Source organism: Bubalus kerabau, chromosome 6, assembly GCF_029407905.1.
Source record: "Bubalus kerabau isolate K-KA32 ecotype Philippines breed swamp buffalo chromosome 6, PCC_UOA_SB_1v2, whole genome shotgun sequence".
In the NCBI taxonomy this organism is placed as follows: domain Eukaryota; kingdom Metazoa; phylum Chordata; class Mammalia; order Artiodactyla; family Bovidae; genus Bubalus; species Bubalus kerabau.
This window is the reverse complement of record NC_073629.1, coordinates 99,432,578-99,497,805: the sequence shown is the minus strand read 5'-3', so window position 1 is coordinate 99,497,805 and position 65,228 is coordinate 99,432,578. Positions and strand designations below refer to the sequence as shown.

General features: G+C 40.8%; 1 protein-coding gene and 1 long non-coding RNA gene across 2 annotated transcripts; both read left to right on the top strand.

Moving 5' to 3' along the window:
• Positions 1-4,907: 4,907 nt before the first annotated feature.
• Positions 4,908-41,292, top strand: CMPK1 (cytidine/uridine monophosphate kinase 1). The gene is made up of 6 exons (XM_055585966.1): positions 4,908-5,197; positions 32,620-32,766; positions 36,611-36,763; positions 38,049-38,125; positions 38,362-38,458; positions 40,202-41,292. Exons 1-6 carry the CDS (start codon positions 5,027-5,029, stop codon positions 40,241-40,243), a joined length of 687 nt encoding a protein of 228 aa, XP_055441941.1. The 5' UTR covers positions 4,908-5,026; the 3' UTR covers positions 40,244-41,292.
• LOC129655488 (uncharacterized) lies at positions 5,313-11,353 on the top strand. The gene is made up of 3 exons (XR_008716025.1): positions 5,313-5,677; positions 6,747-6,764; positions 10,505-11,353. It is a non-coding gene; the product is annotated as an uncharacterized LOC129655488 (long non-coding RNA).
• Positions 41,293-65,228: the final 23,936 nt, after the last annotated feature.

Sequence of the window (65,228 nt, the reverse complement as noted above, 5' to 3'; positions counted from 1 at the left end):
GGCACAGAAATCACAACAAATATTCTGATTGTATTAATTATTGAAAAGTTTGAATGTCATCCAAAAGCTAAGTAATAGAGTGAAATGCTTGGCACATAGGGGATATTCAATAGATATTAATCGAATGTATTTAATCTATGGATTCAATCTATGGATTTAGGTAGGGAAGAGCTTCTACTAGGTGATAGCCATTTATTCAATATATACTCATTGGCACATTCCTATTGGGGGTCTGATTGTGTGCATCGAGGGGGAACTCACTGAATCTCTGCCACTCCAAAGATTAAGAGCACTGATATAAGGCTAAAGCAAAATGAATTCTTTGGGGACAAATCCAGGACTAAGGAGCTAAGAATTAGACCTTTCACTGTGGACAAGCAGACAGGTTAAATGTTCGAGCATCAGAGTAGCAGTGTCTTTTATGAATGCTTGCCTCCTTGGCTTGGCTCCATGGGACCACCTGGTGTAATAAACAGGTGTTTCGGAAAACCTCTTCCATGTGTCTCCTCTCTACCCACAGCACTACTCACACTGAACACTCTGGTCACCAAAAGTGTGTGATACTTGGGCTGGGGGCAGGGTTCCCATACCAAACATTCCTTGTAATCCATTAAAGTTTGTTATATAGCAAAAGATAACCAGAGTAGGCCCAAAGAGACAACAAATAATACATTGTTTTCTGCTTAGCCCTGATCTTTCTGGAAAACGCTTGGTAGAGATGGGTATCTAGGTTTCACTTTTTTAATATCTTTCTTCTTTAGTTAATTTTCCTTAGTTGCCTAACATGGTTGGCAGGAGATGGGCACAGTGCAAGATTCTAAGTACTGAGCCCTTGTAGTCAAATTCTCCAGGGAGTCAAAGAAAAGTTACTACAAATTGCTATAAGTATACAATGAAGTTTTGCACCCAGACTCCTTCCTATGTGGAATCCTTAGTTCTGGTGGTCTCTATCAGGGGAGCTAGAAAGATTATCTTTTTGTCTCTTTCCTAATTTATGTAAAAAGGGCACAAGGCCTTCATCAAAAACCAAAGAATAGCCTCCTAGACCCTTTTCCACAGATCCCATCCCTGTAACATCTTTCAGCTCTGGCAATTATACCAGATGAGATAGAGAAAAGTCATGCCCAAAAGAAAAGAGGCACATTTGCTTCAATATGGCCTTTTTTTGTACTCCTACCACCTCATAATAATATGACCAGTCATTCTCATTTTCAGCTGACATATATCCTACGTCCTCCTCCCTGGCAGGTGGAAGATTGGGAGACTTCCTCTGAGCTTGAATTGGACTTTTACCACCAGGCATTCTGCCAGGCCAGAGGGTAGCAACTATAGCCTGTGGGCACCTGTTTTGGTATAGACTTAACACGCTAGCAGTGGTTTTTACATTTTTAAGTGGATTTAAAAAATGAGAGAATAACATTTTGAGACAGGTGCAAATTGTATGAAATTCAAATTTCAGTGTCCATAAAAAAAGTTTTTTGGAACATTATCACATTCATTTGTTTATGTATGATCTGAGGCTGCTCTTTACTATAATGGCAAAGTTGTGTAGCTGAATGGAGATGCTAAGCCACCCAAGACCTAAAATATTTATTGTCTGGCTTTTTACAGAAAAAGTTCGCAGATCCCTATGCTAAGTACCAGGACATACCTTCAAGAGGCACAGTAGCAGCAATTGGATAACTGTCCTTCTTCTCATCAAAAAACTAAACACAGTAGGATGGTGTGAGGTCATCTATACCAAGGCTTTCATTTCACCCTTCTCTCCATTTCCTAGTTGGAAGATGAAAAACTGAAGTTCCAAGATTAGCAGGAGTTTCCTAAGGTTACAGTGATTTATTGGTAGCATAGAGACTAAAACTTAGGTCTCCCTATTCTAAGTCAGATGCCCTTGCCTATTAATGCTCCTTGAGTCCTAATATTTACTGTACTAAGTGGGAAAAGATCTTGGACCAGGAATGTACTTTGTTACCTGTCACCATATGGTAACATGAAGACTTTGGACTTAAGAACTCTACCATTCCTTTCAGCCTTGATGTTCTCTGCTTTTAAAGGAGATAATGCTGACTCTATAGCAACAACAACGAAAACATCAAGCTGAATTCCAGCTCCTCCTGCTTACTGGCCAGCTGTCTTCAGACAACTTTTGGCTTTGGTTTCATTCGCAAAATGAGTATAATAGTAACATCTATGTCATTAAATCAATACGATAGTAACTATGATAGGGCTCAATAAACAAGGGAAAAACAAGGGACCGAAGGGAGAAGGGATTAGAGAGGCAAAGAAAGAGGGTGGAGAGAAGAAATGGAAAAGAGAAGTAGATGGGGAGAAGGAGGGGAAGTCAGAAATGGGAAAAGAAGGGGAGGAGGATTGGAAATAAGTAAAAAAAAAAAAGTGGATGAGATGGGGGAAAAGATGAAAAGAGGCCGAAAATAGTGTGGTGGTAGCCAGATAAGGCTGTGCCACCATCCTCTCCTCCTGTCTGTATCCCTTCCTGGCACTCTGCCCTCAAGAACTTAATTTCACTCTTGTAGTCTCTCTCTTCAAGCCAGTACTATCTCACTTAAACTTCTACCTGGATGATAAATTGAACACCCTGGCCTCTCAATTCTAATAACAGGGTGTGTATCTGCTTCAGTCTTCCACTCCCATGGGCTCATCCCAGATATCAGCAGCAGCAGAAACTCACAACCTCTGATACTTCAGTTCCAAACATCCCACTCAGATCACCAGCTCATGTGCTCAAGTACTCCACTGCCACCACTCTTTGACATCAGTACTTCTAATATCCTCCCTGGCTCCCGTCCACTTCTCCTCTGTTAGCCCTCACATGCCACCATTTGCTTTTCTGCCTGATTTTGATTCTGCGTGTGCTGTGCTGGCGCAGTCGCTCAGTTGTATCCAACTCTTTACGACCCCATGGACTGTAGCCTGCCAGGCTCCTGGGTCCATGGGGATTCTCCAGGTAAGAATTACTGGAGTGGGTAGCCTATCACTTCTCCAGGGGAACTTCGAGACCCAGGAATTGATCCGGGGTCTCCTGCATTGTAGGCGGATTCTTCACCATCTGAGCTACCAGGGAGGTCCTTGATTCTGCATAAACCATCATAAACATTCTCTTGCAAACATTCCCTTAGTCTTCTCTCTTTCTGTTTTACTTGCCTAGCAAAACCCCAATCCTGGATTAGCCCAACTGTTTGCCTGCCCTTCTCTCTGCCTGTGCCTGAATAGTCTAATGTCTTTAATGATTTTAAATCCATGATCTCAAAAACCAAATGAGCTTTTAATACTTCCCAGAAGTCCTATTGATTAGTTTTCTTTAGAAAAACACATTTTCTACTATCAAAGATGTCTATTTCATACCTTTTCTCTCCTCAGATATCCTAGTCCCTTCCCCTTCCCCTCAGGTAATATTGCCCTTTCATTACAAGAAAAAGAAAGCTATCAGACAGGAACCCTTCCTACCTTCAAAACTTCCAGAACTCTACTCTTCTTGTTATTCCTGTTACAAATGAACATCTTCCTATCTAGGACTTTTAAGTCATCTCAGGTCCTCCAGGTGTCTTAGATGTGTCCAAGTCCTTTGGACTTGCTCATCTGATTTTTCTCCTCAAGGGGTTACCTCTCTTTCTTTCTTTCAAATCATTCCTAACCCCTTAAGCATGAGCTTGAGTATAGCTTTGACCATCAGAACTTTTTGTGATGACAGGGTTGGTATGTATGCTGTTCAATACAATTTCCACTAAACAAACACATGTGATTACTGAGCTGTTAAAATGTTGTTATTACAACTGAAGAACTGAATTTTTAATTATTTTTAATGTAATTAATGTAAATACCCATATGTGGGTAAGGGCTACCATATTAGACAGCATGGCTCCTATCACCCATCCTAAATAAACTTTGTCTTGACCCTTATTTTCTCTATTATTTTCATTTACTCATCTCCTATCCACTCCATTTTCAATCAGGCTTCAAATTAGATATAATGTATGATTTGCTTTGGGCAGAACTCTTTGTAAGTCCCCCTGTTGCCAAATGCAGTTTTATCTGTACTCATTTGTGTTTAACACAGTGTTGACTACTATTCCACCACAATCCCACCCTGAACACTCTCTTTGCTGGAACAATGTATTCTGGTTTTCTTCTTACCTTTCTGGCTCTGCCTTCTTGGGTTCCCCCTCCACTCTCCAACATTTAAAGGTCTATTCACTAAGACTCATTCATTGAACTCTTTTTCTTCTCGAAAATTTTCCCTAATGCAAGGGGCAGGGAAATGGAGTTATAGTTAGAAGGACTTCCCACTGCAATTAGCATATAATTCAAACTCCTTTCCTTAACCAAAGGGCCTGACTGACCCGTCACCAGCCAAACTCTTCCACCTTTCATTCCCTCGCTCGTTTCACATAGCACTGATCTTATGGGCCTTTCAAGTGCTCTCACAGTTTAAAGTCTTAGGGGTTTTGCAAAAACTAGCCTTTTTTCTCTTTGTGGGACACTCTATCTCAGTGTTTGCCTAGCTTTGCTCTTTCCTATCCTTACATCTTGGCTTATATATCATCTCTTCAGAAGTCTGACTACCATAGCCAAATTACATTCATCTCTTGTTATTCCTCCGTTTGGTTCCTTCAAAGCCAATATTGCTATTTGCATTTATTTATTCGTGTTGATTTGTTCAGGTCGGCTGCCTACCCTCTGGAATTTAAACTTGCGAGCAGATATAACGGATCGTGCTCTCCCGTACGCCATGTGCCAGGAGCCAGCACAGGCCCTACACTAGCTGGCTCAACACCTGCGGATAGAACGAATGAATGAGCCCTCAGAGGGGCGGGGAGGACTCGGGCGCGGCCAACGAAAGAGCAGCGGAAGCCCCGCCCCTTCCGTCTGTAGCGCGGACGCCTCGGCAGCCACGGCGACCGGGCCGCGGCGGGCGCCGGCTCGGCCCGCCCCTTCTCCGCGCCCCGCCCCGCGCCAACGCCGGCCCGGCTGCTGTCAGCTCTCTCAGCGTCCAACCCAGCCGCGGTGCATGCTTAGCCGCTGCGGCCGCCGGTTGCTGCACGTCTTAGGCCTTAGCTTTCCGCTGCTGACCGGCCGGCCACTTTTCCTCTTCCCGCATCGCTTAATGAAGCCGCAGGTCGTGTTCGTTCTCGGCGGTCCCGGCGCCGGCAAGGGGACCCAGTGCGCCCGCATCGTTGAGGTGAGGCCCAGGCAGCCGGCAGGCTCCCTGGGCTTGACCGGACACCGGGCTGGCCCGTCCCGCCGCGCGTGGCTGTGCGCGCCACCCCCCACCCCACTCCCGAACCGCGGACTACGAGTCCCGGCGGCCGATGCACAGCGGACTTGGCGGTGGTCGAGGGTCCGCTGGCGCGCTGCATGTCGGGACTGGTAGTCCACGTCCGCCCGCCCCAGGGGCGCCCAGAAAGGAAGGGGATCGCTTGGGGTTGCTTTGTTCCTGCACCCCTCTTCCCTTACATTTTGGGGGCCAAGTCCGTCTCGAGAGTGGGCTGGGAGAGGGATCCCAGGAGGGTAGAAGGTCGGAGTACCACTGGTTGTGGGGCAGGTGGAGGCGGCAGCTGTGTCGATTTGGGTTAGAGGTCGGGGTGTGCCCACAGCTGCCTCAGGAGAGACCGGTTTTTTCAGCCCTCCCCTTCCCACAGGCCCTCTGAACTCTAAACAGGTAACTAAACTGGTCTTTACTCTAGAAAGGAGCCCCGGGTGACAGGGCTTTAGGTGTTCTGGGATCTGCTGATTGCTTTTTCTAAACCCGTCATGGTTAGTGCCCAGCCCGCTTTCGTGAGGTTGGAAAAGCGTGGAGTATGAGATGAAACTTCAACCTCTGGCCCAGCTGCCAACTCACGCCTAGTCTGTGGCCAGGTCACTTCCTCTCTCCGAGTCTCCGTTGTCCCCACTAGAATAGTAGAGGCTGTGCACGCAGATATAAACTCAATATGAAATGCCTCCCAACTCTAAAATGGTGTTATTCTCCCCCTCCCCCACAACGTGTGATAAGGTTACCGGTTCAATTCCGTTAACAATTTTCGAATAGATATGTGGTTAGCTGCAGTGTGGGTGAAAGACTTACTGGAGAATCCGGGGAATGTTTGGGAGAGGAGGAAGACAGGAGATATCTAGAAACAGAAGAGGGGACTAGTCGTGCTGTAAAACACCAGAGAATTCTTGTGAAACTCAGACCAAAAAGATTTTGACCCAGAACTTCTAAAATTATTCCCTCCTCTGTTCTAGGAAATGGCTTTTATTCAATTCGGTTCAGTTGCTCAGTCGTGTCCGTGGACTGCAGCACGCGGGGCTTCCCTATCCATCACCAACTGCCCGAGCTTGCTCAAACTCATGGCTTTTATTAGCTTTGGGATTTTAGTCCTCTCTCAGGTTCATACAACCCACTCCTGTACTATATTTTATTCTCTAAAGAGCATCCAGAAATAGTCGGATGGTAACATAAATATCTTCATTATGTGTTTTATAGCTGTATTGATAATTGTTGATCAGTTGTAGGAATATAAGTGGAACTAAATCAACCAAGAAATAGATAAAAAAATTTTTTCTCCTTATTTTTGTTGGTTCTTTTCACTTTTTAAAAGACATGACAATTTATTTCAAGTTTTTGTTGTATGTATGAAATAACTCACATGTAAATGGCATGATAGGGGAAGGAGAAAAGACTTTATTTTTGTTTGTTTTTGTTTTATTTTTTACTGGAGTATAGTTGATTTACAGTGTTGTGACAGTTTCAGGTGTAGAGCAAAGTGAGTCCGTTTTACATGAAGGACTGATCCTGAAGCTGAAACTCCAATATTTTGGCCACCTGATGTGAAGAACCGACTCACTGGAAAAGATCCTGATGCTGGGAAAGATAGAAGGCAGGAGAAGGGGACGACAGAGGATGAGATGGTTGGATGGCATCACCGACACAATGGTCATGAGTTTGAGGAGGCTCCGGGAGTTGGTGATGGACAGGGAGACCTGGCATGCTGCAGTCCATGGGGTCACAAAGAGTCAGACACGACTGAGCAACTGAACTGATACATATATCCACCTATTTAAAGATTCTTTTCCCATACAGATCATCACAGAGTATTGAGTAGAGTTTCCTATAGTATATAGTATGTCCCTTTTGGTTATCTGTTCTATATACGTTAGTATCTAGCTTAGTTGCTCAGTCCTGTCTGACTCTTTGGGACCCCATGGACCGTAGCCCACCAGGCTCCTCTGTCCATGGGGATTCTCCAGGCAAGAATACTGGAGTGGGTTGCCATGCCCTCCTCCAGGGGATCTTCCCAACCCAGGTCTCCCACATTGCAGGCTGATTCTTTACTGTCTGAGCCACCAGGGAAGCCCAAGAATACTGGAGTGGGTAGCCTATCCCTCCCTTCTCTAGGGAATCTTCCCGAACTAGGAATCGAACCAGGGTCTTCTGCATTGTAAGTGGATTCTTTACCAGCTGAGCTACCAGGGAAGCATTCTATACACAGTAGTGTGTGTGTGTCAATCCTAATATCTCAGTTTATCCCTCCCTCATTCCCTTCCCCATTGGTAAGTTTGTTTTCTGTATCTGTGACTCTCTGTTTTGTACCAAATTTTTTGGATTCCACATGTAAGTGATATCATATGATTCTTGTTTTTCTCTGACTTACTTCACTCAGTATGACAGTTTCTAGATCCATTCATGTTGTGGCAAATGACACTGTTTCCTTCTTTATTATGGTGGATTAATACTGCATTGTATGTATGTATCGCATCTTTTTCATCCATTCCTCTGTCTGTGAATGGTTAGGTTACTTCCATATCCTGGTGATTGTAAATAGTGCTGCAGTAAACGTTGAGGTGCAGGTGTTTCTGAATCATGGTTCTCTCCAGATATGCCCAGGAGTGGGATTGCTGGATCATATGGTAGCTTTATTTTTAGTTTTTTAAGGAGCTTCCATGCTGTTCTCCATAGTGGCTGTACCAGATTACATTTCACCAACAATGAAGGAGGATTCCCTTTTCTCCACACCATCTCCAGCATTTATTGTTTGTAGATTTATTGATGGCCATTCTGACTGGTGTGAGGTGACACCTCATTGTAGCTTTGATTTACGTTTCTCTAACAGTTGGTGATGATGTAGTGATGCCTTTTAGCCATCTGATGTTTTCTTTGGAGAAATGTCTGTTTAGATCTTCTACCCATTTTTTGATTGGAATTTTTGGGGTTTTTTTTTTTTTATATTGAGCTGCATGAGCTATTTGTATACTTAGGAGATTAATCCCTTGTTACTTTGTTTGCAAATATTTTCTTGAATTCTGATGAGCCATTTACTAGAATTAAAACAAATGTAGGTTCAGACCATAACCCTAACTATTCCATTTGCTATCACTTTAGTCCCAGAGAAATTGTTACTTTTAGCTTGGTTCCTCTGTAAAAAGGGAGAAATAATACCTATCTGGTATGGCATTTGTGAATATAAAATGAGATAAAATATCTGGTATAAGTAGATGCAAATAATTTTTTACTTCTATTTTAGAGTTCCTGTTCTTAATTTATGAGATTGGTTATTTTTACTTCAGAGTACACTGTAGTATTACTTTTAAAAATTGGTTTATGATTGATATATTTGAAAGCATTCAAGTATTTTGTTTCTGACTCATAATGTGACTTTTAAGTGTCCACACCCAAGCTAATGATACCCATATTACTCCACTGGATTAAACATTATCTCTACATTCTGTAACTAGTATTTATTCTTTACTCTGATAATGGCTGGCAAGATTTTAAACCTGTTAAGAATTAGAAGATTTCCGTGATGAAATATGTTCTATATTATCCTATTCTTTAAAATTTCAACAATTATATGAACTTAAACTCTTTTAAACTGTTACTTTTTATTCCAAATAGTTTCTAATTTAGTAATTGCTGTCTTCTAGCAGATTAAACAATGGAATGTCTATGGTCAGTCAAGTCAGAGGTTTTTTGTTTTTGATTTTTCTTTTATGAGTCTATTGCATTTTGACTCAATGCTTTATTATACAGGCAAATGTAAGCTGAATCCCAGACAATATAATTTTTGGAACTAATTATTTTTCTGTAGGGAAAAAGTTATATAATAAAGGTTGAAGTCCCCAACTATCATGCCATTGCTAATTCAGCTCACAGGGTACCTGAAATGTGGCTGAAATAGAATTATTCCTTTGGGAAAATTAAATTAATTTCCAACTCAGGCCACCAGAAGTACTTCTTTGGGCCCTGGCCACAGAACCTGAGACTGTCTGGCTCTCTAATGTCCTGGGACTTTGGGATTGTGGTTGTGTCACAGAGGGAAGCTGTTGCTTGTTGTTGTTTTGTTTTTCTGGCTGTGAATTCTAGCTCTGCTTCTTGCTCTCCCAGACCTTGAGGAAGAAAAGGCAAATCTGATACAGTATCTTCTGAAAGTGTTGTGAACTGGGAAGGAAAGATTGAAAGGAGGCTTTGAGGTTAAATTTTGCCCATTTATTTGAACTGATCTTTTTCAGTTTCCGGAGAAGGCAATGGCACCCCACTCCAGTACTCTTGCCTGGAAAATCAGTTTCATTTTATAACTAATTGTTTTAAGTCTGTTTTCTCATCCTCATTTTGTTTATGAAGATTAACCATTTCCTAAATCAGTGCAATCAAGACTCAAGTTCTCAGAGTGGAGTTATTATTATTGTGACTAAAGGGGACAAGAGAGGATGAGATACTTGGATAGCATCACCGACTCAATTGACATGAGTTTGAGCAAACTCTGGAAGATGGTGAAGCACAGGGAAGCCTGGTGTGTGGCAGTCCATGGGGTCACAAAGAGTGGGACATGACTTAAAGACTGAACAACAACAACAACAAAAATCTGATGTTAGGATACCATGTCAGTTTTTAATTTTTTTAATTAAGCTTTGTTTGTATTGTTTTGGCCCAAGAAAAATCATGATGCCATAACCTAAACTTGTCCAAAAACAATAACCACAATTTTGCATCTGTTATCTGAGATGTTTAAATCTACTGTCTTTTAAAGATGGTGAACATTTTGGTTAAATGAACAAATTATGCTAAAGCTTATATTCATGCCAAATTCCTTTTTGAAGCACCCCAACAGCATTTTTATCATCTTCTGTGTTATAATTTCCTCCAGGACCTCTATGAGTAGTTTATATTTTGTATTCTACATGCTGATCAGTTCAGTCACTCAGTCGTGTCTGACTCTTTGCAACCCCATGGACTGCAGCACGCCAGGCCTCCCTGTCCATCACCAACTCCCAGAGTTTACTCAAACTCATGTTCATCGAGTCGGCGATGCCATCCAACCATCTCATCCTCTGTCGTCCACTTCTCCTCCTGCCTTCAATCCTTCTCAGCATCAGGGTCTTTTCCAGTGAGTCAGTTCTTTACATCAGGTGGCCAAAGTATTGGAGCTTCAGCTTCAACATCAGTCCTACCAATGAACGTTCAAGGTTGATTTCCAGGATTGACTGGCTTAATCTCCTTGCTTTCCAGGGGACTCTCAAGAGTCGTTTTCCAAAACCACAGTTCAAAAGCATCAGTTCTTCGGCGCTCAGCTTTCCTTATGGTCCAACGTCTCACCTTTATATGTGACTACTGGAAAAACCATAGCTTTGACTATATGGACTTTTGTTGGGAAAGTAATGTGTCTGCTTTTTAATATGCTGTCTAGGTTTGTCATAGCTTTTCTTCCAGGGAGCAAGTGTCTTTTAATTTAATGGCTACAGTCACCATCTGCAGTGATTTTGGAGCCCAAGAAAATAAAGTCTGACACTGTTTGCATTGTTTCCTGCTGTACTTAGAAAGTTTTGGGTGATGCTGACTTTAAGTATGCATTATAGAAATCAGAAACTCTATTTTATTTATCTTTTTGTCTCTAGTGTTGACCATTGTGCCTGGTACATAATAGGTGCTTATTAAGTGTTCTTTGAATGAACAGTTATATAGCACACCAGTTTGTCTTGAGGATGTAAAAAAATTTAAAACTCAGTCCCCAGGGGGCGCCCAAGTAGCAGTGCTTCCAGTTTCAGGATCCTAAGTGTTTGTTGGAAACCTCTTTCTCTGATTTCTCATGTTAACACTTCAGTTTACTCTCAGTGAGTAAATGGTATAGTTGTAAAAATCTGATGAGCGTTCTAAAATTATCAAACTCCTGATTACAAATCCCCAAAGCAAACTATCACTCATTAAAGAAACTAGGAAGATCCACTGGACAACTAGATTTTAAGTTTGTTTATTTAAAGAAAAGTTTAAATCATCTCTAAAAAGAGAGTCCATAGAATCCTCAACTCTCCCAGATCACTGTCATCTCATTAAAGGTAACTGTATTGTGGAGTTTTTGTTGTCCTTAAGAATTTGGAGGAGGGAGAGTATATTCAGATTATTTACTGTTCTTACCTTTGAAAACTTTATTTTTTTTTCTTTCCACTTTAAGTTACAATTGTAATACATAGTTGTTACAATTGTAATACATAGTTGTTGGTGGCTCTAACCTGAAGTCACCAGTATTAACTGTCTGGCATTAACTCTTTCTCAGTACTTTTACAAATAAAAGTGCGTATGTTTACCTTTTTTTACCTCCAAGTGGGATTATTCTGTTTTTTATGGAATGTACCATGGCTCTCCTCTTAACTCATTTTTATCAGTAGCTACAGAACAGTCCATAATATGGATGTTACCGTAGCATAGTTGTACCATTCCCCCACTATTGCTAGACATTTAGCATACTTTTCAGGAATTATTTTGCTGTTGCAAACAGTGCTTCAGTAAACTTCCTTGTACATATAATATTGCATATGGATGCTTTTATTTTTGCAAGCAAGATTCCTAAAAATAGGATTGCTAAGTCAGAAGATAAATGCATTTTTAATTTTAATTGATAATAGTTTGATTACTTTTCAAAAACATTGTACTTAATTACATTTCTACAGCGGTGTATGATTTTTTTTTTTTACTAGCACTGGATAGTTATCAGTCATTTTAATTTTTGCACATTTGTTAATCTCCTCCTCAGAGTTTTCCTGAATAACTCTTTTTCCCCAAGAAGTCCATTAAGGTGAAAGGCATAATTAGACTTAAAAAAAATTTCCCTGTACTTGTCGTTTATTCAGAAAACAGTCTTTGAGAGCTGGGCACTATGATAGTTGCTAAGGTGAATAAGGCATGGACCCTGCTGTCAAAAGTTTACAATGAGCTGGGACATATGAAAGTTAAACAGTGACTACTACAGGAAAAGAGTGGTAAATCCTATGATGGAAAGAAACCAAATAGACCGTTTAGATAAGGGACATTTAAATTATAGTTCATTTGGTCAGGGAAAGCTTCCTGGCGGGCAGTGAATATGTATGAGCTGACTTTTGAAGGACAGTAGGAAAGAAGCAGCCAGGAGATGTGTTGTACTGGAGAACACTTAAAGCCGAGTTACCCTTGCACAGAGGAGTTGGAGCTTTCAATTCTGAGAAAAGCCTAAGGAGAGTAAACTGATGCAAGTGAGACTGACCCAGAAAACACTTCCTAAATGCAAACTATTTGCTCTGTGTTGGGAAATACTACCCTCTCAGTTCAGTTCAGTTCAGTTGCTCAGTCGTGTCCGACTCTTTGCAACCCCATGAATCGCAGCTCGCCAGGCCTCCGTGTCCATCAACTCCCGGAGTTCACTCAGACTCACGTCCATCGAGTCAGTGATGCCATCCAGCCATCTCATCCTCTGTGGTCCCCTTCTCCTCCTGCCCCCAATCCCTCCCAGCATCAGAGTCTTTTCCAGTGAGTCAACTCTTCGCATGAGGTGGCCAAAGTACTGGAGTTTCAGCTTTAGCATCAGTCCTTCCAAAGAAATCCCAGGGCTGATCTCCTTCAGAATGGACTGGTTGGATCTCCTTGCAGTCCAAGGGACTCTCAAGAGTCTTCTCCAACACCACAGTTCAAAAGCATCAATTCTTCGGCGCTCAGCCTTCTTCACAGTCCAACTCTCACATCCATACATGACCACAGGAAAAACCGTAGCCTTGACTAGACGGACCTTTGTTGGCAAAGTAATGTCTCTGCTTTTGAATATGCTATCTAGGTTGGTCATAACTTTCCTTCCAAGGAGTAAGGGGCTCTTAATTTACAGTGAAGATAGACACATACTTAATATAATTTCATGAGAAAGGATATGAAAGATTTTTGCAAATATTAAAGTTTAACAGATTGTTTTAAAATCGTTCATTGGGAGTTCCCTGGTGACCTAGGGGTTAGGATTCTGCACTTTTCACTGCTGTAGCCTGGGCTCAGTCTCTGGCCAGGGAACTGAGATCCCTCAAGCCATGCAGTGTGGCCAAAAACAAAACAAACGAAAAATTATTTATCTTTTAGTTATGCCTCCCAAACTAGATTGTAATGTCTTCAAGGATAGGGACCCTGTCTTTTGCTGTTGCTCATTCTACTGCATGGTGTTTGAAAAGCCTACTTATTCTTCAGTTCTTAGCATAATACGAAGATTCCCAAACATTCACAGTTCATAGTGTCCTTCGTGTCTCTGTACTTTTTTTTCACAAACAGCTTAGTTCAAAATAAATATATTTATTAAGTAATTATATTTATCTATTAATTAATTATATTTATCCAGTAATTAGATCCAAACAATGCTTAAGTATTTCCTAACAATCTAGTAGCTGTTTAAAGAAAAAGTACATATAAGCTAAAAGAAAAATAAAGCAGCTAAATAAATTTTAGCTAAATAAGCTAAAATAAAGCAGCTTTATTTCATTCTCGATCACTTACTAATATATGCCTGTTAGGCACTGTCCAATTTCTCATACCTTGGAATCAGATTGGCCACTTCCATCCTCATTTCCTTTTCCACTTTAATTTTCATGTGGTACTTAATTTTTATTACAGCAACTGCCCACCAAAAGGTCAGCATCACAAAGATGTGTCTTCAAAAAGAATGTGCATGATCTAAAGTTGAAATTGTGAGCTACCCTGAGCTAATAGTTCACATGATATCTAATAGATGTTCAGTATTGCTCTATTTCCCTTAAAAATGTAAATCCAGGGCACTCTTGTGAATTTGCTGCAGTGCTCCAGGGCACTGTGGCATACAGTTTGGGAACCATGAGCTAAAAATGACTTCCTCAATGAAAATAGCCCTCAATTTTTAGACTAGGTCAGATTTCTCAATTATGGGCTCTATCAGTTGTAATTTTTTTGTCCTTTATGATAGTTACCAGTTTTTAATTATGTTGTCCTTTATAACATATATCAGTTTGCAGGCCACCTTTAACTTTATGATTATTGGATTGTCTCCTCCATTAGACCATAAGCTCCATAAGGGTGAGAGCCTTAAGATTTCTAAATTTACTCTCACATCTTTAGTGTATAGTACAATGTCTGGCATAAGTTGATGCTCAATAAACATTTGTTAAGTAGATTTTGAAGCCAGTCATAAAAGATTTTTGCCATTTTGTGAGTTATTTAAATTTTTGGCTCTTTGGTTTTCTCCTCTGGACATTTGTGATACCAATCTACTCTATAGGGTGATTATGAGGATTAACCAAGAGAATCCACGTAGTAAAATGTCTGGCACAGTGCCTGCTCTGTATTAGTCACTTCTCATAACGTGGGCATCTCTCTCCTTTCCTATTCTGTGCTTGCCTATCCATAGTCAATGAAGGAAGTGTCTTGAGCAATGTAAGTAGCTACACTTTGGTTGGCATTCTTGTTGTTAGACTGAAGAAAAATGGATTTGAAAGGACATGAACAAATGTCAAACTGTCACACTAGTGTATTGTCTACTAGGCAGTATGTAGAGTTCAGACTCGAGAGTTAGACTGTCTAGTGTGTGAGATCTTAGCAAAGGTTTAGTTTCTGTGCCTCAATTTCCTCACTTGTAAAATGGGAATATTAATAATATATACTATCTACTTCAGAATGGTTTGTGAGGAGTATATGAGCTAATGTACATATAGTACTTAGAGCAGTGCCTGGTACATGGTAAGTCCTTTATAAATATGTTTATTATCATCATCATCATTTTACTTTTCCTGTGTTAGTTTTGCCTACTCTTCTGCCACCCCTACTTCCTCAACCTTCTTTTGAGTTGCTTAAGATTTTTTTCCCTCGTGATTTATTCCTTCCTACTTTGGAAGCTCTACAGTCTCTTTTTAGTGGTTACACTAGAAATTTTAAGCACACATATTATTTAACTTGAGTCTAATATTAATATTTTTACTTTTCTCTAAACAGTGTACCTTAGGACACTTGACTCTATTTTCTATCTTATTCTGTTTTCTCTTTTTTTTAGGATTTTGACTTTTTTTTTTTAATCCCTACAAATGACCTGTTAATGTTTTCTACAAATGTTTGTTTGGAATAATATGCATGCTGCTGCTGCTGCTGCTAAGTCACTTCAATCGTGTCTGATTCTGTGCAACCCCATAAACGGCAGCCCACCAGGCTCCCCCGTCCCTGGGATTCTCCAGGCAAGAACACTGGAGTGGGTTGCCATGTCCTTCTCCAATGCATGAAAGTGAAAAGTGAAAGTGAAGTCACTCAGTCATGTCCGACTCTTCGAGACCCCATGGACTGCAGCCTACCAGGCTCCTCCGTCCATGGGATTTTCCAGGCAAGAGTACTGGAGTGGGGTGCCATCGCCTTCTCCGGGAATAATATGCATAATTATAATAATAATAAATTGTTATAATAAAAATACATACCACTTTATTAACCATTTATTTTTGCACCTCAGACCTTCTCACTGAGATCATTTTCTTTCTTGAAGTATATCCTTTAGAAGTTTCTTTAATCAGTATAGGCTTGTAGTTAGGACATTTTGCTGTTTTCTCTGCTGGTAGGTTCTCTTTTCCTAGGTCAAGCACCAAGGGTATCATGGTTCAGAGGTCCTGACTTTATGTGGAACTCATTGATCCGAACTCCAGTCCTACTTAGGCCTCAGTCTTTGTCTCTTCTCCCTTCTTTGTGGCCTATTAAATCCTAGGCTCCAGCCACTTGTGATTTGGGGATGGGGACATCCCCAGGGCAGCCACAAATCCAGCACTCTCTCATTCGTCTGGACTTGTGCTTTCTTATTTATATGAAGTTGAATTAGTCTTTTTTGGCCAGCTCGGTCATGCTTTGAAAGGTAATAATAAATTATATGTTAATAACTACATGAGTGTGCTGTGCTCGGAGGGATTTTGAATGAATATTCTGGCCCCATCAAAATTAGACACCTCTACCTAAGTCTGCCCTAGCTCAGAACACCTCTTTAGTTCTGGTTCTTCCTCGTATCCTTACTCCCACTGAAATCTACTTCATTTACATCCTTCGAGTTAATGTTTTTAGTGACGGTAGTCAATTAAAACACCACATTCTAGTTAAGATGCTAATAGGAGAGAACTGCAATCTGAAAGCTCTCCGAAAGTCACAAAGGAGTACAGTATTTTTTTTTTTAGGATTATAGTATTTGTAACAGTGTCCTTCTGAATTGAAATTCAGAGCATTTCAGAGAAACCTCTCTTGTAGTGAGACTTTTAGACCAGATAAGGGAAAAAGGGTGGAAGCAGGAGTTATTGTCCAGTCTCTAGGTCATGTCCTACGCTTTGCAACCCCATGGACTGCAGCACCAGGCTTCCCTGTCCTTTGCTATCTCCCTGAGTTTGCTCAAACTCACGTCCATTGAGTCAGTGACGTCATCCAGCCATCTCATCCTCTGTCACCCCCTTCTCCTCTTGCCCTCAGTCTTTCCCAGCATCAGGGTCTTTGCCAGTGAGTTGGCCCTTCGCATCAGGTGGCCAAAGTATTAGAGCTTCAGCTTTGGCATCAGTCCCTCCAATGAAAATGCAGGGTCGATTTCCTTTATGATTTACTGATTTGATCTTCTTGCAGTCCAACAGACTCTCAAGAGTCTTCTCCAGCACCGCAGTTCAAAAGCATCATTTCTTCAGTGTTCAGCCTTCCTCATTTCTTCAGCGTTCAGCCTTCCTTATGGTCCAACTCCTACATCCTTACATGACTACTGGAAAAACCATAGCAGGGGGCAGGGGATAACTGTCTTATTCTTTATGTCATCACACTGACTCTTCTTAGCTTTAAAGCTAGTACTTTTAGCCCAGTTACCATATGAAAATGTATTGACTCTAACATTTCAGTGAAATTAAGAACATATTTACAGACTAAACATGCGATAAGAGCGTTTAGAATTTAATAGGGAACAGGTGTGACTGGACATACTGTTTGCTGACAGTTTGCTGCTGCTTGTTGAACTTTGGTAAAGGAAGAAGCCCCAGTTACTATGTTCCATTCTCAGAAACTTTGAGGGACTGGGTCCCCCCAAAATACAGGGTTCCATGCTTGGTTTCCATCAGCCATCTCCAGAAGACCAGTAAGTTGGTTCTATTCATCATTAGGGTGTATTCTGTACCAACAAGCAATTAAATATGCTCAGTTTGGGACTTCACAAAAAGACTCCTTCCTTGCTCACTTTTTGTTTGGAACTTCCATGATGTATCAGTCGGTGTTTGTCACTGGAAAGTTCTGTGTATTTACTTTGGCCTATAGGACTTACCTTTATAATCAAGTATAGTTCAGGTAGATCTTGATCATAACATGAATTTTTTCCTCTTGGTGTCTACTGGGAGTAAAGAGACAGCCCAGTTATTATGTAATTGGGAATTGACTTGATGGCTAATTTAGTTTTTTATTTTTAAAATAATTTTCATTTATTTATTTTTGGCTATTCAGGGCCTTCACTGCTTTGCATGTACTTTCTCAAGTTGTGGTGAGCTGGGACTACTCTTTGTTGCAGAGCACAGGCTCTAGTCATAGATTTCAGTAATTGCAGCCCCCAGGCTCTAGAGCTCAATAGTTGTGGCACACAGGCTCAGTTGCTCCAAAGCATGTGATATCTTCCTGGACCAGGGATCCAACCCATGTCCCCTGCCTTAGTAGGCAGGTTCTTATCCACTGTGTTACTAGGGAAGTCCTAATTTAGGTTTTTAAATTGGAAATTTTTATTTGCTACTTATTGAATGATTATTGGATGAGGCAAGTGGAAATGGTGTCAAGAGTGGGAAAAGGCAAGAATGAAGCAAATGAAGCAAGGATGGTCAGAGTCTGGCTGAGTGGTGGGTCAGATATGCCTAACTCTGTGTGTGGATAAAGTTCCTGATCTCATCTCCCTGCTAGGATACAACAAAATGATAAAGTCCGTCAACTTGAAGTCTCCCTTTTAGTTTCCACTAGCAGATTCTGCGGAGAAGGCAATGGCAACCCACTCCCGCACTCTTGCCTGGAAAATCCCATGGGCGGAGGAGCCTGGTAGGCTGCAGTCCATGGAGTCTTGAAGAGTCGGACAGAACTGAGCGACTTAACTTTCACTTTTCACTTTCACACATTGGAGAAGGACATGGCAAGCCACTCCAGTGTTCTTGCCTGGAGAATCCCAGGGACGGTGGAGCCTGGTGGGCTGCCATCTCTGGGGCTTCACAGAGTCGGACACGACTGAAGCGACTTAGCAGCAGCAGCAGCAGATTCTGACATGCAAAGGCCACAGTAGCTTGATGGCAAGATTCTGTCTCCTTGTCTGTCACCTAGGAATTACCTCAGAGGTCCACTGTGGAGTAATAGTCACTGAAAGTCACAAGACCTGGGTTCAAGTGCCAGTTTCCGCTAATTAGCAAGTCAGCTTATCTCAGTTTCCCCTTTTGTAAAATGAGGAGTTTGAAAGTAGATAGTCTGGACAGCCCTAAAACAGATCTGTATACCCAGACTTCAATGTTAGATAGTAATCCTGTAATCCTGTGTAGTCACATTCAGGAGGTATATTATTCAGTCACTATGAATAGGTATATATTCTTTGCCATTGTATGCTATATGAATGGGAGCACCAAGGAATTGTACTTAATAAATTCCCACTGAATTTCATATTTACATAGAACTTCAGAGTGGTAACAAAGTATGTATAAAGGCGGGAAAAGGAATAGCTTTTTGAAATGGAACAATTGTGTATGTATGAATTTTTTTAATTAAAAATATTTAAGAAATGGGATGTTGAGCCAACTTTCTTACAATATAGTATAGTATTAGAAAGAATGTAGACTTTGAAATCAGATGTTGGCTCAAATCTCAGTCTGCCATTTATGGCCATATTGCTTAACTTTTCTGATTCTGTGTCTTCATTTGTAAAGTGATGATAATAATGCCAGCTTCACTGGGTTGTTATAAAGATGAAATGCCATAATGCATCTACTGTGTTCAGCACAGTACATGGCCCTCAGTAAAATGTGTAAAGAGTAACATTATTTTAGAAAAGGTCTATGGTAAAGAGCTCAAAGAGTAATTTAGATTAAAGTAGTTTAAGGAAGCATTGTATTCCCATTGTTTACTATGGCATAAGGAAATGATTACCCACACTAGTCAGTTTACAGATTTTTAAAAACTCAAGGTGGTATTTTAGAGTCTACCAAATGTGAAAGGTCTTTCTACTTAGAGAAAATATTTGGAGTTAGCTTAGATTTAAAAATCCTAGAATGGGCAACTAGATTTAGGGAAAAGCTTATAGTATAAAGTATACTATAAAGCTTATAGTATAAATGCTCTTTATATTCAAAATAGGTTACTTGATGCCAAATGGAGCGAATGACCTAATGATTGGGTGTCATAAGCTAAACCTGTATATATACCTTAACTGTCCTCTTATTAACGATGCAAGTGCTTTTACTTTTGGTTACTTTTTAATTATACAAATAGTACACATACGTTATAGAAAAATTAGAAAATACAGATGAGTAAAACAACAGTGTAAAAATCACCAGTAATCTTACCACCCAGAAAAGACCACCATTAATGAATATTTTGGGACATATATTTCCAGAGATTTTTTTTTTTTAGTAGGCTCATACTCTGGAAACCTGCTTTTTACTTATAATATCACAAGCATATTATCATGTTAGTAAATGTACTTTTACCACATAATCTATATGATGATATCATATTCTATAGATTACATACATTAATTAGTTGGCTCTTTGTTTTAGACATTTTGTTTCTGATTTTTCAGAAATCATATTCTGTGTTTTTAAAAAAATAACTTGGAAATATAATTTACATACCACACAACTCATCCACTTAAAGTGTACAATTCAAAGGCTTTGCTATGTTATTATGTTACTAATTTTTTTTAAATTGTGATAAAATATATCAAGGGTTTCCCTGATGGCTCAGATGGTAAAGAATCTGCCTGAAATGCAGAAGACCTGGGTTCAGTCTCTGGGTTGGGAAGATTGGCCTGGAGGAGGGCATGGCAACCCACTCCAGTATCCGTGCCTGGAGAATCCCCATGGACAGTGGAGCCTGGCTGGGCTATAGTCTATGGGTTCGCAAAGAGTCAGACACAACTGAGCGACTAAGCACACACACAAAATATATCATGAAATTTGCTATTTCAACCACTTTAAGTATGTAATTCAGTGGTATAAATTGCATTTATAATGTTGTGCAACCATCACCACGATTTCTAAGACTTTCTCTTCACACCAAAGACTCTACCTTTAGGCAATAATTTCCCATTTCGTCCCTTCCCCCAGCCACTAGTACCTTCTAGTCTAATTTTTCCTCTGAATTTGCCTGTTTTCGGTACATTGTGTGAGTAGAATCATACAGTATTTGTTCCCCCCTGTTTTGTTTTTTTTTTTTCACAGCTTATTTCACTTAACATAATGTTTTTAAGTTTCATCCATTCCTTTTTATGGCTGTATGATGGTTCACTGTATATGTATATTACGTGTTGTTTATCCATTCATCTGTCGTTGGATGAGCACTTGCACCTTTGCACTATTTGGAGTCGTGCTGCAGTGAACACTGACATGCAAGCATCTGTTTCAGTCGTTTGGTTATATAGCTAGGAGTGGAATTGTTGGATCATATAATTCTGTTTAACTTGTTTGAGGAACTGCCAAACTACTTTCCCCAGCAGCTGTGCCATTTTTCCTTCCTACCAATGATGTGTGGTTTCTTTATCTTCACCAACACTTATCATTTTATGTTTGTTTGATTGATTGTCACCACTCCAGTAGGTGTACAGTGGTGTCTTATTGTGGTTTTGACTTGCATTTCCCTAATGCCTTAATGCTGTGAGCATCTTTCATGACTCACATGGCCTTTTTTTTTTTAAATAGCCATTTGAAATGAAATTTCTGCAGTGACCACATAGGGAGAGGAAATTCACATGAATAAATTGCTTGAATCAAGGCATAAGGAAAATAAATAAATAGCCATCCTAATGGGTGTGACTTGGTATCTCATTATGGTTTTGATTTGCATTTCCCTGATGACTGATGATGTTGAGCAACTTTCCCATACTTATTGGCCATTTCCGTATCTTCTTTGCAGAAATGTCTGTTTGGATCATTTGTCCTTTTTCTTCCCTGCAGAATATTGCATTTTAAAAAACTGTCTTTTGTAACTTTTAAAGCTGGGTTGTTTTTATTACTAAATTGTAAAGTTTTTAAAATATATTTTTGGTATAAGTCCCTTATCCAGATATATTATTTGTAAATGTTTTTTTCTATCCTTTGGGTCATATTTTCATTTTCGTGGTAGTGCCCTTGAAAGCACATAAATTTTAACTTTGATGAAGTCTGATATCTTGCACTTTAGAACATACAGTATGCTTTCTATTGCCTATGGAGCAGAGATTAAAGGATTGATAGTGAGGCCAAAACTGTAAAAGAGGTATAATTGGTGAGTGTCTGTATTGTGCCTGAGACTGAGAGTTGAGGGTGGAAGAGAGAGGGGATAGTGTAGGTGGAAAGGAAGAGTGGGAGTAATAGATTGGTCTTACTTCCTTGACTGATTCCAGGGCATAATTGGGTCTAACCTCAGTTGGTAAAGAATCTGCCTGCAATGCCAGAGACCCCTGCATTCAATTCCTGGATTAGGAAGATCCACTGGAGAAGGGATAGGCTACCCACTCCAGTATTCTTGGGCTTCCCTTGTGGCTCAGCTGCAGAAGAATCCGCCTGCATTGTGGGAGACCTGGGTTCCATCCCTGGGTTGGGAAGATGCTCTGGAGAAGGGAAAGGCAGGCTATGGTTCATGGGCCATAAGAGTCGGACACAACTTAGCGACTAAACCACTACCCACTCCAGTGTTCTGGCCTGAGAATTCCATGGACTGTATAGTCCATGGGGTCTCAAAGAGTCGGGCACAACTGAGCAACTTTCACCAAGTCAGACTAGAGAGGTGGGAGAGGTTGTCCATTTTTCAGAATGATTTCCAGCATTCTTCCTGTTGTGTAGTTACAGCAGGGAAGACAGTTTTCCATAAAAATTACCCATAAACTTATCACTTATTAGGACATTTCCTGCATGTGAGAAAGTCAGATTCTCATCAAGAAACAAGAATCCCTTATATTCTGGTCTACATTATATAAATGGGTATAGTTGTCTGTTTAGTTCAGTTCAGTCGCTCAGTCGTGTCCGACTCTTTGCGACCCCATGAACTGCAGCATGCCAAGCCTCCCTGTCCATCACCAACTCCTGGAGTTTATTCAAACTCATGTCCATCAAGGCGGTGATGCCATCCAGCCATCTCATCCTCTGTCGTCCCCTTCTCCCCCTGCCCCCAATCCCTCTGAGCATCAGAGTCTTTTCTAGTAAGTCAACTCTTCGCATGAGGTGGCCAAAGTACTGGAGTTTCAGCTTTAGCATCACTCCTTCCAAAGAACACCCAGGGCTGATCTCCTTTAGAATGGACTGGTTGGATCTACTTGCAGTCCAAGGGACTCTCAAGAGTCTTCTCGAACACCACAGTTCAAAAGCATCAATTCTTTGGCACTCAGCTTTCTTCACAGTCCAACTCTCACATCCATACATGACCACAGGAAAAACCGTAGCCTTGACTAGACGGACCTTTGTTGGCAAAGTAATGTCTCTGCTTTTTAATATGCTATCTAGGTTGGTCGTAACTGTCCTTCCAAGGAGCAAGAGTCTTTTAATTTGTCTGTAGTCAATGTTAAATCCCAGGCCGGGCTAGAATTTGATAGCTGTACCATCAAAAATATGTATTCGTAGACTGACTGTAATTTTCGATTAAGAAAAATGTAATCATAAAGGTAAATTTTATACCAAAGTTTTTTAAAAAACATGTACTACTTTTTAAAAAATATTGATTTTCTTCACACCTCCTATTAGCACAGGTTGATGAACTAAAAATGAAGATGATTCTTTGTTGTCTAAGCTAGATTAATTTTCTCTTTCTTAAAAAAAAAAAAGAAAAAACAGTTGAGAGAGGCTGGCACAGTAAAGTTCTGAAAATGCTCCAAGGGGTCATTTTGGAGACTAGAAGTAGTGTGGTTACATTGTCTGCCATGGCGGTGTCATTTCCAGAACATCCTGCTTATAATTTTGAACTCAAGTGCCTAGTGTATGGCTTCACTGAAATATGTTTCCTTTTAAAATTCTGCTGCTGTGCCTTTTGGATCCTCTCAACTCAGTGTGTCTCTAAATTTCCATCTGTTTCTAGGCTATAAAACTGGACTGTTTTCTGTCTCCTTCTATAACTCTTGACTTCATGCCCATGCAGTGTGTTTCTGTGTTGCTGTATTATACTTTGTTTCTCCTTTGTTTGAGGAATGAATCACTTTCCAGGGAAATTTTTATCCAAACATTTGAATTGATTTTTGCTGCTATTCTCAACAGTGATTTAGTTTTAAATTCTAAATAAGTTTGTGATTGTGCAGGTACTGTTTTTCTTTTTTCATGGAATTGGATAACTTTTTATGTAGAAATATTTATTCCTAATGTTAGGCTATTTATTTTGCTGTTCTCTTAGGATCTGGTATTAATAAAACACTTAAACCATCAGTCTTACTTTGTGATATTTGCCATTTAGAGACATGTAGATAGAATATAACCTTTTTTAAATTAAAAAACTTTAAAGTTTATATGTATACATGTACTTTGAGATTCAAACAATTTGAAAGTACATAAAGTAAAAACTGAAAGTTCTCTAATTAACCTTAGCTTCCTCTCCTTATGTAATCACCTATCAGCATTTTTATGTGTGGCTTTCTGGTCCTTTTTTGATATATTTATACACAGATAAAAATGCATGCACAAGTACTGCCTTTTGTTCCATGCCATGCATTTCTTTCCTTAACAGTATATCTTGGATAGCTTTCCATATCAGCACATGTAGATAGCTCTACTCCATTCATAATATATACAATACTCTATTTAACTATTCATGTATTTGTAGGCATTTAGATTTTCTGTTTATAAATGATGCTAACATCAACTGTCATGTACATGTGTCTTTATGCACATGCACAACTGTTTCAGTAGCATAACTCCTAGAAATGGCATCACTGAGCCAAAGGGTATACAGACTTAAATTTTGTTAGACTCTACCGAATTGCCCTCCAAAACTGCTTAGGCAGTTTATACTCCCACAAACTGTCAAGGTGCTGGGTTCTCCCCCACCCCTGGTCCTTGGCATAGCCAGATACATCTTTTTATTTTAACCAATCTGACGTGTGAAAAATGAAATTACTTTGCTTTAATTTGCTTTTTCGTGATTACCGGTAAGGTTGAGCATCTGTTCTCTCCTTTTCTCTGAATTGTTTGTTCTTATCCTTTGCCCACTTTTGTATTGAGCATTTTTCTTTGTTAGTAGGACGTCTTTATATACAGTGTATATTACCCTATCACCTTTATATGGTGAAAATATTTCCCCCCAGTTTGTTGCTTGTCATTTGGTTATATCTATGTTGTCTTTCTTTGTTCAGAAGTTTTTATTATTTATATGGTCAAACATGCTGTTTTGATTCTTATTTTGGAGTGTCTTTCTCACAATCTTATTTCCCCCTGGTACTATCCTGTGATTGGGTTTTGTTGTTGTTTTGTTTTGCTTGTATTGGGTTGTTTTAGAACTTTAATTTACCTGAAATTTAGTTTTGCATATGATGTGCAAGAATCTAATTTTTTTTTCAGATGGTAGCCAGTTGCATAGTATCATTTATTAAGTAGTTCATCTTTTCTCTGTTGATCTTTAGATAATAACTATCATTTATTGAATTCCCATTTATACTTAGGTCTGTTTTTGGACTCTGTTGAGTTTCATTGTTATGTTTGTCTATTTTAACCAGTATCATACTGTTTTATTTATTTATTTTAAATTCATGTCCATTTAAAATTAAAAAAAATTTTTTCATACTGTTTTAATTACTATAGCTTTATAATATTTTATGTCACCTGGTAGGACAAGTTTACATTTGTGTTTGTTAATATTTTAGAGTTTGGTCATGATCTCACATTTACCTCTTCTGTTAAACTTGAGAATCAACTCATCAAGTTTCATTAAAAAATAAATAATCCCAGTTGAATTTTGATTGAGGTTGCTATCAATTTATAGATTGATTTGTGGAAAATTTATATATTTACTGTATTTAATCTTTCTATCCATTATCTATGCCTTCTTTTTATGATACTGATTTTAAGTGTTTCTAGTTTCTCCATATAATTCTTACATATTAGTATCCCTAAATTTAAGTTTTTAGTACTATTTAGTACCATGTAGGATTTTTTAAACTGAGGTAAGTTGACTTGAATAGGATCTTTTAAAATGTACATTTTCTAATTAGCCATCGCTAGTTGATTGGAAGGCTATTGACCTGTTTGTTTATAAGAAGAAAGTAAACAAGATAAACACATTGTTATAGGTTCTCCTAAATTTTTTAGTGTACTTAAATACATCTATGATGCCAGTTTTTGGAGCCTGTGTGTTTGAGGATATTTGCATAGTGAATTGGATTCATGTATCATACTTTCCTTATTCTGTAGTTACTCTTTGACTTTGCACCTTTATTGGTATGTAATTTGTAGTTTAGCCACTGGTTATCCTGGAGTTTGCTCCAAGAATAGCCTATACAAATTACTATAACTCTTCCCTGATCTGAGTACTCTCATGGTAGGTCTTGAATCTAGTAGTGTAGACCACATTTTTAGGAGTGTGTTCTTCAGGAGAGGCTTCTGATTTTAACAGCTGACAATAATGTTTGGCTGTGGCTGATTGTGTAGTACAGTATAGGTATGATTTCTGGTAGTATAGATATTATTTCTATTTTAGAAATGAAGAAACTGAGATCTAAGAAAGGTTAAATAAATTTCCTGAATTCTAGGCTCTTAGACCACCTGCAACAATATTTGTGTTGTGCTGATGTAAGTGTGTTGTTTGTAGGCTCTGCAGTGACTTTAAGAATTGATCATTTAGTTACTAAGATAAGTGTTTAAGATTAATAAGACCTCTGTGCCTATCCATTAATGTTGGAAATTTTCAAAATATTACCCCTAATCTCCTGGAACCACTGGAGTTTCTGGGCCTCATCTTCCTTCATCTTCGACTGTTTTCCATCCCTTTTTGATATAGGGACTGTGGATTAATTCCGAATGGCTGAAATGACTTAAAAGAAATAAAAATACTGGAAATGACCAACTAAAATGAAATTTGAATGTGAAAATTCCAATTCACAGTTGCTGTAGGGGCCGTTTGGTATGTAAATCAGATGCTAAAGTCCTCAGTGTTCTGAGAAGCCGCCTGCAAAATGTTAGAGGAATATTGAGGCCTACACAAATGAAAGAACAGTCTGTTTCATAGCTTCTAAATCAACCATTCTTTAAGTTTTATTTATTGTTCTGTTAGATTGGTGCAAAATAATTGTGGTTTTTGCATTTTTGAAGTTTGCTATTTGATATTGAAATACATTCTTAAATGTGGTTATGTTATACATCATTTAAATGCATATTTCTTTGCTAATGACTTATTACTTGTTTAATATTTATTTTAGACTAGGGAAATGATGTTAAACAAAAAGCAAATTTGAATGATTTTCTTATTTGAGTTCAAAATGGGTCGTAAAGCAGCGAAGACAACTCACAACATCAACAACGCATTTGGCGCAGGAACTGATAACGAACATATAGTACAGTGGTGGTTCAAGAAGTTTTACAAAGAGACGAGAGCCTTGAAGATGAGAAGCACAGTGGCTGGCCATCAAAAGTTGACAGCGACCAATTGAGAGCCATCATTGAAGCTGATCCTCTTAAAACTACGCAAGAAATTACTGAAGAACTCAATGTCGACCATTCTACAGTCATTTGGTATTTGAAACAGATTGGAAAGGTGAAAAAACTTGGTAAGTGGGTGCCTCATGAGCTGACTGCAAGTCAAAAAAATCATCATTTTGAAGTGTTCTTTGAAGTCTTCTTTTACTCTGTGCAGCAACAATGAACCATTTCTCAATCGGGTTGTGCTGTGCAATGAAAAGTGGATTTTATACAACAACCAGCAATGACCAGCTCAGTGGTTGGACTGGCAAGCAGCTCCAAAGCACTTCTCACAGCCAAACTTGCACCAAAAAAAGGTCATAGTCACTGTTTGATGGTCTGCTGCCTGACTGATCTACTACAGGTTTCTGAATCCTGGCAAAGCCATTATACATGAGAAGTAAGCTCAGCAAATCGATGAGATGCACCGAAAACTGCAGTGCCTGCAGCTGGCATTAGTCAACAGATAGGGCCCAGTTCTTCTCCACAACAGTGCCTGAGTGCACATCGCACAGCCAACGCTTCAGAAGTTGAACGAATTGGGCTACGAAGTTTTGCGTCATCCACCGTATTCCCCTGACCTCTTGCCAACTGACTACTGCTACATCAAGCATTTCAACAACTTTTTGCAGGGAAAATGCTTCCACAACCAGCAGGAGACAGAAAATGCTTTCCAAGAGTTCTTCGAATCCCTAAGCATGGATTTTTATGCTACAGGAATAAACTTATTTCTCATTGGCAAGATTGTGTTGATTGTAATGGTTCCTATTTTGATTAATAAAGATATTTAAGCCTAGTTATAATGATTTAAAAGTCACAGTTCAAAGCCGCAATTACATTTGCACCAACCTACTAACCTTCTTATCATTCCCCAAGCAGACAGTGCTGGTAGAGACTGAATTCCTTGAGGAAAGTTAATGCAAATATGAAAAATTGACTTTATTAATTAATAGTAGAGTTCAACTCACTTTAAATATGTAAATCACTATTACATCCTTTGTGAGTATAACCTAAATATCTCCCCAAATTAGCGTTTTTGCCTGGCACTTTGTAGAGACTCAGTAAATACTTGTGGATTTAAAATAAGTTCCACGTATTGCCTGAATTAAGGTTTTCTTACATGAGTAGCAAACATTGAGGAAAATGAAATAGTGCTTTAATTGTCTACAGTTGAATGGGTTATATCCCTCCTCTTTTCTCTTTTGCAGGATGTAAGCTTTTAAAATATCACTCTTTAATTAGAGAAAGAAATATGCTTCATGTTAATTTGGAGTCTGTCTGCTAAAGATTTTGCCTAAGAAAAGATTTAGCTTGGTTTATAACTTTCATAGTTTGTAGTTAATGTGCCGATTTGTAATTAAATAGGCATGGTCAAATGTGATGTACATATTTGGAAATACAGTGAGGGCGAACTAAAAATGAGATTGGAAATCCACTGGCAATTTGAATCAGATATTCTTTTTAGCCTTTCTCCCACTGGGTAGTCGCTCTGTCTTCTTTCCTTCCTTTCATCCCTCCTTCCTTTTCTACCCCCTCCCTTTCTCTCTCTCTATCCATGCCTCTTTCTCTCTTTCCTAACCACCATATAATGGTGATGATAAGAAAAATCCTTTTTTTAACCCTCTCTGGGTAAAACTGGAAGGAGCCCTGAACAGTTGACCAGTTTTAAGCATCTGGGCACTGTACAGCAGTTCTTACAGTCAAAAATAAGTTCTCCAAGACTGGCAGATAAAGTTACTGAAAACTGCTAGTCATACATTTCAGTAATTGGAAGAAGTTCTATTGGAAAAGCCTTTGAAGTAAATGACAGCCTTACATGAAATGTTGCTGGGATGCCCTAAGCTCTAAAGCTATTGTTTGCAACAAGTGCCAAACCGATGAGTCTGAATGGCCCCAGGTAGCATTTCTAGGCATTATGCTGAAGGTGCATTGTTGACAGTACAGAATCAGAACTAGATTTTTGAAGTTCATGAATCTTACAGGGAGTGCAAAGTAAACTTAGATGCTTCATTTACATGTGTCAGCTGTTTAAAGGACACCAACAGTTTTAACTCACTTGGTTGCTTTAAAAATACATCTGTATCTGCTATCTCTGCTGCGTTCCTTCTACTTTCTAATTGCCATACTCACAAGAGGAATTGCCTGGCATCTGGATTTCTTCCTGCCCCCAAGGACTTGCCATTTATGCATCATTTGTACCTTGAACTTGTTTTTTTTTTCCTTTGGTTTTGGTCTTGATTGTTTTTCTTGTCATTTTTATTCACGTAGAATGACATTACCTGAATTTAGAAAGACGGAAAGAGAAGTTATTGAGATAATTTGAAATTTGATACTATAAAGTTGTCAACATTTGTCTAGTTGTAGTAACATAGGGTGCTATTCTGTACTTGTTGAGAAGTAGTGCTTTTTTCCTCTCTCCTAATCTTAGTGCCTGATTTGTAGAAGTCATTGAGTTGTTTCTCAACATCTTAAAGAAGAAAATGAAAGTAAAAATTTTAATGATTACTCTAATTAATGAATTGTTTGTACATTTGTCACTAGAAAACTACTATTTTTAGCTGAACGGTAGCCTGTAATTGCAGTTATTATAGTTTATAGTATTTATAACCTGCTGTGGTTTGAATGTTGCTTTTAAGGCTATAATTAGTAACCTACTAGATTTTAATTACTAGGAAATTTCAGAGAATGTGAAAACGTTTTGATTAAACCTGAGAAACAGCCATTCTTGCTTTCCTTAAAATTGGCATCAGTGACTACTTAATGACAGCAGAATGCTTTGAAAACATGCTGTTTAAAGTCTACCTATTATTAGATACCATAATAACTAGTGTGTAAGTGATAGTTCCTTTTTTGTTGTAGAAACTCTGTGGTAAGAGGAAAGCTTCAGCAAAATCCTTAAGGAAAATATAGTATAAAAAAGTAACTGGTAGATAGAATAGTTTTTATAAATGAATGTAGATGAGAAATAGAAAGATATATATACAGATTTGACATGATTATATTTATTTAAATTCCTTGTCTCCTTGAACTTTGCAAATAAGGTTCTTTTTTATGTAATTAAAAAAAAAACATTATTTGTACACTTCTACAATTTACAGCTAGTCTCTCTTTTTAAAAAGTGACATGCCAAAACCCATTGTAATGTAATATAAGCTTGCAAATTTGAGTTCTTCAGTGTCAGGAAACAAAAAGTGTGTATACTAATTTCTAAATTACTAGCTGGGTTTCTGAATGTATGTGTTGTTCCTCCATCCAAAGCAGTCTGTACAGAGCGGTCTGTATCGTTGGCGTTTCACTGAGTGTTTGCCATCGGGTAGTACTGTTTGTCTCTGCATTTATTCAATATAACCATATGCTATCATCTCTAGACCAGATGAAAGCATCCGGCAAGCATAGACTTCCAAGTAGGAGCCAAAGTAAGCAGTTGGAAATGAAGCTGCTATAAAATTTTGTGGACAGTAGTTGCAAAATGCTTTCTGAAATTTGTACATAGTAAATGGCAAAGTAGGTCACATCTCATTTTTCTCAGTAGTCTTTTCCATACTCGTTTTTCAAAAGTATACTTGGTATAGCTTATACTTGGTGATAAAAAATCGGCATTTTAAAATGGTGTGGTGTGAAGATAATTTTAAAATAACAGTTTAAATAATTAGGTACTTTTGTATTTCCATTTTCTGTAAATGATGGGAGTGTTTTTAAAAGCCTGTTACAACAACTGAATACACTTTGGATCATTTCTTCTAATGCAACGAGCTATATGCCTAAGAGAGACATGAGCAATGCTGTGGTTTTATTTACTCTCATCAAACTTTATATCCAATTTTAGTCAGCAAATAAACTATTTAGAATTTGTTTTCCTTTGCTGACTACCTTATTGTTAGCTTACTTTTAGTAAACAAGAGCAAGTTTAGCCAGCAATTTTTGGAAATGGAAAAGGGGTAAAGAATGTGTGGCTTCTGCAGTCCAAAAAAAGAGAAAAACACAGAGAGAAAATTCACTATAGCATGAATAATTGAGAGAGTTATTTTTTTTGTAAAATATATGATTGAAACATTCTACTTTGGAAGGAGAATGGTGGGAGTGTGACCTGTCTCAAATCTTAACATTGAAATTAAAGATAAAATTTATCAAATGTTTACTGTACATTTAATATGGATGAGATAAAAACTCATTTAGGGAGTTTTAAGAGTTTGGGATGTGATGATTGTTGTAACTGAACATTGAATATAGATCTCAATATCCTGATATTTGAGAGTAAAAATAGATTTTAAAAATAGATTTTATAGCTCTTTTGATTTAATAAAAGGAAACATGCAAGTTCATGTGGGGGAAGAAGCTTTTCAGTAATTGTCTCTCAGGTCTGTATTGGTTTCACTTTCTAACCATGCAGAAGTGGCAGAATAACACTATATCGTTTTATGTAATAGTGAACTATTAGCCTATACCCTGACCTAATACATCATTTGTAAACCTCAGTAATACAGTCATCACAGTCATACTAGCCATACTGCTACTGTACTACTGACCCTCTGCCATGTATTCATATCTGTTATCTGGCGTAAGTCCTTTGATTGGTCTTTCTAGCTGAACCTCTAAAGTGAATACATATACATCACACAAACATATATATAATAATATAAGATGGTGTGTATATACAGTACAAAAATGTTTCCAGATTATTTAAGTATCTTCATGATGGCAAGGAGATAATTGTTGGCTTTTATCTCCTACTATATATCAGGCTCTTTGGTAGGCATTTTACATACATTATCTTATTTAATCATCACTACTAAATGGTAAAATAGGTATCTGTATTCCCATTTTACAGATGAGACCTCTCTAGTCACATCTAGAGAGGTAGGAAATGGCCTTTGAGAATGATAAGGAAAACACTGATCTAGATGGAGAGACAGTGATATTCTAAGACACTATTTAATTGTGTGTCCACTCTCCAGAGTGGTCAGGAAAGCTAATTTTGTGGAGGGGGTAGGACTTGTACTGTTTACTGAGAAAGGGAACAAAGCAGAAGAATGGGGTTTGTGTAAGTGCTGACAAGTTCAATTTAGATGTGTTGAATTTAAGGAAGGAAAGGAAAGATTTTACAGAAGGTGGGTACAGCCAACTGTGGTAAGATTTGGGCGGCGGGTGGGGGGAGGGGTTTGCCTTGAATTATATAGATTTTTTTAGGCCTTTCTTTGAATATTCTTGATTACATTTAAACTTTGTATTTGTGAAGGTATATAATGAGCTATTAATCCTTGAATAGTTATATAAATTTTGGGATGATTGCATGATTTTGAACATTATAGCTACCATGCCCTATGTAGGTTAAGGATATTTTTTAAGCAAATGGGATTGTATGAAATCTCTCTAAAATTTTTCCTTATTATTTATTTTATTATATAAGCAAAGCTTGTTTGTTGTAGAAAAATTAAAATATAGAAATTTCCATGAAGGGAAAAAAGCAATAGTCCTATCACTGGGTTGAATGTATTTTTATTTTTTTCTATGTGTTTTTTCTTTCAGAAATATGGCTACACACACCTTTCTGCAGGAGAACTTCTCCGTGATGAAAGGAAAAACCCAGATTCACAGTATGGTGAACTCATTGAAAAGTACATTAAAGATGGAAAGATTGTGCCAGTTGAGATAACCATCAGTTTGTTAAGGAGGGTAAGGAGTGTGAATGCCAACCAGTTTAAACCAACAAGAAAATGAGAAATTAAATCTTCCCTTTCTTTGAGTAATGGAAAAATTAGAGTATTGAATTTCTCGCTTGTGGAGGGTGGTCATGGTATTCGAGAACTGGCAGAACTGGAAATTCCACTTTCACCTGGGAAGCAGTTGGGACAGTAGGAAGCATTCTCTGCCTTGGTCTAGGATCAGCTACAACTCAACATTCATATGTGTGCACTTGACCCTTCCCAGTGTGCAGACAGTCCATCCTCCTGTTTCTGTTTCTTCTTCCTTTTCTCCTCCTCTTCTCCCCCTCCTCCTTTCTCTTTTCTGTTTCCTTCCTTCCTTTCTTCCTTCCCCCTGTCCCTCCCTCCCGTGACCCTCCCATTGTTGCCATTCTCTCAGTCATGATGTTTCCTTTTCTGGTATATTCATCCCCATCTTTAGTGCAAAATGCTGAGACTAACAGCTATCAGACTAAAATAGGTCCCATCTGAAAACCAGATACCTTGGGTCTACATGACTCTCCACTAAAGATTCTCAAGATTATAGTCATTAATAGGTATTTTCACGTACAAGAAATGTGAAGGAGAAATGGATAAGTGGGAACAGCAAGAAATAGTTGAAAGTTGATGGAAAAGAGATGTATGAGCTTCTGACTGGAACCAGAGAAACTTGAAGAGTGGCTCATTCACACACATTCTTACCTCTTGTCTCAGAGATTAGAGTAACCTGCTACCATTCAGAGTAACAAAATCCTCTCTCCTTATTCTCTGAATATAATGCCCTTTCTCCACTTTTATGCCTAGTTGTGAAAGAGTAATCTATATTTTTTACTTTTTCCGTTTCTGCTCTTCAGCTCTTGGCACCAAGATTCTATTTCCCTTTTCACCTAAACTATTCTGATGTTACCAGTGATCTTCTCTTATCAAATCTAGGGGATATTTTCAGTCATTTTTCTTTTAACTTACTGTCTTTTTGAAACTTGTTCCTCCTTGTTCTCTGTGACACAATGTCTCTTGATTCTCTTCCTCCTTCAGTGACTGCTATTTCTTAAGTCTCCTTTAATAAGTCTTCTGGAAACCATGATGCTTCTCAGGTTTCATCCTTGGTTTGCGTCTTATTTTATACATTTCTTGCTGGATGGTGTTATCCATGCCCAAGGTTTTCACTGTGCTAATGATGCCAAAATCTGTAACTCTAGCACAAATCTTTTTTTTCTGAACCAGACCTATGTTTCTAACTATTAGGCATCCATCTGAGTGTCTCAACAAGTGTCTCAAAATCATCATGCCAAAGGCTGACTGTATCATCTAAAATGTGATCACCCTTTATTTCGTATCCTGGTTAATGGTTCTGCCATCTACCCAGCTGCCCAGGCCAGCAATCTGGGATCCATCCTTTATTTCTACCTTTTCCTCACTTTCCCAAATCTGTTCAGTGAGTAGATCCTTTCAATTATCTTTCTCTTTACCCTCTTCTATTTAGCATTTTTTCTTTATGGCTACTATCATCTTAATTCAGATCTTCTCTTTTTCTTACTTGGACCATCACTAGAGCCTTATCATTAGTCTTTGGCCTTTGATCCATCTTTGTCCCTTTATTCATCCTTTATGGTGTGGTCAGAGTTGTTTTTTTTTTTTTAAGGTGATGGGAACATGTTCTCCTACTGCTTAAAATCTCTCAGTGGTCCTGTATTGTTTGCAGAATAAAAACCAAATGCTTAGTGTGGTACAAGTTTTTCATTAATTTTGGCCCTACCCACTTTCTAGTCTAGCTTGCTTCTTGGAAGGAAGGCTATGACAAATCTAGACACCGTATTAAAAAGCAAAGACATCACTTTGCCAACATAGGTCCATATAGTCAAAGCTATGGTTTTTCCAGTAATCATATATGGATGTGAGAGTTGGACCATAAGGAAGACTGAACACGAAAGAATTGATGCTTTCAAATTGTGGTGCTGGAGAAGACTCTTTAAGAGTCCCTTGGACTGCAAGGAGATCAAACCAGTCAATCCTAAGGGAAATCAACTCTGAATACTCATTGTAAGAACTGATGCTGAAGCTGAAACTCCAATAGTTTGGCCACATGATGCGAACAGTCAACTCGTTGGAAAAGACCCTGATGCTGGAAAAGATTGAAGGCAAAAGGAGAAGAGGACAGCAGAGGAAGAGATGGTTGGATGGCATCACCAGTTCAGTGGACATGAACTTGGGAAAACTTGAAATGGTGAGGGAGAGGGAGGCCTGGTGTGCTACAGGCCGTGGGGTCTCATGGAGTCGACATGATTTAGTGACTGAAAAAACAACTTTCTAGTCATATCTCCTGCCACTCTCTACATGCATCCTAAGGTTCACCTCTACCAGCTTATTTCAGATTCATCAAAGCTGTTATGCTTCCTCATTTCTGAGCCTTTAACATCCAGTTGACACATTCTGGAGTACCTTGATCCCTGCCTGCCTGCCATTTTATTATTCAGAATTCAGCTTCACTGCCATCACTTCAGTAAAACTCTTTCTGGTGGTCTCACAGGTAGTTTGTGCCGGCTTTTGGGTTTTATCACAGCATCCTTGCATACCTCAGTATAGAACTTAGCACACTGACTTACACATATTTGTTAACCACTGGACTATAAGCCTTCCAGAGGCCATGACCTTGCTCTTCATGTTCCGTGATGGTTAGACCTTGAATGAGTGTATGTTGAGTGAGTAGAGTATCAGTGTGCCTCTTCAGATATCTTCTACTACCATAATTGGGATAGAAATGCTATAGCAGGGACACAAAAGCATTCTGTGAAAGTTTTGTGAATATTGGAGATGCTAGATACTAGGATAAAGCCAACCCCCAGATAAAGGAATTTACGTCCCGACAGCCATTGTTCTTCTTGAGGAACCAGGATTGTTTGAGCACTGAGGGAACTGGTTGTTGGTTTGCTTTAGAATAGAGACTCCTCTGGAGTTTGCCAAAGTCATACATCTGTGCTTATCCCATGGTGGTTGATAGTGAAAGAATTAGAGATTCAAGATCTGTATCTCCCATTCACAGATTTCCACATTCTACCTGAATTCAGACTTTGGAAGAGGATGGTGAAATAATTCTTGCTATCTTTCTGAATGTATTGTTTCTCTTGCTACCTGTGTTTTGGGATAGCCAGTGGCATTTAGGTTTATTTATTTATTTTTTAATATTTATTTATTTTACTGCACCAGGTCTTAGTTGCAGCATGTGGGATCTAGTTCCCTGACCAGGGATCAAACCAGGGCCCCCTGCATTGGGAGCTCGGAGTCCTTAGCCCCTGGACCACCAGGGAAGTCTGGCATTTAGGTTTAAATTGGCTTCAGTTATGAAAAAAAAAGTATTTACTCCTACACTAATAATTAATGCTAACAGTCTATATGTCCAGAGTTTTTTGCAGTTGTACTTGAATTACTGCAGAGAATCTGAGTACCTATAGAAGCAGTGTACTTCCTACCATAGCTAAATGACTTGGGAAGAGGAAAAGGAAAGTATGATATGGGTCTCTAGTAGCTGGAGCAAGAATATTGATTAATGCTTATTTTTCTTTTCTTGCTGTTAATAATTTCATGAAAATAATACATGCTTACTATAGAAAATTTTTAAACTATAGAAAAAAAATTGTGTGTGTATGTGTATAAAATGGGAGAGGGATACATACCCATAACTCTTGTTGGCTGGAGGCAAACATGTTATTTCCTTTACATTTTTTTTTCCTGTGTACTCTCCACATTTACGATTTAAAGAATAATAATAAAACATACTCTGCTTAAGAAATTGCATTTTGTTAATGTAGCATTGAATTCAAATCTTCCTTTTTTTTTAGGAAATGGATCAGACAATGGCAGCCAATGCTCAGAAGAATAAATTCTTGATTGATGGGTTTCCAAGAAATCAGGACAATCTTCAAGGCTGGAATAAGACCATGGATGGGAAAGCTGATGTATCTTTTGTTTTGTTTTTTGACTGTAATAATGAGGTAATGAAAATCTTCATCTGCCAACATGGGCATTTAAACAGCTGATGGTCAACTATTAGAGAAAAAGAAAGTGATTTATTTTACTTACATTTACATTTTATATTGGCAACAGTATTTTTTGAACTGGTAAGTTGGATGGACAGAACAGCATTGTCTTACTGTTGAATTATTGAAAGCTGTTTGGCATCAGCAACCTTGTGGGCCTAAAATTTGCCTTATTTTCAAAATAACAAGAGCTTGTTTTGTTTTGAATTAAGAATTGACTCATAATAATATTAGGTAATGAAGCTGCACTGTTACTTCTTGAGTAGACACTATTATCAGAGAGTATCTTGTCTTAGAGTATTGCTTAGTGGAAAAGAAACACATTTTGGGGAAGTTGGGAAATCTTTCTTTTTTAAAGAAACATCTAAGATAGCCTGATTTATCTTTTAAGAGTGAAATGATATTGAAAAAAGCAGGAAAGAAGAATTTCTTTCTGGCACTTCTAATAACATACTCAGACATACTTTTGAATAGCTGAATGAATTTCTTGGAATCCTTTTTTAGGGGGGGAATCATTTAATTAAAAGACCTGACTCTGTTTGACAGCTGTAATATAAACTTTATTAAATCAATGCCAACAGCCTGAAAGAATAAGAATCAGCAGTAGTGCCTTGAAGGAAGTTGACTATTCTTAGGTTGAATTGCAAATGCGCTTGTGGTGGAGAGACTTGCTGCAGCTTTTGAGTTGTTTTAAAACGTAACTCTCTTCTTCCAACCCCCAAAAATATGTTTTCACTTACTCTTCAAAGTTACTTTTAGAATGTTACCACAGCTTTATAACTAAGGAATGTTTATTCACGATTAACAAGGGATACTTTATTCAAATGCAAATATGTTGACTCAAGTATTTAGATATTTATGGAATTATTGAAAATAAGCAAAAATGGAACAAAGTTTGAGGCATGTAATTCATACCTAATAAGTTAATAATATATCCTAGATGGAACCATACACATAGAGATCATCTTTTTATTGCGGTTTGAAAAAAAAAGTACACAGGAAAAACTGAGTCATGAATGAATTCTTATTATGCTCTGTACTTATTTAACCTAGTTTATATAAATTGAACCACATGTTTCAACTTTGCATGTTGATTAATGAATTAGACACATTGGGTTTAAAGCAGGGTTTTGTTGGTAATCTCTTCAAACTTTCTTCTCTTTTCAGGTTTAAAAGATTGCCAAAAGACTGCCAAATTAATATCTTTTAAAAAATAACTTTTATATATTTATGTTTTTAGATCTGTATTGAACGATGTCTTGAGAGGGGAAAGAGTAGTGGTAGAAGTGATGACAACAGAGAGAGCTTGGAAAAGAGGTACTTTGCAGTTTTTACCCATACCCACTGTGCCTCAGTTTGAAACTTGAGTAACAGATTCAACACTTAACGCATTTTGGTCCAGAAAAAGAAAATGTCACGCTTAAATATAGAATGGCTTGTCTAAAAAGATGATAAGGGAGGGTGTCATTTGGGTTTTATTCTGTGTTGTCCCTTGATCTATAACCAGGGAGAGAAGTATACTTAGGACCATGCAATATTTGCTTCTTTTGCAGAATTCAAACCTATCTTCAGTCAACAAAGCCAATTATTGACTTGTATGAAGAAATGGGGAAAGTCAGGAAAATAGATGCTTCTAAATCTGTTGATGAAGTGAGTACCCCTAGCCTGCCTAAAAGTAAAGTAAAATGTGATTTTGGGAGGGGAGGGAAGCAGTATGCAGGAGAAAAAGAAATACAGTGTTATGACAGATTATTTTGCTTTTCAGAACACTGGAGACTGAAGGAAATGCTAAGCTTTTTCTTTTTTTTCTAATTGAAATATGTATGTTTTATTGATCCACAATATTGTGTTAGTTTCAGGTATATTTTTGAATAGATTCTAAAGTTGGTTTTACAATTTCAGACTTGTTCTTTGTAAGAAGTAGGTGGTTTATTATTTCTAACCTCTTTTTTTGAGCACTGGAAAATTGGCATCTTCAGAGCTGTGATTTGGACCATGATCATTTTTGAAAAATCTGTAACATGAAATCATCTAGCTGAATCGCCCCAACTGTTTTCACCACTTCCATCCTAGAGTATGTAGCTCCAGAGGTGCAGGGTTTCCACAACTCAACGTTTGTCTCTTCCTTCATGAATCAGTGGTCTCTGAACTGTGGTTTGCAAGCCCTCAGTGTTCAGTCACTATTTCTAGTTTCTCTTAAGTCCTAGTGTCTCTGATTCCCTGAATCATCTTCCTCTGGACTTTTTTTTTTTTTTTTTAATTTGCTTATTTTAACTGTGTTGGGTCTTAGTTACTGTGCACAGGATCTTTCACTGGGCATGCAGCGTCTCTGGTTGTGGTGCACGGCCTCTCTAGATGGAGCTCACGGGCTCAGTAGCTGCAGTGCACGGCTTAGTTGCCCCGTGGCATGTGGGATCTTAGTTCCCCAACCAGGGATCAAACTTGTGTCACCTACGTTGAAAGGTGGATTCTTAAACCCTGGACCACCAGGGAAGTCCCTGGACCTTTTTTTTTCTTTACATCATATAGTCATTTCCGACTTATTATCCGTGTTCGCTTCCTATAGAGGTGAGGTAATAAAAGCAGAGATATTACTTTGCCAACAAAGGTCCGTCTAGTCAAGGCTATGGTTTTTCCACGGGTCATGTATGGATGTGAGGGTTGGACTGTGAAGAAAGCTGAGCGCCAAAGAATTTATGCTTTTGAACTATGGTGTTGGAGAAGACTCTTGAGAGTCACTTGGACTGCAAGGAGATCCAACCAGTCCATGCTAAAGGAGATCAGTCCTCGGTGTTCATTGGAAGGACTGATGCTGAAGCTGAAACTCCAATACTTTTGCTACCTTATGTGAAGAGTTGACTCATTGGAAAAGACCCTGATGCTGGGAGGGATTGGGGGCAGGAGGAGAAGGGGACGACAGAGGATGAGATGGTTGGATGGCATCTCCGCCTCGATGTACATGAGTTTGAGTGAACTCTGGGAGTTGGTGATGGACAGGGAGGCCTGGCATGCTGTGATTCATGGGGTCGCAAAGAGTCAGACACGACTGAGCGACTGAACTGAACTGAATACATTAGAAGACATAGTGTTTTAGAATCAGAACTAGGAAGATAAGCCACTTTACTTTCTATCATGTTATTGGTAGCCTGTTAAGAAGTTTGTTTTGTCCTAAAAGCACTAATAAAATTGAAACATCATGTTCATAATTTTATATGTATTGTTTATGATATTGTACTACTGTCTAAAGTAAAGCAGATGAAACTAAGAAATTATCTGTTTTTTAATGATCCATTTTGAAACTTAATATAAAATTTACTGTTTTAACAGAAACTTAGCCATACGATGTTTTAACAATATCTGCTTTTTTAAATTATTATCTTTTTGCCATTTTAGGTTTTTGATGAAGTTGTGAAGATTTTTGACAAAGAAGGCTAACTCTGAACCTGAAAGCATCCTTGAAATCATGCTTGAATATTGCTTTGATAGCTGCTGTCACAACCCCCTTTTAAGGCAATTTTAATGTTTCATAATTATATCTCGATTAATGGCTGGAAAGTATGTAGTAAGACAAATTAAATTTTTTATCTTCAATTTAAAAAGATTTTTTTTTTTTTGGTCACGGGAGTAGACAGTAAATTTGAGTCTAACTTCATCTTAGCTATGGTGCTCACAAAACAAAGAAGGGTATTAAGTAGTTCTTTGTTTTTATTCAGAAAGAATATCCCTTATATAGTTTGTGCCTTTTGTGAGCAAAACTTTTTAGTATGTGTGAATATCCCTGTAGTAATTGCAATATGTTTGAATTAGGGATTCCCCATGTCTTCTTTCCCTTGCAGGTTTTAAATTTCCAACCTGCGTAAGTGAATTTGTGGACCAAATTCCAAAGGAACTTTTTGTGTAGTCAGTTCTTGCACAATGTGTTTGGTAAACATACTCATAAAATTAAGTCTTAGAAGTGTTTTAGTATTTATCAAATAACTGACCGTTTCCTATAGAAAGGTAAGAAAATTTAGACTTTGTTTTACTACAGCTTGTACAAAGTTGTGTGACAGGGCATAGTCTTTGCTTCCAGGATTGAGATAGGGGCACTAGGGGTTCAAAGCCTGGTGGAATTGTCAGCTTTATTCTGATATAAATTTGAGGGTATTGGTCAGGGATCACATCTAACAACATGTGTTCCTTTTGCTCTATTATATAATGTTATTAATGATTAAACTGATCTTAACAAAATTCATAGCAGTGGAACCTTGAAATGCATGTACTTAGATTTATAAAAGTGATTCGGTTAGTGTTTTAGTAATACTTCAAAATGTTTTTGTTTATTTTCTAGATTAAGTATAAGGTTTAGTACAAAGCAGAAGAAATTTAATGGTTAAATTTTCCATTTGTATTTTATTGTCTTGAATACTTTTTTTCATAGTTGTTTAAGAAGATTTAAAAATCATTGCACTTTGGCCAGAAAAATAATAAATTTATCTTATAAATGTTTGATTCCCTTCCTGGCTACTTTTATTCAGTAAATTCTTTTTTTTTTTTTTTTTTTTGGCATCATGTTGAAGAAAAAGGTAGAGAATTTTTAAAGAGCTATACAATCCAAAGGAATTTTCTCTTAAGTTTATTCTTCCTTTAAAAATCTCTGAAAATTTTGTTTTCTCCTTATCTTTTTCTGCCATCACTAATGCAGAGTGGTATCCAAAGTTCTTAATATGAAATTTATTAAAATATTTCTCATTTTCAGCACTTACACTATTTGGTATATGGGGTTAAACTGGGCAAGGAATGTAGACTCTGTGTAATTAGATTTTATATTTAAAGTCATTGGGAATAGTGAGGACAGTTTATGAATGTTCTTATATTGTAATAGGTTTATTATTTCTATTATGAAATTTATTAATGATGAGTTTGCAACATACCACAGAAAACAAAGTATCCATAAGTACTGTAACATATTGACCACTAAAATCTGTGTTAAGATTACCTTGGTTTCTTGGAAGAGATTGTAAAGAATTCTTATCTAGTGATTCAGTCTAGCCAATACTGAGGATTTTATTGGTAGTTCAAACATCTGTAGTCTGAAGCAAGAGTAAAGACTTAAGATTTTTGAGACCATTCCTACTCACATAAGTGAAGAAATCCCCATCTGATGGGAATCTAAATATTTACATTGATATTGTGAAAGCAAACTAAGGTTTTTAAGAAGACTGCTGAGACTAGGTGCTTTGCTTCCCTTCATTAAATATCTTTCTGTGGCATTTAAGAACAAAAACCCAGAAACATGGTAATTAAATTACTGAATTATGAGGCTTTGCTTTTCAAGTAGGAAAACATGTTAGCAATATTGAGTTTAGGAGTTGATTGAGATACATCTGACTTCACTAGTTTGGTCGTTCCATTTATTAAAGATAGTTATCAAGAACCTTTTGACTTTAAGGATCCCAAAGAAATCCTTGTTGTTTTTAAAAAAAATTAGCCAACATTATTTTCATTCAGTGATACTGGATGTGTATGAATTATTTAGTGAGTAATCCCAGTAAATTTTGTGCTATGGCCTTTGCCTTTTGCTGGTTCAGATTTCTGTTCTCTCAAGCATATTGAAGATCAAGAAGTATCATATTTGGCATGTGAGTCCTCAAAGGAAAAGCAGAGTTCAGAATCCAAGAGAATTTTCTGCTCTGTGTGTTATGTTTATGTGTCTTGAATTAAGCAGAAAGCATGACTTTATCCCGTTCTTTCAAGACGTAATCAAGATTGAGGCACAAGTAGCCTAATTCATTACTGGCCTGCAATATCAATTACTGTCTCTTTGAGGGGGAAATTGGCAGCAAGCAACATGTATCAGGATGCAGGTTTTTTTGTGGGCCTATAGCTTTGTCCATGTAATTTAAGTGGTTGCCTGACATTCCAGTGGTCCCTGGAGATAATAGTGGCTGACAGTATTGGCCAGACAGGGTCAGCGTCTTGGAGGTTTGGTGCTTCATCTACAGATATTTACTAATTGCACAGGCCATAGTGCTACAACATATACTCTGTCTTCCAAGAGTTTTCTGTATGAAACTAAGACTCTGATACAGGTAGACCCTCAGATGTTTTCTGTTGGCTAACTTGTCATTCTTATGTAGCTTATTACAGTTTTCCATAGCCTGCTTTCATACTTCAGCTTAATTAAGTACTTCTTAATTCTGAACACTTTTTTAAATGAAAAAAAGGAAGTTAATTCATTGTATACCAAAGGAAAAGGCAAAAATGGTCTTAATCACTTATCCCTTTATTTCTTCATCTCTGATTTCATACTCTCTTGGATTTAAGTCTACTTTCCTTTGAAAAGGTGTGGCTATTTTGATTGTGATTTTAATTCTGAACCCTAGCTAAGTTCTGCAGGTCACCATCTTTCCTGTTCTGGGGAGAGCTGAAGGAGTAAGTTGAATTTCTGGCTACTATACTATGCTCTATGTCAGCCATGTCAGCTGTAGGCTATCACCAGGACTCAAACTTTTATGGGATCCCTGCCATCTTATTCATTCTTTAAGAGGCTTTTATGACTTTGCCTAAGACCCAGGCATAAGAGAAGAGTGCTCAATTATTTTGTACTATTGAGGGAGACAAGGGTAATAAATCAGCATTTCTCTAGGTGGTGAGGTTCTTGCAGTCACAGGAAATTGTGGTTTTTTTTTGTGATACATTTTGAGGTAACTTCATGCAACTTCCTAACACTGGCTTTTGACACCAACCAGAGGAATAGCAGATTACTATATCCTAACACTAATGGGAGATAACCCTAAGAAACTTTAAGAGCTGTCTTCTCCACAGTGAAATCAAGCAGTTAAGCAGCATACTGTGGAAATAGTAGATATATTCTTATTTGGTTGATTAACCACATTTAAATTGAGAAAGTAAAATTCAAAAAAAGCCATGTATGGGACTTTTCTGGTGGTCCAGAGGTTAAAGACTGTGTTCCTACTGCAGCGAGTGAGGATTCAACCTCTGGTCAGGAAATAAAATCCTACATGTCACACCAACCAAAAAAAAAAAAAAAAAAAGCCATGTATGTGAGCTTTGGGAAGACTCATATAGTTAGTTTTAAAAGGCTCCCTGGAAGAAATATACTTTCAGTAGCAGCGTCTATGAAATTAAGGAGGGAAAATGGCTACAGTGGACTCAGGATGGACTTCCAAGAAAACTCCTGAATTGGATAAGTTTCCTTAGTAGTTGGTAAATCCTTGCAACCCTTTGAGGACTATGGGTAGAACTGGCCATCCCACAGCCAGCTGGCTCCAAGGGCTTCCTGAGCCAGAGGGGAAAGACATTGAATCGGTCCAGCAATTAGTGCTGAAAAGCACAAAGCTGTTGTGCATGGCTCACCCTACGTTGTTTATTAGTTTTATAAAGAAGCATTTTCATAAGTGGCTCCAAAGCAGCTTCCAGAACTTGGCCAGAGTACCTATGAGCATTACAGAGCTGCATCAAAATGGCTTTGTAAAAATATGCAGAAAAGCACAACCATCATCCTGTCCTCATCTGGGATGGTGGTCAAGATGAACACATTATTTACATTATTTGAGGGGGAACATGCTTAAGTTTCATGGCTAACTTTTAGATTGAGTCAATATTCCCACATCAAGATGACCAAGTTAAAACAATGGTATCAAAAAACCCCTGGCATCAAATGCTGTGTCAGAATGTCTTTGTCATATTCAGTATCAAACATGGTTGAGCAGAGACTGTATCTGTATTCCTTCCTCTGTTCAGGGCCTTTTAGAGAAGGAGCTGACTTGAGGCTGTCGTTGTTACTGTGTGCTAATGGAGGATTCACAAATTTATAGGATGGGCTAGAGTAGGGAGGGTAGGGAGAATAAAACCATTTGTATAGAGAAGTGGATTTGATTGAGCCCTGGCTGGGAGAAATATCAATAACCTCAGATATGCAGATGACACCACCCTTATGGCAGAAAGTGAAGAAGAACTAAAGAGCCTCTTGATGAAAGTGAAAGAGGAGAGTGAAAAAGTTGGCTTAAAGCTCAACATTCAAAAAACTAAGATCATGGCGTTTGGTCCCATCACCTCATGGCAAATAGATGGGGAAACAGTGGAAACAGTGGCTGACTTGATTTTTCTGGGCTCCAAAATCACTGCAGATGGTGATTGCAGCCATGAAATTAAAAGACACTTACTCCTTATCACCAACCTAGACAGCATATTGAAAAGCAGAGACATTACTTTGTCAACAAAGGTCAGTCTAGTCAAGGCTATGGTTTTTCCAGTGGTCATGTATGGATGTGAGAGTTGGACTGTGAAGAAAGCTGAGCGCCAAAGAATTGATGCTTTTGAACTGTGGTGTTGGAGAAGACTCTTGAGAGTCCCTTGGACTGCAAGGAGATCCAACCAGTCCATCCTAAAGGAGATCGGTCCTGGGTGTTCATTGGAAGGACTGATGCTGAAGCTGAAACTCCAGTACTTTGGCCACCTGATGCAAAGAGCTGACTCATTGGAAAAGACCCTGATGCTGGGAAAGATTGAGGGCAGGAGGAAAGGGGAACGACAGAGGATGAGATGGTTGGATGGCATCACCGACTCGATGGACATGGGTTTGGGTGAACTCTGGGAGTTGGTGATGGACAGGGAGGCCTGGCATGCTGCAGTTCATGGGGTCACAGAGAGTCAGACACAACTGAGCGACTGAACTGAACTGAACTACTTCATACATGTTGGCTTTTGTAGGAACTTACTTATTCTACCCATAATCACTCCTACCAACCACCAATTCTTAATCTGTCAAGAAGTCTTCCTGATCATAAATCTCATTCCCACTCCACTCCATGAGTGTTTTGTCAATGAAAATGGGTTTCAGCTGTTAAGGTGATGCCCTTAACACCATCTGTCTATTTACTTTTAACTTTTAGTAATTTCATGATGTTTCTGAGTTTAGATTGTGTCTTTGACTTAAGAAAGCAGCCATTTTATAGTCATCAGCTAAATCATTCTTTTATATGATAATACACAAATTATGGCCAGTTGCTAAAATAATAGATGCAACAGGAGGCATTATTACAGTGTGTGATTACATTCATGCAAGGGTCTGCCATCTTCATTGAGTTAATTGATCACATAGCAAGCCAAATGTCAGAGGTGCTAACCCTGTGACTGAGATCAGAGAGTCGGTTAAAAATCTGGTCATCCATTCCTTCAAAATATCTTTGAGGCAGACTTGTTAGGAATACAGTATACGACCTCTGGTTTCTAAACTGTCTTCTGTTTCTGTAGAGTGCCTTTAATTATGGAGAACCTTTTTACCGCTGATCTAATTTTGTTTTCCCAACAAGGCAGGTTGCGATGATTCACTTACCAACCTGTTTCATGGGTGATTAAACTGAGGTCCAAGGAGCCCAAGTCAGTTGCCCCATGATCTTTACAGCTTGATAGTTGTGAGTCTGGAGCTGGAGCCCAGACCTCTGGACCTTGTCACATCTGCCTCCTGCCTCTCTAGTAGTCCCTGCTGCCCTGTTCTTAAGCCCAGTTTTGAAGTGTGACTCTAATAGCTTACCAGACTTCCTCTGTCACTAGCCCATTACCCTCATCTATCTTCTCTATTGCACATATGCACAATTTATGAAGTTTTCTCGGTTGATCTATGCTAGATTACAAGTGCCAGGAGAGCAGAAAGGTTGTCTGTCTTGTCATCTCTCTTTTCTTTTCCAGGACCTGCACATTGTTGTCACTCAGTAATTATAATTATATAATAATTCTTGATAAATGGAGTCTTTGGGAAAGAAGTCTCTAAAAGGTCTTAGTTGTATTTCTTTATTCTCTTAATTAACTTGGCACAGAGTATATTCTTAATAGATTTTATTATTAATACATTTTATTGGTATTGAAAGAAGGAAAGTGTCTTCCTCAATGCCCCCTGCCCCCAGTTACTTAGAAGCAGAATTAGGCCTAGAACCAGCTCCATTGCTTAACACCAGTATGCTATTATCCCCGTCATCACTGTCAAGGACTTGGGAAAGCAAGCAATTCATCTTGTGATGCACCAGAACCTATAGTTTTTAATAGATTTTATTCATGTGCTTCAATTTTAGTCAATGTCTTTTAAACCATTTTTTTTTTTTAAACCAATGCTGGACTTCCCTGATGGCTCAGTGCCAATACAGGGGATATGGGTTCAATCCCTGGTCTGGGAAGATCCCACATGCCATGGAGGAACAAAGCCCATGTGCCACAGCTACTGAGCCTGTGCTCTAAAGTCCAGGAGCCACAACTACTGAGCCCTTGTGCTGCAACTCCTGGAGCCCGCATGTCCTAGAGCCTGTGCTTAGCAACAAGAGAAGCCACCGCAATGAGAAGCTCACTCATCGCAACTAGAGAGTAGCCCCTGCTTGCCACAGCTAGAGAAAAGCCTGTGCAGCAATGAAGACCTAGAACAGCCAATAAATAAATAAAATTATAAATAAAACTCTTGAAAAAAAGAAAAAAAAAAAAAAAAAACAATGCCTCAGACTCCAGAAACTCTGATTTAAGGGTTCCCCAGGTGAATCTAAACCAGTGGTTCTCAAACTTTCAAATGTATCAGAAGCATTTGGAAGGCTTATTAAACCCAGATTACTGGCCCACACCCAGAATTTCTGTGGTTCAGTCTATTTGAGGTATGGTCCAAGAATTTGTATTTCTTTTGAAGTTCCAGGTGATGCTGGTATAGGTACTCTGAGAACCACTGTGCTAAACAGAGTGGCCAGAGGCGATACTGGAAATTCCCAGCCTTGCTTCTTTACAGGCAAGGGACTACATGTTCTTGGTATTTGTTTCCGTAATGCCTAGCATGGTGCTCAATGTGATGAATTGACAAATTGATAACAATCTTAATGGAAGCTTACAGATCAAACATTTGCCTAGCCTGCCATTCCTGAAGCTCATGGGTTTAGGGGAGAGAAATACTTTGAGAAAATCACAAATGGCCCCCCACTAAAGAAGCTGTCAAATGAATGCCAACTTGACATAGTGAAGCTGCCTTCATCTCACTCAGCAGCTGTCACTGTCTTGAAAGTTAAGGTGAGCCCAGGAGGCCTCTGTCACTTTCTTTAGCCTAAAGAAAAACGGAGTAGCTATGTTTAGTGTGGGCTTGCAGGCAGAGCAAGGGCACCAGAAGCAACGTAAGGAAGACTTTTGAAAGTCAAAGCCACCCAGCGGTTAACTGATCTGCTTGAGAATTTGATGAGTTTCCCATCACTGGAGGAAGCAGAGCCTAGGAGCCTGTGCTGCAGGATGCCTTAGATTCTTCTAGCCCAGCAATGTATTCACAGACCATCCTGTTCAAGTTGTAATCTCAGTCTGATGTCCACCTGAACCCCAGCCACATTCTCTGATCTCTCCTGAAACCCAGGACACAGAACAGCTCTCTGTCCATAGAAGTGGGGAGGAGAAACTGAGAAATGAGACTCTGCCTTCACATAAGAACTCAAAGCAAAGTTTCCCTAAACTTCTATTTCTGTCTCCCAGGGCCCCTTCTCAGCACCTGGGATAGGTACTCATTGAAGTTTGCTAATGGTAATACTGCTGTGGTCAGGAGGTGCCTGGTTTGCACTGGAGGAGAGAAGTGTGTTCCAAGAGAGGGAAAGAAACAGCACTAGCAAAAGGATGGCAGTGAGACTGCTTGAGGGGCAGGGGAGCCCGTGTTCCAAACAACAGGAGACGGGAATATGCAAAGAGAAGGCGGGGAAATAACAATGAACAAGCCATAAAAAACTAAAAGAATATAGATTTGTCCTGTGTCTGTTTAGCTGCATCCAGACCAGACCCTGGATAGCTGCTAGGCTGGACGAGCTGGTGTGACAAACGCTTCTCAGATTTTGGAGGCTGTACTTTTCCTCCCCTCAGCCCTCCTCTTTATTCTTCTCTTTCTCCTCCTCAGTGTAAGCTGTCCCTTGAGTTCTATTCTGAACTCTTAATGGTTTTTCCATCTCGCTGGGGACAATGTGCAAACCCTCCTTGGCTTGGCCTGGGTTGGGGCTGGGCCCAATGCCGACTCAGGCAAGCCGGAGAGAGGAGGTGGCTCCCAGCAATAAGCAGCCCACAGAATTGTGTCTTTTATTTAAGAAAAAGTTTCTGGGTTTTCGGCTAATTGCAAAAATACATAATGGATGCTTTGTGCATCTGCTAGTTATTCTCAAACAGGCCTGCATCCAAGAGCAAACTTTAAACAAACAATAAGATTATGGAGCTTAACTATTTCAATGTGTGACAGAAAAGAAAGCCAAGGCCCCCAAATTTGCATTAACACACATGCTGTCAGACACGAGCAATGGGACAACAGATACATATACAAATATACAGATGCACAAGCTGGCATCAGCGCACACAAATGCATGCTTGGGTGCTAGTACATACACGCATGCAAAAATAAAAACGCGCCCAATCACAGGCATCAACACACATACTCAGATACAGACAAATGCACTCGCATGTACTCATATGGGCTTCCTTGGTGACTCAGATGCAATGCAGGAGACCCAGGTTCGATCCCTGAGGTCGGGAATATGCCCTGGAGAAGAGCATGGCTACCCACTCTAGTATTCTTCCCTGGAGAATTCCATGGACAGGAGCCTGGCGGACTATATAGTCCATGGGTTGCAAAGAGTCATGTATATACCTACACATTGGGCAACACAAGCAGACAGACACACAACCCCAGATACTAATGCAACAGGTGGCCTCCAGGGTGGGTGAGCGGGTCCTCCCTGTCCAGAGGTAAGTGAAATACTCTGCTGGGCACCGGCTATGCCTGGGTGTCATCAGGTGTAGTTATTCAGTGTGGCCACCAAGGGGCACCCAGGATCCATACTGCATCCACTTTTTTTGCTGGTAGTGTTCCCAGTCAGTTTTTTCTATACCTACAAGCCTGCACCTTCCTGTATTCATTCTCACCTTGTCCCTGTCTCGAACCATGGAAACAAGCACATGTCTCCTTCCCTCCTCCCTCCTAGCTGAATGCATACTTCAGAACCCCCTGCGCAGTCCTCAGAGTGCTCTTTGGAGAATTGGATCTGTCAGGTCTTGATCATAAACCTCTATCAAAACTTCTCTCCCAGGGGCACCTGTCAAATCCCACCTACTTTTCAAAGTCTACTTCAGCATCTCCCTGCGTGGGACAGCCAAAGTTAACCATGTGTGTTAAAATAATTGAACAGATGAGTTGATGCCCCGCTCACACCTGACTCTGCCTCTTCCACTGACTTCAGCTGGAGAGGTCGCTCACCATCTAGCACCTGCCTCCAGGCTTTTTGTGTGCTTTTATGGAATGGATCCCAGCATCAAAACGCAGTGAAGGCAGAAAGAACCCAGATGTCATGAAGTCAACCCTTTCCAGCACTCCCTGACAGGTAGCTACCCTAGTAATAGAACTTACCCTTCCCTGAGCAGCCCCCCTCACTGGGTCTAGAAAGTGCCTCTGTGTTCTTCAATAAACATTCTCAGCACTCTTTCTTCATGACAGGGGCTATGGCAGGCTCCAGACAGACCAGGATTTTGCCCTTCAATGAATTAGCAGTCTCAGTTCAATTCAGCCACTCAGCTGTGTCTGACTCTTTCCAACCCCATGGACTGCAGCATGTCAGGCTTCCCTGTCCATCACCAACTCCCAGAGCTTACTCAAACTCATGTCCCTCAAGTTGGTGATGCCATCCAACCATCTCATCCTCTGTCGTCTCCTTCTCCTCATGCTTTCAATCTTTCCCAGCATCAGGGTCTTATCCAATGAGTCAGTTCTTCACACATGGCCAAAGTACTGGAGTTTCAGCTTCAACATCAGTCCTTCCAATGAATATTCAGGACTGATTTCCTTTAGGATGGACTGGCTGGATCTCCTTGCAGTCCAAGGGACTCTAAGAGTCTTCTCCAACACCACAGTTCAAAAGCATCAATTCTTCGGTGCTCAGCTTGCTTTATAGTCCAACTCTCACATCCATACATGACTACTGGAAAAAACAGCTTTGACTAGACGGACTTTTGTTGGCAAAGTAATGTCTCTGCTTTTTAATATGCTGTCTAGGTTTGTCATAGCTTTTCTTCCAAGGAGTAAGCATCTTTTAATTTCATGGCTGCAGTTACGCTCTGCAGTGATTTTGGAGCCCCCCCAAAATAAAGTCTGTCACTGTTTCCACTGTTTCCCCATCTATTTCCCATGAAGTGATAGGACTGGATATCATGATCTTCGTTTTCTGAATGTTGAGCTTTAAGCCAACTTTTTCACCCTCCTCTTTCACTCTCATCAAGAGGCTCTTTAGTTCCTCTTCACTTTCTGCCATAAGGGTGGTGTCATCTGCATATCTGAGGTTGTTGATATTTCTCCCGGCAATCTTGATTCCAGCTTGTGCTTCTTCCAGCCCAGTGTTTCACATGATGTACTCTGCATATAAGTTAAATAAGCAGGGTGACAATATACAGCCTTGACCTACTCCTTTCCCAATTTGGAACCAGTGTGTTGTTCCATGTCCAGTTCTAGTAACGGCTTTAATCAGTACAGTATGAGGCATGCAATAATACAGTAAGTACAAAGTACAGGAGAGAATGTAATAAACTTTCCAGAGGCGTGAGGTGGGGAGTCAGGGAAATATTTACAGAGGGAGTGAGAGCTGAACTGAGACTCACAGAATGTATAAGAACAATCATCATAGTTTTGTTTATTGAATGTTTACTGTGTTCATGACTGCTCCTCTTCACAGAGGTGAAATTCTAATTCTAGCCCAGGTCTGTCTAGCTGCAGTCTGAGAGCCTGTGGGCTAAAATACCTCTTAAAACATAAATAAACTAAGAGTTTGGGGGAAGCAGGGAAGGGAAAGGCATGCCAGATGTCTTCGTTTTGTATTGCTGCCTAATAAATCATTGCAAACTTGGTGAATTTAAATGTCACCCACTTGTTACCTCACAGTTGTATAGGTAAGAAATTTGGGTTCTCTGCTCACAGTATCACAAAGCTGAAATCAAGGTTTCATTTGGAAGATCAGGAAATAATCCACTTCCAGGCTTCCACACTGTTGGCCAAAGTCAATTCCTTGCAGTTGTAGGACTGAGATACCTGTTTTCTTGATGACCATTAGTCATGGGACACACGAAGTGCTAGAGGCTATGCTCAGGTCCTTTCCACGTGCCCCCTCCATTTTCCAGTCAAGAAAGACATAATCTTCCTCATGCCTCAAACTCCTGACTTCCTCTTCTGTCACCTTCTGGTCTATCGTCTTTAATGCTTTGTTTATAGATGCATCCCCAAACTTAGAAACTAATAAACTGGTTTGCATGTAGTTGTATTACCATCATTCATTGAAGAGGTGGTAATTCCTGGAATGCATATTCTTTCTTATGCCACTTTTTCCTTTCAAATCCCTGCCTCTTAGCTTTCCCGCATACTTATCCGGTCTCTCTTTCACCCAGTCTCCCTCTCCCCCCAGAGACTTCCTTCCAAGGCCTTCTAGTGTCATGCTCTGTCGTGCTCTGCTAGTGTCCAAGCCTGCTGGATATCTGTCACTTCCCTTCACAGCTTTCTATGTGGAGTCCACCCTTTTCTGAAACACAGTTTCTTCTTTCATGGTTTATGTCCACGTTTGTCTAGAGCACATCCTCTAAGTAACCCTGAGGAAGGGTGCATAGGACATTAAAATTCTGAATCCTGGCATCTCTCTCTCTGTCTTTACTATATCTGTATACTTGATGGTTCATACGACCCTATTCCTTCAGCACTTGGAGGTATTTCTCCACTAACTTCTACTATCCTGTGTTGCTGCTGAGACTTCTGAAGTCACTCTGATTACCATTCCTTTGTGATCTTTTTCCCTGTTTTTATTTTTCTGCCCTCTGAAAGGTTTTAGATCTCCTCTTTAAACCTGTGTTTTAAAGTTTCAGGATATGCTATCCGAGTGCAGACCGCTTTTTCACTCATTGTGGGGGCACATATTGTGTTCTTTTAATATGGAGGCTTGGGGTTTCCTTGGTGGCTCAGTGGTAAAAAGAAAATCCACCTGCCAAAGCAGGAGACATGGGTTAGATCCCGTGGAAGATCCCATATACTGTGGGAAAGTAAGCCCGTGTGCCACAACTACTGAGCCTGTGGTCTAGAGCCTGGGAGCCACAAGACTGAGCCCACATGTCACAGCTACTGAAACCCACGTGCCCTAGAGCCCAGGTCTGCAACAAGAGAAGCCACTGCAATGAAAAGCCCACCCACTGCAACTTGAGAGTAGCCTCCACTCGCTGCAAGCACAGAAAAGCCTGTGCAGCAATGAAGACCCAGCACAGCGAAAAATAAATAAATAAAATTATAAAAAATATGGAGGTTTTGTGAACTTTGTTTATGGGAAATTTTCTTAGGTAACTTTTAAATAATTTCTCCATTTTTATCTGTTTTTGCTAGAATTCCTATCTGTTGGATTTTTAACTTCTTGTATTGGTCCTTTGTGTCTCATCTTTTCTCTCATATTTACTACCTCCTTATCTTTTTATTTCACTCTCTGAGAAATTTCAACTTGAAAACATTGAAACCTGTTAAAATTTAAAATATATATTTAAATTTTCAAGAGCTCTCTCTTGTACTCTGGTTGTTTCTTTTTTCTTCATGCCATCGTTTTTATTTTATGGATATACTATCTCCTTGAATCTCCATGAGGATGCTATTAAGAGTGTGAAACTTTTTTTTTTTTTTAGTTCTTTTCTGCTCCCTGCATTACTTTCATTTCCTCTGGACTCATGTTTGTCTTACTCTCAGTTTGGTGGCTTTCCTCAAATGTGTGGCAATCTTTGGCTATCCATTCACATTTACAAATGAAGCACTAAAGAGCTGCTAATTAGTCTGTATGCCTCAAGTTGATTGGGCAGTCGGTCAGTCTATAGCAGTGGACTTCCTCCACTCCCAACCCTGATGCTAGAACATGGGAACGTTAGATTGTTCCAGAAGCCCCCTGGTCTCCCCCTGGAGAGTAGACCCTGTTCTCTTGGTGCTCGGTGCCCAAGGTTGGGGAGATACTGTTCAATGTAGACTTTTAATTAATCTGCAAGTCAAACTGCCTCATTCCTTTACCGTATCTTCCCCTCTGTGCACTCTGTCCTAAGGCTTTCTCTGCTCACTGCATCAGTTCCCCCTCCATCGGCTTTCTATTGTCCTGAAATTTGTTGTAATATCTGTCTACTAAGGTTACCTCACCCATTACCTTTATTGTTGTGGGTTTACATCCTTTGTATTCCTTAATAGTCACTTTAAAAGTCTCTCAAGAAAAAGGGGGATAAAACAAGCAATCAATTTTATCATCCTCGGGGATATGTCAGCCCAAAGCGCTTTCTCATTATCCAGCGGCTGATAACACTGACCCAGCTGTGAGGTCCTCCAAGTGTGTCTCCTGTGCCCTCTCTCCCCTCTCCTGGCCCCAGGCCCCTCTTTCTTACCTTTCAGGGCTCCTCCTTAGGAAAGGACTGTAAACTACTCTGAGGTTGCCTATCAGATTAGAACTTCAGAGAACACAGTCCCATTGGCTCGAACCCAATGGTGGGGGACTTCCTTAGAAGTCCAGTGGTTAGGGTTTCATGCTTGTGCTGCAGGGGGCAACGGGTTCACTTTCTGGTTGGAGAACTAAAATCCCACATGCCTTGTGGTGATGCTAAAGCTGAAACTCCAGTACTTTGGCCACCTCATGCGAACAGTTGACTCATTGGAAAAGACTCTGATGCTGGGAGGAATTGGGGGCAGGAGGAGAAGGGGACGACAGAGGATGAGATGGCTGGATGGCATCACTGACTCGATGGATGTGAGTTTGAGTGAACTCTGGGAGTTGGTGATGGACAGGGAGGCCTGGCATGCTGCAATTCATGGGGTCGCAAAGAGTTGGACACGACTGAGTGACTGAACTGAACTGAACTGTGGTGTGGCCAGAAAAGGCAAGTGAATGGTGGGATCTCGGTTCTAGGACTTAGCTTAGGGAAGCTCTATCTCAGGCATAAGTATGTATCTTCCATGCCTTGAGGTGCTAAAATGATCCTACTGGTGATAATATCACAGATTTATCTCTCCCGGAGAACTGAGGGCTTCCCACTGTTGGTAAAGAATCTGCCTGTTAATGCAGGAAACATAAGAGATGTGGTTCGATCATAAGTCGGGAAGATTCCCTGGAGGAAGAAATGGCAACCCACTCTAGTGTTCTTGCCTGGGGAATCCCACGACAGAAAAATGTGATGGGCTACAGTCCATTGGTTGCAAAATCGGACACGCCTGAGTCGGACAGAGGACTGAGACCGGCCAACTATGGCTGGAGAACGGCTGCTACTTCTCTGTACTACACCCGCTGCCCCTGGGCCTGGATGCGCAGCCTGAGATGGCCGAGGGACTGTTGTTGTCCCTGATTTAGAGACTGTAAAGCCAGGTTGCCCTGGAGGTGGCTTTGCATCCCAGGCCTCCCCAAGGAGGACTCCCTAAGTCCTGGTGTGCTCCAGCCAGGGGACCCTCTGCAGAATGGTGTGCTCCAGCCGGAGGACCCCCTGCAAAAGGAGCTGACTAGCCAGCCTAGTTTGCCCTGTACTGGGCAGCTCCCCAGATGATGTGGAATTTTCAGTGCTAGGACTGACAGGACATGTGCAAACTGGAACAAATTGGTCACCACGCCTGCAGAGGATGGCTCCCTGTCCCAACTTGGGCTGGTTTCCATAGAGGAAGGCCTCACCAACTACTCTAAAGCTGATTGCTCAGGGTCCCACCCAGGCCCCTCCCATCAGCTCCTCTTCCTCCTTACTGAGCTCTAAGGGGCAGTCCGTCTTCTCCCAAGGCAGAAGCCCTTCTGCAGCCTCCCCCACGGGGCCCCTGAGCTCTGCCTATGCCCCCAAAGGTGGAAGCTGGGCACTCCCAGAGGCAGCTAAGTCCCTCACACAGTGCTTTCCTGACACGTCCCCTCAATAGCATCAGCAATGATGTCAGGAACCACACATAGCAAGCTGGGTTTCTCTTCCTCATCTCAATAACATGATAAAATAACGATGATAAATAACATTTACAGACCACTTACTCTGTGTCAGGTCTCATGCTAAGCTCTTATTAGGTATCATCTCATTTAATTCTCAGAATGAACTTAGAGCCAAGTTTTATTATTCCTAGTTTACAAATGAGGGAATTGAAACTCACAGAGGCAAACTTGCTCAGAATCATATAGCTAGTAGTAAATCCAGAACCTGAACTCAGACCTAGGAGTATCTGGTACCAAAGTCTAAGAGTTTGAAATGATTTTGAAATGTCCAGTTTAAGCCCCACCTTCTCCAGAAAGTCTTTCCTGATCATCTTTGCTTCTTGCTTTGGACTTTGACAGAAAATCCAACTTATTATGGCTTAAGCCTTTAGAACATTATTTACTTAAGTCTAGAGACTGTGAGGTAGCTCATAGGTAACAAGGACCATGACTCTTTCCCTCTTCCATATAATCATCCTCAGGGTGTGGGTATGGCAGATTACATTTTCCAAAGATGGAAGCAATAATATTTTCCATGCCCCTTGCTCTTCTGCAGTGTGACCCTGCCATGTTTTCATCAAGAGCTGAAAATGGAATATTACTCAGCCATAAAAAGGACATAATGCCATCTGCAGCAACATGAATGGACCTAGAAATTATCATACTAAGCAAAGTAAGTCAGAAAGATAAAGACAAATATATATCACTTCTTTGTGGCTTCTAAAATGCACCACAAATGAACATATTTATGAAACAGAAGCAGACTGACAGACACAGAGAACAGACTTCTGGTTGCCAAGGGGGAGTGGGGCGAGGAGAGGGAAGGCCTGAAAATTTGGGATTAGCAGGTGTTATATAGGACCTGGCTCCTATATAAACTATTATATATGGGATGGATAAACAGCAAGGTCCTACTGTTTAGTTCCCTACAGGAAACTATATTCAATATCCTGTGGTAAACCTTAATAGAAAAGAATATATATATATATATATATATATATATTATAGTCACTTTACTGTACAGCAAAAATTAATAATACAATGTTGTGTATAAACTATACTTCAATAAAGTTTACATAAAGAGATGGAGTCTAATTCTCTTCCACTTGAATCTGGGCTGGCCTTAGTGACTAGCTTAACCCATAAAATGTAGTGGAAATGACATTTTGAACTTTGAAGTTTAGGTCATAATCCTTGCAGCATCTGTCTGGGCCTCTTAAATGCTTAGCTAGTGCTTGAAACACTCTCGGACATCCACACTGGGAGCCACCCAGGCCCCATGCAGAGGCCCTGTGCAGGCGTCCTGGTCAGGAGTCCTGGCTGAGCTCTCACTGGACATCTGGCAGCAACCGCCAGCTATGTGAGGGAGCCACCCAGGATGTCTGGCCCAGGTGGGCCTGTAGATGCCTCCTGGCCTAGCCTCTACCAGAGGAGACCTCAAGTGAGAACCATCTATTTGAGCCCCGCCAACGTACCAAATGGCGAAGGATAATATGAAACTGTTGTTTTAAGACTCTGAATTTGGGGAGGTAATTTGTTACATAGCAAAAGATGACTGGAACAGTTGGCTTTCTTCCTTCAGCCTGTTGCCTCAAGTTATAAGATGGCTGCCTCAACTATGAGCATCATTATAAACAACCACATCTAAAAGCGGACATGACAGAGTGAGTATGGAGCAAATTTCTCCTTGAGTGACTTTGACCTTTGTCTACCCAGAAGTCCCCCAGCAGAATCCCCCATATTCTCAGTTGGCCAGAACTGGATCACACAGCCTCTCCTAACCACAAGGCAGGCTGGGTATAGCCTCTTTAGTGGGAGGCCAGCAAAAGAATAGGAGGCCGGGAATCACTATTGTGTGGGCAGCCAACAGTGTCTGCTCTACTTGTTGATGAGATGGTTGTTCTAGCAGAAAGAAGAATCAGGTGGGGAGATGACCCTATGCTAAAGAAGGAGCCCTCACTGTTCCTTCCAGAAGTTGCCTCAGTGGGTACAAGCTTATCGAAAAATCCTTCTTTAGATGGAAGCATGGTATACTGCCTGGAGACCTACTCTGGGAGGCAGGGACCTGGCTCTAGAGCTTGCTGCTGCTGCTGCTGCTGCTAAGTCTCTTCAGTTGTGTCCGACACTGTACGACCCCATAGACGGCAGCCCATCAGGCTCCCCCGTCCCTGGGATTCTCCAGGCAAGAACACTGGAGTGGGGTGCCATTGCCTTCTCTGCTAGAGCTTGCTAGTGGTGCAGTATTAGTGGATGAGTCCCCCATCCTGTGCTTGAGTTTCCTCATCTGTACAATGGAAGGATTCCTTCCAATTCCTTCACGCCAGGAGAAGCCAGGGCAAGAGGGAAGTGCTGGACGCTTACTGTGTGTGGAGGCTGTATGCTGCCCAAGTCAAGTTCAGCAGAGCTTGCCTCTAGCCACAGATGTTGGGATTTGCCAAACAAACCCTAATCACTTAATGAGAAATGAAAATGGTGCCTGGTTCCTCCACTTAATTGCCCCTTTGAAAACAACACACGGGAGATTTACAGTAATCACCATAATCGCCTCGTAAAAACCCAAGAATTTGAGGACTGACACGCCTCATTTCTGGGAGGAATTAGCGGCAAAAAATTAAGGCAAGGAATTCTTGGCCCGCCTTGGCCTTGGCTCCCTGGAATCCAGGACCGTGCCCACAGAGAGCCTGCCACCCTCAACAGCCTCCTGGCCCAACCGAACATCACTCCAAATGCCTCACCACAGTGTTTCCTTGAAAGCCTGCTCCCTGGGCCTCTTTGTCACTGGTGCTGCCTGAGGAAGGCAGACAAGTGCCCGAGGGCCCAACATCCCTGAGGCTCGGCTGGAGGACCTCAAGGAGGAGAGAGGAATCTTGCTGTGCCCACTGGCAACATCTGAGCTAAAGGATGGGAGGGGAGGGGAGATCCCAAGGGGGGAAAACAGGTGGGCCCTAGCTCATGGAAAGCCACCTCTAGACCTGCTAAAGGCAACAGGACTCCTTGACAAGTGGGCAGCCATCCGCAAACTGGGTTCAAGTGCCCACTCTGTCTCTTCATGACCACTCACCCTAGGGCAGTTCACCTAAGGGCCAGAGGACTACGTTCTGTTGAGTGAATGAACAATGGGGAGACAGCAGCGGAAAAGATACAGCCCCTCCCCTCACAGGACTCAGAGTCTGGTGGCAGAGGCAGACATTAGGCAAATGGTCACCTATAGGACGGGCTTCTCAGTGGCTCAGTGGTAAAGAATTTTCCTGCCAATGCAGGAGATACAGGAGATGTGGGTTTGGTCCCTGGGTTGGGAAGATCCTCTGGATGAAAAAATCAGCAACTCACTCCAGTATTGTTGCCTGGAAAATCCCATGGACAGGGGAGCCTGGTGGGCTACAGTCCCTGGTGTCACAGAGTCGGACATGACTGAGCACGCAGGCACACACCTGTAGGACCAACTGACACAACTGCAGTAAATGCTGGTGAGCACATGGCAGGTAGAATGAGGGTGACTTGACAGAGGGCCAGGCAGGCCAATTGGCGGAAAGCTGGCATAAAAATTCTGCTCGTGAGAGTATTGGACGTGTAGCATCATGAGGATTTGGGGCATGAAGTTTTGGGAAGAAAAGGTGCTGGAGAAGCTCGGGGTGCCACTTCTAGAGCCTCTAAAGACAACAGGATTCCATGACAAGAGGGCGGCCATTGACAGACTGGGTTCAGGTCCCCGCTCTGCCTCTTCACAGACACTCACCCTGGGGCAAGCCACCTCAGGGCCAGAGCACTAGGATCCACGTCTGTGCGCTGGCGACGGGACAGCTAGGCCTGTTGGGAGGAAGGGAAGGAGTGCTGGTCAGAGCTGGAATCTGTAGGTGCTCAGCGAGGCCAGCTCGTCTCTGGCCCCTTTTCTCTTTGTCCAAACTTTCAGCATCCAGTCTCTTTTTCATGCGGCTGCTCCGCCGCCTCTCCATGCCGCTCACAAGCCTTGGGGAGCAGTGTGAGGAAGGGAAGCATCTAATTAATCTGACTGTCAACTGCAGGTTAACAGAGATGAACAGGATCTTTGGGGGCATCGTGTGACAGAAGATTAGATTGATTTCTGCTGAGCCCCAGCCCCTCCTGGGCTCTGAGCCAAATGGGGTTGGCTCTGGAGCTATTGACTACGTCTTCCATCAGCCTCCAGGCCTGATGCCTGCTAGCCCAACAGAAGACCATGTGACTAGAACGACGCTTGGGGCCAGGGGTGGCCACTAGCTAGTGACACAGCTAGTGCTGCCAGCTGCCCAGCTCTGGGGGGAGCCCTCCTTGACTGACAACCTAGAGAGAGCTCCCAGCAGACACCCGTGCACACATACACATGTGCACACACACGCACGCACACATAGCCCCACACAGCTCCCAACTCCACAGCCCTCCATGGGAGGACGAACTCCCTGCTCCCTCACATCTTGCTCTCTCTCTCGATCGGTAAGTGGGGGCGGGAGGTTAAGGAGGCAGCAAACATACCACTTCTTCCCATGGTTAGCGTGGACGATGGCCACCCTCGGGTATGTAGCAAACTTTCCCGTACTGGGGGCCAACTCCACTTGTGGGCAATAGATAAGCAATGAATCAGATCTGAATCCTGGCCTCAGGGCTCACATTCTAGTGGGGGAAACAGATACTTACACAGATAATTACTATGTAAACGACACAGTAGAGGGTCCAGGTGGGAACCACATAAAGCCTGGATTACACTTCCGGGGTTGGGGTGGTGGCAGGAAAGGCTTTGGGTTAAGGTGGCTTTGAGCTGGGCTGAGATTGGATGGAAGGGCTCCTAGGCTGGTGTGTGTATGTGTACTCAGTTGCTCAGTCGTGTCAGACTCTTTTGCGACCCCATGTAGCCTACCAGGCTCCTCTGTCCATGGGATTTTCCTGGCAAGAATACTGGAGTGGGTTGTCATTTCCTCTTCCAGGGGATCTTCCAACCCAGGGATTGAACATATGTCTCCAATGTCTCCTGGATTGGCAGGTGGAGTCTTTACCACTGAGTCCCCTGGCTGGTAGAACTGCACAAAGTCACAGAGGTTGGAGAGTGAGGGGCTGGAGAGTGAGAGGCTGGCAGGAAATGGCAAAATGCCTGATGTCAGCCTAGAGCACAGGTGGGATGTAATTGCTTTCACCGAAGTGATTCAGTTTGTAAGCAACTTTGGCCACCCCATGCGAAGAGTTGACTCATTGGAAAAGACTCTGATGCTGGGAGGGATTGGGGGCAGGAGGAGAAGGGGACAACAGAGGATGAGATGGCTGGATGGCATCACCGACTCAATGGACATGAGTTTGAGTGAACTCCGGGAGTTGGTGATGGACAGGGAGGCCTGGCATGCTTCGGTCCATGGGATCGCAGAGTTGGACACGACTAAGCCACTGGACTGAACTGAACCCTGAGAAACCCTCCCAGGGGCTAATCCCTCCCAATCCTTCCCTGTATCCACTAGACATCCACTGGAGCGCTCCATGGCTCCCAGGGGACCAGAAGAGCACCATCCTTCTTGTTTGCTCCTTCACTGCTCTGCTTAGCCCTACATTTGACTCCTTCAAATTAGCCTCTCTTGCATCATCTCAAGTGTCCCCTGGAAGTGCTCCTGCCTCTTCTTGCCCTGCTCTTACATGCATCCTATCCTTCAAGGATGGACAGAGGAGTCCTGCTTGCTCCAGTGAAGCCCTTCTGACCACTCCAACCTACACAGGCCTCTTCACCAGACCGCCTGAAATACCTGAAGTAACCATGTGACTTCACTCAGTGACCACCCCCCGCCTTTGAGTAAAGGCACTTTGCCACATACTGTAGAAGGATGCCACTTTCCACTAGTCTGTTTAATATATGTATATGTATAATGGATTCACTTTGCTGCATAGCAGAAACCAACACAGCATTGTAAATCAACTATACTCCAAGAAAATTAATTTAAGAAAAGAAATCCACCAGAGTCTGTTTAAACACAGGAAAGGGGGGTTGATTACAAGGTACTTAGAGTCTCAAGTGACCTAACGTGGTAAAGGACTTTACCCAGCTCATGACCACAGGGGTGGGGACTCTCCCCGCCTCTGTCTCTGCCTCTCTGTTCTTTTCTCTTCCTGAACTGACCTCCTCTGCCCCTCTGATCAGATGGGGGAAACGTGGCTGCTCACAGCACCTGTCATGTCCAGCCACGTGAAAAGAATCTCCGCATTCCCAAGAGAGGATGATTGAACCAACAAGAGCTGGTGTCCCACTCTTGGCCCAACCGGCTTTGGGAGGAGAACAGGGCCACATTTTGCTAACATGACTGCCAGACTACCCTCTGACGTCATTCCTCGTAGCCCTGGGGATTGGTGGGTGGGCTGTTCTGAGAGAAGGGAGTTGTCATGAGCAGAGCAGATACCCAGAAGAGGCCTGTTATGTATATAAAACTGTGATGTGACCACGTGCTCATGAATTCCAGTTCCAAACTATGCTGCTGACCTACTCTGTGACTTCAAGCAAGTCCCTACCCTCGTGGGTGGCTGAAGGCTCTTCATTTATACTCAGCAGAGGGTGGGACTAAGTGTCTTACTGGGTTCCTTAACTCTCTTAGACTTTGGGCCAATTGTCCTCTTCAAATCTAGGTTTTCTCATTTGTGAAATGGGAGTAAATATATCCACCTCACAGAATTATTGTAAGAGAGTGGGCAGGAAAATATCTAACATGGGTGGGGTACAGAGATGCTCAACAAATGCTAGTGACTCTAGTGGATGTAAACGGTGGCGGCTGCCCAGTCCACACTGATATCCCTCAAGGGTCATGGCTGGGATGCCCTCGTGTGTTTGGGAGAATTGCTCCTCCCTCAGTTCGGAGCTGCCACCCTCTGACAGTGATTTGCAAGGCATGAGCATGGGTCCCAAATTGGATCATTCAACGTGCCTCTTGGGGGATTTTTTTCAAGTGCAGCTCTTTTGTCTCTGTTTGTAGAACTGTGAGAGATTGGGGCTTGCCAACAGCCAGGTCTCAACCTTGTGGAGAAAGTGGTCTGGGACAGTGATGCTGACATAAAGGGATGTTTGACTACTTGGTCCTGACGTCCCTAAATCCAGTTTCATCCTTGCCATGATTAATGCGCCAGTACACCCGCCTTGTTTTTCTTAAGTTAGTTTGACTTGGTATTCTGTCCTCTGCAACCAGTGGCTCCTGATCATGCCTTCTCCCTTCCCTTTCTAAGCCTCACTCTCCTTATCTGTAAAATGATGGGGCTGATGCCCCCTTGATCTCTGATGCTCTATTACTATGTTCATTAATTTATTCTTTCTATCAATTAATCAGTCAGTATCACTTGTGCATCTATTCTGTCCCTGACCCCATGTTCGACACAGACTATTGGTAAAGGAATAATTCCCATCCCCTGTTCTCAAGACTCACAGAGTTAGGCAGGGGAGGGAGTTAGGCAAGCATTTGAGTACTGAGTGAGGTAATGGCTTTGGGAAAGGGAAGCACAAACACTGTGGGGAAGTCAGAGAAGGAGACGTATCCCCATTTAGAAGGCTTCCTGGAGGAGGTGGCATGAGCTGAGTTTTTCAGAGAGGGGTGGATGTGGAGAGAGGAGGAAAGGCCCTCCAGGCAGAAGAACCTGGCTTGTAAGGGCCTAAAGGAGAATGGGAGAAAGTGGCTGCCTAAAGCCAGAGGGGAGGGGACATAGGAGTTGACCTTTTATTTGTATTTTCCACCCATTTAACTTCTGGGAGAACAAGAAAAAACTCCTTTTTTTTTTTTTTTAAGCTTGTAAAATCCCCAGGGTGAAGTCTTTGAACACGGATAAAAAGAAGTGACTTTAGACCACAGAAAAGCACTGGAATGAAGGATGCTTCCCCTAGTAAGCTGCTCCACTGATCCTTGGTACCATCATGAAAGCCATGCTCACAGCTGCATTTGGCCGCTGGTCCCAGAGCTGTTGGATCCATCTAAAAATAGGGAGGCCTGGAACCTACGGCCAAGCAGATGACAGAAGAGCAGCCCAGGCAGGCCTGGGAGGAGTGTAAACATCCCCACCTCGTAGGAAACATACTCATTACATTCTGAGCAACAGTGGTTCACAACGCACCCTGGAGAAAATATGCAGTTATTGTCTTAAACATGCCAAAGCCGTACTAATGACTGCGCACTTGCTCCAAAGCAGAAACTGTTCCAGATGCCGCTTCTTGCTTCTTGCCTCTAGGAGAGCCCTTCCTTCTTCCTGCCCAAGGTTCTGGACTCCTCCTTGGATTCTAGTCCTTAGGGAGACATAGGGTGGCCTGGGGTGGGCAAAGTGATTGCCCTTCTGGGTCTCATAAAAGCAGTCTAGGGGAATCTCTACAGACTGCTGTGGACATGGCCCCTGCCCACCCGGGGTAGGGTTGGGGGAGAAGGGCGCCCGGTGGGATGCTGGGCGCCAGCACTCCAGGTGACAGTGGGGTGGAGGTGTGCATGCTCAGTCAGTCACGTCCGATTCTGTGTGGGCCCGTGGACTGTAGCCCTCCAGGCTCCTCTGTCCGTGGGATTCTCCAGGCAAGAATAGTGAAGTGGGTTGCCATTTTCTCCTCCAGGGGATCTTCCTGACTCAGGGATCAAACCCACATCTCTTGCATTTCCTGTTTTATCAGGTGGATTCTTTACCACGGCACCACCTGAGAAGCAGTGGGGTGAGGGAGGCGGACGCTAAACTTAAGTATTTTCAGCTTCTGCATCTATGAGTAACGAGCCTATAGGGAAGCAGTAATTTGTAAACTCAAAGCCCCAGACACACCCAGTGACAGCTGCCCCTGGGGCCCTGGGCTTGGAACTGTCTCCTGGCTGGGTGACTCTGGGCAGTACCCCAACCTCTGCTAGTCTCCACTCCTTCATCTGTAAACACGATGGTTTTGGAAATTAATATTTTTCCTCTTGTTAATGAACTCACGCATGCTTATTATCTGTTTTTTTTTTAATTTAATCAATCCATCTTCGAATAGGTGATACATTCATATGATCTCAAGTTCAAAGAATACAAATGGAAAAGGGATAAAGTCTCCCTCTCTCACTCCTGCTTTATAACCACACTGTTTTTCTTCTGCCTATGGTAACTGCTATTGGTTTCTGGTGTATCAAATATGTAGAAATTTTAAAAAATTTTTACTGAATCATTAGCACATGTAAACACAGCAAAATGTATATGTCTTAAGAGCACAACTTGGCAAATAATGTTTATAGTTTTAATTTCTAAAAAATTAGAAAAAAAAAATCACCCCAATCTATTGTCTAGAGATAAAGCTTTTGATATTGTGGTACATTTTCTTCCCATTCTTTTTCCATGTATATACACATACACAAACATTGGTATTGTACTATGTAACTTTTACATGCTGTTTTTTATATTTAACATTATATCATAAATGTTTCCTCATGTCCTTAAAAAGTCCTCAAAAATGTTCTTCTTTCAGTACTTGCCGAATGTTTGCAGGAATAGACCCA

Bases quoted from the DNA above. Each gene is read 5' to 3' on its own strand.
- CMPK1 (XM_055585966.1), top strand. From the start codon at position 5,027: ATGCTTAGCCGCTGCGGCCGCCGGTTGCTGCACGTCTTAGGCCTTAGC. The intron at 5,198-32,619 runs GTGAGGCCCAGG...TTTTTCTTTCAG, and splicing joins AGTGCGCCCGCATCGTTGAG to AAATATGGCTACACACACCT. The intron at 38,459-40,201 runs GTGAGTACCCCT...TTGCCATTTTAG, and splicing joins CTTCTAAATCTGTTGATGAA to GTTTTTGATGAAGTTGTGAA.